Source organism: Lipophrys pholis (genome assembly GCF_963383615.2).
Source record: "Lipophrys pholis genome assembly, chromosome: 7".
NCBI classification, from domain to species: Eukaryota; Metazoa; Chordata; class Actinopteri; order Blenniiformes; family Blenniidae; genus Lipophrys; species Lipophrys pholis.
In genome coordinates this window covers 13453887-13511423 of record NC_137638.1, presented here as the reverse complement: position 1 = coordinate 13511423, position 57537 = coordinate 13453887, and the positions used below count along the sequence as shown (strand labels likewise).

The 57537-nt window shown below is 39.7% G+C and overlaps 3 protein-coding genes across 6 annotated transcripts; 1 reads left to right on the top strand and 2 right to left on the bottom strand.

Annotated features, from left to right (window-relative positions):
* Positions 1 to 1360: 1360 nt before the first annotated feature.
* On the bottom strand, positions 1361 to 6320 carry fbxo4 (F-box protein 4). Of its 2 annotated transcripts, none has more exons than XM_080467864.1 (7): positions 6058 to 6320; positions 4379 to 4650; positions 4082 to 4302; positions 3716 to 3791; positions 3276 to 3448; positions 2981 to 3198; positions 1361 to 2879 (listed from the first exon to the last, which is right to left on the bottom strand). In XM_080467864.1, the coding sequence occupies exons 1-7, from the start codon at positions 6211 to 6213 to the stop codon at positions 2787 to 2789; spliced, it is 1209 nt and encodes a 402-aa protein (XP_080323990.1). In that variant the 5' UTR covers positions 6214 to 6320; the 3' UTR covers positions 1361 to 2786. The 2 variants fall into 2 exon arrangements, with proteins under 2 accessions (XP_080323990.1, XP_080323991.1); XM_080467865.1 differs by having other exon boundaries at positions 2205 to 2879; positions 4379 to 4589; positions 6058 to 6101.
* Positions 6321 to 6368: 48 nt separating this feature from the next.
* On the bottom strand, positions 6369 to 10218 carry rimoc1 (rab7a interacting mon1-ccz1 complex subunit 1). 2 transcript variants are annotated; one of them, XM_080467791.1, is made up of 6 exons: positions 10084 to 10218; positions 9372 to 9481; positions 8055 to 8201; positions 7740 to 7871; positions 7507 to 7621; positions 6369 to 7418 (listed from the first exon to the last, which is right to left on the bottom strand). In XM_080467791.1, the coding sequence occupies exons 1-6, from the start codon at positions 10175 to 10177 to the stop codon at positions 7183 to 7185; spliced, it is 834 nt and encodes a 277-aa protein (XP_080323917.1). In that variant the 5' UTR covers positions 10178 to 10218; the 3' UTR covers positions 6369 to 7182. The 2 variants fall into 2 exon arrangements, with proteins under 2 accessions (XP_080323917.1, XP_080323918.1); XM_080467792.1 differs by having other exon boundaries at positions 6380 to 7299; positions 7515 to 7621; positions 10084 to 10214.
* Positions 10219 to 11317: 1099 nt separating this feature from the next.
* Positions 11318 to 56650, top strand: oxct1a (3-oxoacid CoA transferase 1a). Of its 2 annotated transcripts, none has more exons than XM_080467789.1 (17): positions 11318 to 11685; positions 12967 to 13075; positions 14119 to 14209; positions 18737 to 18872; positions 19008 to 19157; positions 19571 to 19677; positions 20338 to 20398; positions 33563 to 33670; positions 33990 to 34104; positions 34528 to 34622; positions 35286 to 35334; positions 36801 to 36873; positions 37745 to 37820; positions 46944 to 47033; positions 47889 to 47969; positions 54835 to 54936; positions 55034 to 56650. In XM_080467789.1, exons 1-17 carry the CDS (start codon positions 11566 to 11568, stop codon positions 55067 to 55069), a joined length of 1599 nt encoding a protein of 532 aa, XP_080323915.1. In that variant the 5' UTR covers positions 11318 to 11565; the 3' UTR covers positions 55070 to 56650. The 2 variants fall into 2 exon arrangements, with proteins under 2 accessions (XP_080323915.1, XP_080323916.1); XM_080467790.1 differs by lacking the exon at positions 11318 to 11685 and adding an exon at positions 11805 to 12046.
* The last annotated feature ends 887 nt before the right edge of the window (positions 56651 to 57537 follow it).

Below are 57537 nucleotides of genomic sequence, written 5' to 3'. Positions count from 1 at the left end.
AGGGTTTATACAGTCTGTTTCATCATATTAACATCTTGGGTTTTTTTTTCAGAGTGCATCTATTCGTTTTATGCTATTTGTTCTATTTCGTATTTAAGTTCGGAAGTTATTGATGCCTGATCGCCGGCTCCAGTAAGATTATTATTTTTAAAGTGATTTCATATTCATTTCTTCACCACAGAACAATACAGACTTGAAAAAAACCTGAGGAAAGTTAAAACAATAAGAACAAAGAATTAATATTATGTGGCTTTTTGTGCATCAAGTCAATCTTTGAAGTTGTTTCAGCTGCTTTTTTTCCCATAACAATTTTAAATGTATCCTAATAGTTGTTTTTCTACAACATACACTTCCACTATTTAGTATCAGAACGAGCTGAAATCTCATTTTTGACGTTTGACTCCACATTCTGACATATCTGACCTTCTTTTTGCTGTTATGTACACAGTATTTTCAAAACATTTGCCCCGGTGGTTCTATATATATCTTATTAGCTGCATGGTCAGCTTCAGCTAGTCTCAAAATGTTACAGGCCACATGTGTCTGTAAGCTGTCAGTAGATAGTTCCTCCTGCATGACAGAAAATCTCAGCAGGGCCCCTTTCTGGGACAATAAGCAGCTGGAGGTCTGGTATTCATTCACCCTTTGAAAAACACGACATGAGACCCTCCCCCACCAAGCCCCCCAACCACCATTACGAAGGGATGTGTGCTAATGGTTCACAGTCTGCAGTCTAAATAAACAAACCTTGAAAACCCAGACAAGTTCCAACAGTGAAATGCAACACACCCTGACTGCAAAGTGCAAACTCAAACTGGCTTCCACAATGCACTTTTCTTTGCTCAACTTGCATACCCACAGTGTTAGTTTATCAGCTCTGCTCATTCATATCTGTATACGTTCAGACCAGCCACAAAACTCCCACGTTCATGCATACAGGCAGCACCAGTCACCAGTGTTCTACCTCCATTGGCTACATTAGGATCACAGAGTAATGACAGAGGAGTACACACTCTTATTTCCTGCATACCTGCCCTGACAACAGGTTCTCATGGTTTATGTGGTTTTCCTGATTAATTGTTGGACAGCTTGTGTAAGCATGGTCTCTCTCTCTCTCTCTCTCTCTCTCTCTCTCTCTCTCTCTCTCTCTCTCTCTCTCTCTCTCTCACGCGCACACACAGGCTCACTATTCCATCATTTTGCTAAAAATAAATTCAAACAAAGAAAAAAAAAAAAAGAGCCTCTCCCTCTCCTCTCCACCAGTATTCAGCTCGGCTTAATGCATCCAAATTGCAGTAATCATCGTCTTATTCTAAACTGTACGTGTATGAAAATGACAGTTGCGACTTCAGAACATTTTGATGGTCCGGGTACATACACTTTTATCAATGATTTGTGGTTACCTAGGGGACAAGAACAAAAGAGCATCAGTGGAACACATTATCTTGTCATGTTGTACATGCTGCAAAAGTTATCCCATTGTTGGCGGTAGAGCATGTGCGTATTGCCAGCGAGGACGCTGAATATGAAACGTTTTCAGAGGACCCCGTACTGAAACACATAAAAGATTAAATGATTTAACTGCTGCAATTGCGCTGGAATTCTATTGCTGCAGTTTCAGGAGACAGACATGAGTGTTATTTAAAAAAAAAAATTGGGTTAAACTGATGACAAGTAAATCTGATTTAACTGATTTTGGGATATTGTGGATGAAATCTCTGTAGGATTAATCCGCATTAGGCCGCGTGACTGGGCTCTCACATATTGCAGGTGTGTTGATGAGGGCAAATTTAATAAACTGTGATTCTGTAAGCATGTTTATATTCAGCAAATTATGAAAAAACAAACACAATCGTTAAAATGCAAAGAAAAAGAGTTAGAAAAAGGCATCTTCTCGGTAGCCAAGCACCGATTGTTGGACAAATTATGAGTTGCGCTCCCTGATGGCTGAGACAATGTTCCTTCATGCTTGCTGACATATAGATGTCAATTTTTATGTCACACTGACGTTTACGTGCGTCTTGCTGCTGTGCATGTCTTCTTCACTGCGCCTCTGGGATACATAAAGTCTTTTACGAGTCTGACTCTGTTTCGACTTTACATTGTAGAGTTGATCTCAGAGGAAAAAAAACTAGACTGAACACACAAGAAATATCTCATATCTCTCACATTTTTTAAGTATATGTATCAAAGAGATCACAATTAAAAGTTCACCTGTTCATTTATTTCAATTTGCTCCAAATATACAGAAAACTTGCAATTCTGAAATCACGTATAAGTAATTGTAAATGTCAGGGAAGTGTTCAGCAAGCATGCATAGCCAGTATTATTCCATATATGAAATGAGAAATAAATTAAACAGCTTCTGATATGCAAATAAACTAATTTCATCAAAGCCCAAAATCTACAAAAAACATTCAACTGACTGAGAGAATATTACTGTTATGTACAATATGAAGCATTCATTTTGGCTTCTTGTTCATCAGTTTGCTTCATGAAGCAATCCACGTGTTTGTATAACTCTCTGAACTACGGTATGTCTTTCATTTGGCTATTTCTGTAAATAACTTCATTCTTGATCTTTCAGATGCATTGCTGTTATCAAGCGACCGCTTCTGCTCATCCAGGTCATTAAATCCAAAGTGCAGTGTTCCCATCCGGAGACCTTTGGTGCACGCCCGGTGTATGTTAACATGGGAAATACTGTAGTGCATATTGGTGTGAAGATGACATTACACCGAGGTCTGAGGTTTTAATTCATTCTGGCAGCAGAAGGAGTTAATGAACTAGCTCCCATAAAGTTTCACTCCGGAACATTTCAGCAACCAGGAAATACCGTCCAGGAGACCTGACAGGGACTCTGCCACCGTATCTTGCACCTAGAAGAGAAACCATATGTTGGAAACAAACAAAAACAAAAAAAACCACCAGATGCATTGGGTTTGACCTTTTTCCACATGAGCAAATATTAAGCGGTTACCATCCAGCGGTTAGTGATCTTAGGTAGGCCGAGTCTCTTTGCCATGTCTACACAGGGAGTTCGACACCGGGTCCCGCCTTGGTCTGCTCTGTTCAGCTGGCTGATTGCTTGCGGCTGTTCTCTGGACACGCAGGAGAGCACAAGCAGGGGTTTGGACGTGGCGCCACCAGCACAGTTCAGCACAGCGCGAATCTGGGCTTCCTCACACTCCCCGTCACCTGTTGAAGACATACAAGTGATGAGTGAAAAACCGTCCGAGGAGGGCCAGCAAAGAAAACACAACGTGTTACCACACCTTTACCGGACTCTGCATTGGCCACATAAATGAAACCGTCCACCACCTGGCACACTTGTTGGACCTGAGGAGCAGGGCTGTACACTGGGCAGCCTGATTCATCCGTTCTTTCAATAGTGAAAAGTTTGTTATTGGCGGTTACTTGCTGCTCTCTGGCTCTTTCTCTCTCGGCCCTGCACACAGACACACAGTTTGGATCAAATAATATGGAAAATCAGCAAAAACATCATCACGAGCAGGTTCAACATTATATCTTAGTGTTTTGCTCTCTCGCCTCACACAGATAACATTGATAATTTGAGTCTGCTCGTGAAAAACCTTTCCATGTTTTGCATGGTCTTCCTGTGCATGTGGGAGCATTTTATGGGTAGATAGTGGTACAGAAGATGGATGAACCATTTAAAGTCATTGAGTAAGTTCCTGTGCGATGTGCCCATTACCTGTTGGTTGAATAAAGAGTCAGGATGTTGAATTTGTGTTGGTTGTCGAACATGTAACTGATTCCTGAGCCAATACCTGCAACGAATACAAAAGGTGAGCAATGGACGAGCAACAGTTTCTAGGTGAAGGTAACACGTGAGCTACTGGGCTGATAGTGCCACCTAGTGGAAGACAAGTAACCCAACACAAATCTATTAAGTGTGCATATATGTAATATTTACATCAGTACGAGAAACAATTCTCATATAAAACAATCTAATTCAAGTTGTTGAATATCAAGACTTGAATCAGGGCTTTGTTACAATGTCATTAACCAAGAGATTTGTTTCCTGCTTCATGAATACTAAACACCGGTGTCACCTCACCATTTATTTGCCTGTGCGGAGTTCCCGACACAGGAAGCACATCTGGAGCGTGCATCAGCCTCGTGACAAAAGAGACATCGAGTTGCTCCATGCCAGGGCCAAACATGGCATATCGTGGTTCAGGCAAGGGCACCAGTGACTGAAGGAATGAGGTCACGGCTTCATACGCCGGCCGTGACGGAAGCCACTGTCGTCTGCAGGATGGGCAACCTTTCAGATATCTGTAGAGAAAGAAAAAAAAAAAGGGCTCAAAAATCAAGCTGACACTGCTGAAGAACAAGAGAAAAAGATACCCACTCTGACATGTAGTCAAACTTAAGGTCCATCCTTTTATCGTCTCCCTCCATATCATCAGGGCTCTCATCGTCACTGCTTAGTGGGGTGTCCAGCATCTCCAGACGAGGCATGGTCACATTATCAATGGAGGGCCAGTATGGCATGTCCCGCAACAGGAAGTACCTCCACAGTAGAGGATCCCTGACCATGGCCCTCCAGTAGTGGCTGGTAGCTCCGAGGCGGCAGATATCCGCAGGAGACAGAAAGGTCATGATAAGAAACTGCAGGTCCACCTTCAGGAAAGATGATATACTTTTTGAGAACAACTAAAATGAAGAAATTTGTTGGTCGACTCTTTTGTCTTTCTATGGAACCAGCATACTCGGGGCTCAGGTGGTCATCCAGCAAATGCATCTTCAATGTACCACAATTTAAACAGGAAAACAAATCCCCTTCTTACTCGATGAGATGTATCGCTGAGAAGCATTATTTCAATTTAAAAAAATAAAAATATCGACAAAACACAAATGTCCTTGCTGTCACTGCTTAGTTGATATATAATTTTAGATGAATATTTGTTCTCTTATCTTGCACTCCCAAAATTCTAGTTATGAGGTAATTCCAAGTAAGTACACTTCAACATTCGCGTATCGAGAAAAAAAAATCAGTATTAGTAAATAAGTTATTTTAAAGTCTGGGACAATCATGAATACATGTCCAGAGTGAAGAAACATGATGCAGAGGACCAGATAGTGGACAATACAGTGTTTTCCCACTGATCGATCAGGCATGTTATCACCAGGAATTAATTCATTAACTCATTACAAACACTAATATTAGTATAATTAAATATTTTGGCTACTTTATTAGGCATATTCTTAATTATGCAACGCTACTGCTACTTAAGTGCAATTCCCTTTAAGTAATCTATCTCACTATTTTAAAAGTCAAAGCGAGCGATGACTGTCAAAGCTTTAACATTTAATACTTTTGATCTGCATCTTTTAGGCAAATCATTTCCTTTAGAAACTACCTGCATTATACAGTAGCTGCAATTGTTTAAAGATAATTTACTTCATTTTGTCCAAGAAACATGGGTTGAACCAACATGTTTTCTGGCTATAAACGTGCTTAAAAAGTCAATCAAACCTCGAGTCATTATTGAGAGGAGTGCTTTGTAATAACATATGTTATACTTCATACATTATCACCCAAGAATGTAAAATATTGTAATATTTATTATTGGTACTCCTTTGCTACTGTCCAGTTCCACCTGCTGCAGCCATTCTAATTTCCTCATTGCGGGACAATAAAAGGATTATCTTGTACATTTACCCGAGTAATTTAACAACACTCCTCCTTACAACTTAGTACAATCCAAGCAATGTAACAGTAGTTTTACTTGAGTTCATATGTACATATCTATCTTACTTTGCTGAGTTTGTTTCTGTCACGTGGCTTGTCCATGTATTAAGCTGTATTTCTAAAGTAACTTTGCTCATGAACTCATTTCTACCTTTTGGTCTCTTGGCGTAGATGGGACTGAACTTAGGAATTTATTTATTTCACGTGCTCTCTTTAACGCACCTTGTGTTATTTAAGTGCACAACTTGACTTATTTTATTTAAAAAAATAAACAGTCCAGTATTTTTTTTTTTTTAAATCAATAGTCATGTTAAACGTCCTCATTGAGATCTCACCGGTAAAAAGTCCAAAAGTCCGATTAGTTGTTGTTGTTCTGGGTCTTCAGTGGGCATCCGGTCATCTGGAACAACTTTATCTGGAAAATATCGGTCTTTGAACCGCCTCAAACTTCGGATCACCACAGACTCAAGCTGCTGGATCTTTGCTGCCATTACTCCACTTAAATTTAAGTAACCGAACAAGGAGTGAAGTGTTGCTCACTGAAATCACAACAGACAACTCGACATGTCCGTGTTTCACTTCCTCATCGGTGGCGAACGCAAAGCATTGTGGGTTTTGTAGTTCTCGCAATCACGCCAACCCGCCGCTGCTTTTCTTAAAACAAAGCACGTGTTTATTGTCAACAAGGACATAAAAAAAAAAAAAGAGAAAATTATTTTTGTCCAAACAACACAGATTTTCATTTAATAGTTACACTATCAATGTTACCAAAGTGGCAGAAAGAAAAATGAACTTGCAATAGATGGAAATTAAAAGTGTTTCATTACATGTTTAAAACTGATCATGAATACATCATTGTCAAATAGGTCTTCACCGCCTTCCTTTGCCTTGTGCGTATATTTCATACACACAATCCGATAATGTATATGCTATTTTAATATATTAAAAGCATACCAAAATGGCAACAATAAATAAAATGTTACTGTGCAATGTCTTGTCTCCAGCTGGATTATCTTTAAACTTGTAACAATCTTAAAAACAAAACAAAAAAAAAGTCAATTTTCATTAATAACCTCTTTATAGTCATATTAATGTTATATTATAACACATTCTTAGAGCAAAACAAGTGCCCCTGTCAACACTCTGGATTGGAATCAAGATAACTGCTTTATCAGCAGGACGGGGCAAAACAATACTCAACCTTCTGTGCAGCCTCTTTTTCACACTAGTCCTATACTTTCTAACCTCTCATTCAATTGCTTTGGCCTGAGCCGTTTGGCATAGACATGGGTTGCCTGCAGACACGGATCCAAAGACTCATCTCTTCCCCGAATGCCTCCACTTTACCTTCCGCAACTTTACACCCAGTTTGGGTTTCATTTTTTATTTGGGATTGACACGTTTGAATACTGAACTTAGATCTGTGCCTGAGGGCAACTTCAACAAAAGAGCAGCTTGGTTTACTGTAAAATACTCAGGATTTCCTTGGCATTCTCTGTATTCCAGCCCTGGCCCTGCAGAGGTCCCTCGCAGGCAAGCACGTATTTATTAAGGATCTGTGTGCCAATGTCCCGAAACTGAAGGCGATCTTCTTTGCGGTCCATAGTGTCAGCACTGCAGTCTTCGTACTTGACCGCCCAGAAGCACATTTCCCCGATGTACATCATTGTCAGCAGGTGTGTGTCTGAGAAGATGCCTGGAACAAAAACATGGGTAGAATGTGAGTACGGCCAAATCAATGCAATATCATAGGTTTTATAAATTCCCAATGACTGCTTATTCACCTTCAGACAGGAAGTTGGCGGTAGCGCTGTCATGAAGCACGACCCCGTCGTTAAGCTTCACAGAATTTCTAACCTGCAGCATCCGCATCAGGTAGCGCACGCCCTCCTGAATACACTGGGTCAAAATGTGCATTAGGCCCGATATAAACATACGCCAACAAAAGATTATTGCAAAATAATCTTCTGTTTGCAGCAAATTCAGTTCAATGACTAAACTAAAAAGAGGATGGTACCTTGAGGAATGTGTCCTTGTTCTTCTTGATCCACTGTTTTCGCTGATGAAGGGTGTGGCAGTACATGTACAGCAGAGCTCCACGTCTCCAGTACAGGCATTCTAACAGCTCCAGCCCCAACACAGACTGCACCTGTCACAGATCATTAACTGTACTGTGATGCAATGATCATTTGAACCCATGGCATGGAGGTACACATGTACAAATGTGTGCTTTCAAACCACAAACTAGGGAGACATTCCCCCAAAAACCCCAACCCCGACTGAAAATCACACAGGAAAAAGAACGGAACAGTTTTTGGACACAGATGCGTACCTCTTGTGCTGGAGCTAGCCTCGCTGCCAAAACTTCTGGCTCGGTCAGGTCTTGGAGCAGCTGCTGGATTTTAAACGGGGAACAGTCTTCAGGGAATTCTTGATCCACCAGCTTATTCTCCTCATAAAAAGTGATGTCTAAAATCACCTGAAGGATAAGGAACAAATGTAGGTTAATGCTCAACACTATATTCTGCAGTATATTATAAATTTATAAACTAGATAAGTCATTAAACCAGGACGTGGTAACCACAGTTGGAGAGAGCTACACAGACAATTTTGCAAAAAAAAAAAACAACTGAGGTTAAATTGTCTTTCTGCCAAAACCTTTAGGAAATCAATCGCACTTAATACTTTGATTGCTGGCAATGTGATATAATTAATCCTGGTTTATCTTTAGATCAATGTCAAATCCGCTTCACATCATCTCACGTACTTTAGATTTGACTGAGGTTGTTTCCCTAACGCGCATTTTTGTTATGAATCTTTGCTCATCTGAGAGCAGATTTATAGTGGATACAAGAGGGAAATGTGTTGAAGAGACCTTATCGCTACATCTTTATATTTACCAACAGGAAACAGATGATCCTTCACACTATAGATTATCGTTTTATATGTGTCATATGTGACACAAAGGCCCAGCGTTGGTAGTGTGAGTCCTATTGTCATTACTATTTTGTGTAATCTAGGTAATTGCAAATATGCACCATTACACCATAGACAGTTGGCGCTTTAGCTCCACTTAGATTAGCAGACTAATCAACAAATAGTTTAGCAACTAATACGAGCGACCTGTTCTCTACGACAACCTAGACCACATTATCCTGAAGGTGTAAACACAAAATTAAAGTGAGTCATTAGAGGTTATATTTAACAGACTGTTAAGAACCCAAAATACTTTTTTTTAAAAATCCAAATCAATGTTCTAACTAATACGTGCTATGTACTGCTACTGTGGTGGGTGTGAGGGGCTCTCTATAGCTTGTAAAGCAATTTGAACCTCATTTTGAGTATAATAAATGCTTTGTAAACACAGATTGGTGATACTAACTGTACCGCATGTATGTAAATTGTATTATTGGTTTGAACTTTCGCTCCAAAATTGATTAAACAGATTAAATAGATGTTTTCTACAAGAGTTAAGGACAACAAAGAAACAGCTATTTTGTTATTAAGTTGTTTGCCATGTATCACGCAGCAAATTACGTTTACCAATCGGTGGTTTTACAAGCAAAATACGTAGAAAGGAAATCTTTATATCTACCTTTATCATATGCATATTGTGAACATTTAATACATTCTTTATGTGGTAAAGTACCTGTGTGTAATCCTGAAGGAGCTTGGAAAGGTTGCTACTCTCCCCTCCTTGTCTGTAAAAGCTTTTCAACTTGTCTAGTATGGAAGATGCATTCTGCAAATAGTCATCATCTATGGAAAAACGACATGTTAACAAATCACTGAGTACAACCAACAGCCAGCGACATATTATAAACCGCACACCAGCCAAAATGCTCTGCCTCGACTTTCTCTACAGTTTTTAAACCGAGAGCAAGCTGGAGATAAGTATCGACACGGAATTTGTCTTTTGATGTCACAACAAATTCAAGCGGCACAACTCAATTATACAGCGATGTAAATTCAGGATTTTCGTTCTACTCCGAGCTGACTGCACGAGGGCATCGTGTCTTAGCTCAACACTTGTCAACAATTCAGCTTTTTAGCTAGCGTTAGCAAAACTACCTTCACCGTCAACTCCGAAAAAAACTAAATACTGAATTAAGAACGGACCGTCACTCGGCGAGTCACCGGCATGTCCGACATCGCAACAGTAGGGATAAACTGCGAATCGTTTGGATAAGTGTAATTTGCTGATGTGCAGCGTTTCATCAGTCAGCAGCGATTGTTATGGTTTCAAGCTAACCGATAAGTTAGCCCGCGTGCTAATCGGCTAGTCAAAACCGATGAATCCTGCGCACGAGCTGCCACGAGCCACCTCGAGGCAAAAAACAACGAAGGCGTTTCATCGATACCTTGCTTCTCAGCTCTGAGACTTGAACACTTGATGTCTAACTCGAATATCCTTCTCTCCAACTCGAAACCTTGTCGCCTGTAGTCGTCGGCCATGACTAAACCAATACGTCACGTGAGCCGGGGATTACTCACGTGCCCATGGAGCGTCATCTCGTCTTTTCAGAGTGTCTGCGCGCGTGCGCTACTGACACCGAGTTTGAAATTAATGGTTAATATTCTTTATTATTAGTTTGTTCCAGCCATGTCAAAGTCATTGTATGCAAACACATACAAATAAACAATAGCCAACTAAAAGATATAACTCTTCTCGTGTTACATAATTTTAATTAAAAATCTGGTGGACTTTTACGTGTACCATAAATGTTGTTACACTTAAGGTTTCACTCTAAAATGTCATTGTCTATGCTGGAATTCTAATTTGTTTAATTACAAGTCCAACAAATTCACTTGTGAAATATGTGCTTTAATTAAATAGCTAATGCGTTTACCCACAATTATTTAAAATAAATGATTGCTTCTCAAAAAGGGGCTGTGCAGTGGCCTCACATGAGAAGGTCTGTACCAGCCTAGCCTTTCTGTGTGGAGTTTGTATGTTCTCTCTGTGTTGTGTGCATTTCCTCTGGGTACTCTGGTTTTCTCCCGGTCCAAAAACAGGAATATGAGGTTAATTGTTAATTGTTGGTGTGAGTGTGAGTGTGAGTATGAATGTCTGTGTGTTTTTCTCTCTCTCTGTGTTAGTCCTGTTAAAGGTGCACCTTGCCCTCGTCCGTATTTAGCGCCTGCACCCTGCGGTGCTGCACAGGAAATGGATCAACTTTATCTCCATTACACATTCATCAAATGTGCTTATGAAATGTGTGCTTTAATTGAATGCTTTCACCCACCACTTTTGTTTAGAATCAAATCAAATAAAAAATAAAATAAAATAAAATAAAATAAAATAAAATAAAATAAAATAAAATAAAATAAAATAAAATAAAATAAAATATTTATATTTGATTGATTGTAAATCATTCAAATCAAATCACTTTAAATCATGATTACTTCTCAAAAATGTATAGAAAAAAATGATGCTAGGACAGTGTAAAAGTCAAATAGAAATCTCCTCGTGCTAGTTTCAGATCCTTAGTTTGAATTTAATAGACGCTTGGTTTGGTGCGTAATTACAACTTGTGTCCTCTGGCGCCCTCTGGAGGAGGCGCGCGCCACACGTCGAGCACCGCTGTCACTGTCAGCGGAAAACGTGGCGGCGCGGTGGTGAGAGGGTTAAATTGAAGTAAGTGTGTCGAGCCTCTGCTTCCAGCAGGAGTCAGGACTGGTCCATCCCTCTGAGGCAGCAGCAGCCAATGTGAGGCAGGTTCGGAGCTGAGCCGTCACTCGCCACATTTCAGCCTGCGTCCTCTGACGTTAACCGGCGGCTCGAGCCTGCACCACCACCACCACTACCACTACCACCACCCGCTCAGACTCATCCGCCTCTGATGTGGCTCCAAAACATGGCGGCCCTCACAGCCCTGTGCAGAGTGGAGAGTGTGCTCTTCAAAAGCCTCCCCGGTCCCCGCACTGCCAAATTAAACTTCGCGGTCCAGCAATTGAGCAAGGTTTGTACTTCCCGGTGATGACGGTTGTAACGGGTTTGCTGCGAGACCGCCCGGAGGGGTATTAAGTATTATTATAAAGCCACCAGCTCCTGAAGGTTGCGCTCTCTCTCGCTCTCTTTGTTGCTTGTGTTGTGTTCAGGTTGGACTATATTCATTTACACGCTCGCTGCACAATCTGACGTCAGATCAACACATGTCGTGGCAAACTGTTGACAACTTTTAATTCATGCATAATGTGATTAACATCTTTGGAAGCGGATCAGTGGCTTTTCACACTCCAGATTTTATTTGTAAGACCCACATGTGGACGAGCAGGTGTAACGCCTCCATATGCGCTGTCGGTGAGCAGTCCCACGTTCTGGTATGACGCTTCCTACAACTCCGTGTTTCAACGACATCATGTATTATAATGATAACATCTATCATTTGTCATTTCTGAAGGAATATATAATAAGTTATTGAAAGTATGCTTTCAATATGCTTAGGTGAATTTATTAATTACTCTTAATACATCGAGCGGATGTGTTCTTACCTCTTTTTCAGACACGCAATCTGTATTTATTATATTGTTTCCACTAACATGTGTTTTGTTTCTTGAGTAATGTGAAATTATTTACCGATCTGGTCCATGTCTGAATTGAAAATAATAATCTAAACGCGTTGAGAAGGTTATCAATACAAGATGACAACAAAATGAAAAATAAAAAAGAGAAAACTCACAAATAAAGGCACTATAGCGATTGGATTTTATTGTAGACCCTCAAATTAAACAACAGAATATGATTTGTTAAGAGAGTAATGGGACAAAGACAATAAAATAGTTAAAACAAATAAAAATCTCTGTACCTTTCAGTAGCTATGAGTCAATGTGAAATCTGAGGTTTTAATACCTACCAGTGGTTTTCAGTCGCTCATAAGTCACAGTTTGCATGTGAAATGGATGGGAGCCCAACCGCATGTCTTGATGTCGAGTGTTACTGCGTGATTTAAAACTCCTTAGCGAACTGTTGTTTTGGGACTCTTGGCAGTGGATGCCCCCATTTCTCCGCTCCTTTTGTTGTGGGATTTGTTCCGCAGCGATGTTTGTCTTTTCCTTCTTCCGCAGAATAAACTGGATCAACCATTTAAACTCTACAAACACATTGGCTTCCCTCCCGGCACAGTTCCAGTCGCACCTCATCACATTTCAAGAATAAAGTCTCATTTATTGGAAGCACGCTTGCTTCATGTTTAAAGTTTAATCGGTGACATGTCGTCTTCTTTTTGTTTTTCACCTCACAGAGCTGCGGCTGTTATTTTTCCACCTCCAGCCAGAGAAGCTCACAGTTTTACTCGGATCCTTTAGAGGCAGTGAAGGATATCCCTAGTGGATCCACTCTCCTTGTAGGAGGTAATACACACAACTTTTGGCAATGCAATGTTTACACATGGGGTATTCTAATGATTTTCGGCTGCCTTGTTTTGTTTTGTTTCTTCGATGACATAAGCTGAGACGTCGGCACTGTGTGAGTCAGATTACTGACTGATTCATTCATTCAGCTCAGCTGAAGTTGCATCACTCAGTTTGGAGGAAGATGCTCTATAGTGTGGATGCTGGTGCTTCTTCACAGAAACAGATTTATGAGCTGATGACAACGACGGACAGGCTTTCGACAAAACTACAAACCCGCAAGGCAAAAGGCAAACGGGTTTAAAGGAGTTAAGCTTCACGCTCGGGTGTTACAAGAACTGGATACAAGTTAAAAGTTTAAAAGTTCACGTTACAGCGGGAGATCTCTCCTCTTGCTCTCAGGAGAACAGAGTTACGATAGGATTGATAAACTGGAGTTTATTCAAATAATAATGTCAGCAGTTTAATTTTTGCCTGGTGAGGAAGATAAAGAGCCTGCAGCTTGTGTACATGTAACCATTTTCCTACTTTAATAACAGTAATCAGTCATCAGTCAAGACCGTATGGTCAGTTTTTCCCAGCACGGGTCATGTGTGACAGTGGAGACGTCTGCTGTGACCACGAGTGACTTTCAAGTCTCTGCAGCATGCTGGTCGATTGCCACCCTCAACAATGAACGAGCACAAATTCCACCGCTCTTATTTATAGTCAAGTCCCGAGTGACATTGTGATTTTCCACAGACGCACAGACAATGGTCTCACTGACGGTCTTACTGGTTACTGGTGTTGACACTTCATACACACGGGGCAAGAGTTGCCCGGGGATTTTTTTTTTCCCAAGGTTAATGGACTTTGGGTTTTTCTGTGCGATTTGCAATAGTTGAAAAGATCATGTGATATTTTTTCTGTCTGCACAAATCAATGATGGGCCTGATTTACAGGTCGACGCTTTCCTCCCATGTTAACCCAATTCACTTTCCTCCCGCCGATTTCTTTAAGGTCGCAACACTTATTCTCTGTCCTTCTCTGTAATCCCACCACAGGTTTTGGATTGTGTGGAATACCAGAGAATCTTATCAATAGTTTACTGAAGACCGGCGTTAGCGGCATCACTGCAGTCAGTAACAATGCAGGGTAAGTGTGTACGGAGAACTGGGACATGACATGTGTCGTATTTACATTTGTTTTCTAGTGAAACAGAAAAGAATACAGATTTAAAACTCAGATATACGCCTATCTCTAGGGGAATAACATGCCATTCACTTCTACTGCACAATATATTTTATACTCAAACATAAAAGCTCTGTTTTATTGCCTCCATTTAGTCGGATTCAGTGAATGATTCTCTCCCTTGTTACTCTTTTAGTATTCAGCTGGCCCTTTTTTAAACTTGTTATGACATCTGTGGCGGCCTGAAGGTCAGGAAAGCAAGCTTGTCACGAGAAGTTCGCTGGCTTGAGTCAGGAAACCCACTTGTGCCAAATCAAACATGCCGAAATGCATTGTCTCTATTCTGCCTCTGTTCTTTCACTTGTCAGGTGGTTTGTTAGTTGTGTGTAGGTTCCACCTTTTGGCACACGACAATGAGGTGCTCATGGTAATGATTTGCAGATATTTGGGCGTAACGTGGAATGCTCATCAAATAAAGTTTAATCAAGTCAAACCTCAAAGGTAACATTTTCTTGACATTTCCTATATTTCGAATATTATTATAAATAGTGTAAGACTTTGAAATTGAAATGTCTAATACTTATTTGTCATGTTACATTTATTTTGTCCGTCATTTTAAACTCTTGTTGTTTCGGAGTGGAATTCAAATACGTTGTTGTTACACACGTACAAGTACAGTGGAACGACAAGTGGTTTGGCATCCAATCCATAGTACATGGTAATATTGATACTTGAGACGGTTACAGACGCCTGATCTTCACACCCGAAACAAAGAAACATGAGAGCCATGATTGGACGTCAGCTGCTGCAGGCATGATGAAACTAACGTATTCTCACAATTCAATTTTGACCCTTGGGATTCTGCACTCAAAATGTTTACTTGACTTAGCCCCCTCTCATCAGTGTCCCAACTTTAACATTGGCTTCATGTTGCTGAGGATTTGTTTAACCCTTTCATGTACTGCCGTGGCTTATCTTGTTTGTTTTTGTTTATTTTGTGTAGTTTTGTGTGTAATGTGCTATATAGATTCTCTGTATGTCCGGCCATAGTTCACAGAGATAAAGACAGCCACATATCTGGGTTGGATTTCAACAACAGGAGTAGAGGAAGAAACTACTGGAGTTCACATTGGCCAGAGGAGGGACATGTATAACCGATTAAACTAATTATTGTAGTGTCATATGGTGTATCCTACTAGTGAGCTGTCCAATTTATTTCATTTACATTCCCTGGTAGAGTGGAGAAAGGAGGAGGAGGGCTCAAAGGGGAGCAGAGTAGTTATGTAACTGTTAATTTTAGAGGGAAGATTCCTGAGGCTGGAAAACTCTCCCTCGTGCGCTGGGCTGTTTTTGAATAGCTAAATAAATCACTCACATCACTGTCCATTGATAGATACGAGATGGTACTAAAAGAAAAAGACACTATTTACACTACAATGGCTGCTTTGCAATGTGGAAAGTATTGTTTGGCTGTAAGGACTCAGTATTATAAACACAAATCACAGAATTTACTGCCATTCTCAAAAATGTATCCACTTATCAGTCTTTAATGCTGCTTAGTCCAACTCAAGACCGTCTCACACACTCCCATTCATACCTACGGGTAATTCAGAGAAGCTAGTTTATCTCAAATGCACATTTATGGACTGTGGGGGAAAAACCGGAGCACATGGAAAAAAAGAATCCATACTTGTGCTGGCAGAACACGCACACTCCGCACAGAAAGATCCCCAACTGAATTCCAGGTTTTCTTGCTTTTTTTTTGGACGTGAAAGAATTTGATGTGCTTTTACATACGAAACATGTCATGAGCTTGATGTTTTGACATGTTGGCAGGATTAAAAGTTGGTCTGAACAAACAAGACTGTTTCTACTTCCTAACCAAGATTGAACACGCGCGAGCGTGGCTGACCGATTGTTAACCAAAAAGTCAAGTGATGTGTTGTCTTGTCGCAAGGTCATTTACACAAGTGTTCTTCTGAAGGAATGAAAAAAAAAAAAGTTGACGTTATGTAGTTCACGTTGTGTTATTTGACTGTGACATTAACAACGTCTAAAAACACAGATTAATTTCTATATTTATGTACTGTAATACAAAAACATGAAACCGTTCTGAACTGAAAGTATACTCTGCGACTTCACCTCGCGGTGCAGCAACACAGTGGGCTCTTTATGCCCTGTAATACGAGATGAGACGCATTCAGCTGTACGGGAGCAGATTATTGGGCCAAGAGTGAACCGTCTCCCCTCCGAGCTCTGCACTACAAAACAACAGACTCGGGCGACATAATCAGCAGCCGCAAGATTATTGTACAAACGGTAAAAGGTGGTTAACACTCGTCTGACATCAAAGCTGCAATTTGCTCTTATTAAGGGAGCGTTGAGGATTTAGGCTTCAAAAGAAACACCCACACACTTTGATACATAGCGTTGCAAACGGTCGCACGAATGTGTCTTACTAAAACGGTAATACGGGAGAAACACTGAGTCGAAAAAGTGTTTGTGTGTGTCTTCCTTATCGTAGTCATCTGTTTTTGGTATTCTGAGAGCGATATGACCTACATATCTTGGCAGGTGACCTGAGATTAGAGCTGAGGACAAAGTAGTCGCCTGTGAGTCTTTGTGCCTCGGGACGGGAAAACAACAAGAACCCTGCAAAGCTCAGATTTCCTCTTGGCTTGGATTAGTTGGAGCAGCGTCAAAGACGGAGAGTATTTTGGGATGCACGCTGTCATATTAACCGACGGCGGACGAGTTTCATGTTTTGGAAGTGGGTGGAAGTAGGGCATTAATTAAAAATGTGCTCAATGGTATTACAACCCGAATCGCAGTATTTGGAATGAATGAGGATGACTGTAGTTGATGAGATTTTTATAGGAGCCCAGTAGTGTAGTGATTAACATTTCACATTTATTTATTTTTTAAACCCGTATAGGTTTTTCTTCTCCATGTGCTCAGTGACTCCATGTTGCCCACAGGTGTATGTGTGTGCCTGCATGAGTCTGTGCGTGTTTGATTTCTGTCCTCTCTTGCTGCCTTTTGCCTTTTTGTCAGCTCCCTCGTGACCTCGACCTTGCAGGGATATAAAACATCGATTTAGCCTTCATGTCGTATCAGAAGACTGTAATACAGTTTGAGTTTGAAACTGGTTCATAGGTTTAATAAAGTTTTGCCTCTCCTAAAAACGGTCTGACTTTGAATGACTATCTCTCAGAACGAGTCTTTTCATCTGCTTGCTGATTTCACATTCAGAGTCATAACCATAGTGACTCAGTAACTTTTTTTTTTTTTTCCATCTCTGAAGTTTATCTTGCTCAAAGGAATATGCATTTGGCTTTGAGGAGGTTGTGAAACAAATAAAGACTGTGCAGTAAATCACACCTTTGTTTGTCAAGCGTCCTCTGAAGATGGGTCTTTACTATTCCTATCTTATTGTGTTCCTCAGAGTGGATGTGTGTCTTTTGCCTTGGTTTTAAAATCATTAAAAGAGCCGCAGCAGGATCATTGGCTGAGCTGCACTAAGCACTAAATAACCTCTCTGGGGGATTATGGTAATGATAATGATGTTAACTAAGTTACCGATTGAAGGAAGTGAGGCCTTTTGCAGTCAAACAGTAACACTAAATGAGTCTTTATGAGCACTGAAAGGAGAAGGTCAGTCCATATGAAAATGATTCTTTGTAAAAAATACAAAACACATACATTCCTCTGAAAATAAGATGGAAATTTTGTAACTTCGAGTAATCATACGAAAGCCTAAGTAGTGGATTAAAAGTATTTACCAATTTGAACGTATAGATCCTACAGCATAACTCATCTCTGCACCAGAATTTTGTCACCTACACTGTCGGCACTGCTGAAGTAAAATAAGTGGAATATGCAAAAGTATAAACACTATTTTCTCAAGTAGGAGTACAGATGCTTTGGATGAGGACAAGTAAAAATACAGTTCTGAAATGTACTGAAGTAAGCAAATGGGAAGTAGAATTAATATTTTTTTCAACTTGGGTGGTATTGGAGTTCATACACGCTCGTTGTAACTTGTTTGTGTAATGCTATGTTATTATATATATGTCATTGTAGATCCAGAAGTTTAACCATTAGCATTGCCTCGGGGAACACTTGCATTGTTGAAACAGAAGCAGGACGTCTTGGCATTCAGTCTTGTTGATATTACGAAATAACCTTTTGATATCATCACCCTCTGCACCTTCGCTCTCATTACCTTTTATCATCATGCTCTGAACCTTATGCTGCATCGTTATCCAGGGAGATTAGCACAAGTAATGAGACAGTTTGGGGACTATGAGAAGTAGAAAGTACAAATATTTGTGTTGAAATGTGGGTAAACCTGTAACGCCTGTAAATCTACTGAAGTACAATACCTTAAGAACAAGTACTTACAGACCTCCATATTTCTGCTCTGAGTGTACTGCAGTACAATAATCATGTGTAAACATCCGTAATACTGTGTGTGTGTGTTTTCTTCAGGGTGGATAACTTTGGCCTGGGCCTCCTGCTGCAGACTAAGCAGATCAAGAGGATGATCTCCTCCTATGTTGGAGAGAATCAAGAGTTTGAACGGCAGTATCTGTCGGGGGAGTTGGAGGTGGAATTAACACCACAGGTTGGTTTAAAAAAAAAAAAACAACAAAAAAAAAACATACAAGTGTTCAAAGGTTTTCAAATCAATCAAAAAAAAAAAATCGATTTCACTTAATTCACAGTGAACATGAGTAGCAATCGTGTCTCCTGTCCACAGGGTACTCTTGCAGAGAGGATCAGGGCCGGGGGTGCTGGGATTCCAGCCTTCTTCACAGCCACCGGCTATGGCACTCTGATCCAGGAGGGAGGCTCGCCTATCAAGTACAACAAAGATGGCAGTATCGCCATTGCCAGTGAAACAAGAGAGGTGAAAGTGCCATTGTTGTTGCAACCATCAATGGCTTTGCTATTTTAATGCTACCTTGCTGCAGATCATGGCAGATATTTCTCCCCTGAGAACTTTTTACTACGTTTGATTGAGGGGCTTAAGTGTTTTGAAGTTTATGGTCGCTCCACCTCGGTTTGAATTCAGGGTGTGACGTTGCAGCCAACAGCATAACTGAAATCAATAGTTTTTCGTGTGAAGTCAGGTTGTTCTGTAAAAAAAGCGGCATTGTTTTTGATATTAAAATTACAACTTGACTTGTGTTTGAACTCAGTGTTGTATATGTACAATTCTCCAAGAGTTCACAAGCATGTGGTTTTGCTGCTTTAATCAATTCAATTTACAATAAAATCCCCAACTAAAGTCACCACTCAAGCTGCTGTCTTCATGCACAGGTACGAGAGTTCAATGGGAGGCACTACGTCATGGAAAAGGCCATCACTGGAGACTACGCGCTCATCAAGGCATGGAAAGCTGACAGGGCAGGAAACATTGTTTTCAGGTGAGAAACAACTTGTCATCATTGAAGCAAAGTAGTAGACTTGTAAATACTTCAGCTTCTTCTTGGTACACTTTATATTCAGTCAAGGTAAGGTTAGACTTTTAGAAGGAGCATTTGTGGCACCAAAGTTGCTTTATAGGTTCACAGATGGCATCAGATATAAAGAGGGTATTCACACAAAAACTTAAAAACAGTGTTAAACACTTATGAATGACTTGTCGTGTTGCTGCAGTTTCTGAAAAACAATAGTCGTGGTTTTATTCTGACTCTGGCGGGACTCAAATGTTCCTCCATTCTAATGTGATCGTGAATAAAAGTGACATGCTGAAAATTTAAAACAGGTTTAAAACATGTAAATTCAGATTTTCTATTTACTTGTTATTCTTATCAGTTATAATCTAGTCATGGGAAGATTATTGCAGATTCTGGGACTTGATGTTGGTGTTGGGACTATACCTAAATCAAATTAAAGTCCAATTCAAAAGATGTTGTGAATTCTTCTTCCACACGAGGGCAGTGTCATCCACTAAAATTTTAAACTTGAGCTGATCCAGGCCATTATGAAGACAGCGGCAGTCTTATTTTGTGCAGTGTGTTCTTAAGGATTTTCAAAACTCTCGTTTTTGTTCCAGTATCATAATATACTCCTATGTTTGTCAGGAAAACAGCCAGAAACTTCAACCAGCCCATGTGCAAAGCAGCCAGAACTACCATCGTTGAGGTACGTCTTCTCATCAACACAGTTACACGATTTAATGGAAAACTCTCCACAGATTCTTGTCATTTCAGTGCCTATCTTAAAGATGTGTACTTCAAATTTATATTAATAGGTAATATGACAAAAAAAACAAACATGTAGGCTATCTTTCTTCCACAAAAGCTACAGTCGCCAGTATTATAGAAACAAAGAAAACTCTATGTTGAGTTTGCATATCACATATGTCAGTCTGTCATTTTTTAAAAGCTTCTTCTCTCCTGGAAGACATCCCTAGTAAATTAGTCAAATAGAAGTTGGATGGATGGATAAAAATCATCTGTAAAAGAATCTTTGTAGAAAAAAGTGTTGATACTAAGTTAGTGACCATGATGCAAATACGATGGTAAAGTGGGTCAGGATTCAAAGTTTCACATAATAGCAATACACAATGTTACATACTGAAGCCAGCAAAGCAACAACACATCTAAAAACTCTCCACAAACATGGTAATGCTGCTCCTTTTTCTTTTTTTTAACTCAAGGTCAAGAGTAAACATGTGCAGCAGGTGTAAGGTCAAAGGTCTTACAGTTGTCTTCTGTTTATATTCAGTTCATATTTTCCTGATTGCACCTGTAGAGCCTATATATCATGCATGGTTTAGAAGTTTTAAGATCCATATGTCATGATTTCCAACTGTCTCTCAGCTGTCTAGCATCGATTCGTGTCATGCGTCTGGTTTCCGACCATGAAAATGGTTTTCCTTTGTGTGTATGAGTGTTTTTGTCTCGGTGTCCTTCACTGGCCCTCCAACACACAAACGGCTTCACACCTCCCGTATAGACACCGTTTGATTCAGGAGGCAGCAGGGAGAAAAACTGTGTGTGAAAAGCATAAAACACGGAAAATGTGTTTAGTGAAACCCAGTTGGATATATAGGACCCATTTTCAATTATTTCCTGGGAGCCGAACTCAGTATGTAGTCTACTGGTGAATAAAACTGCAGAACCAAAAGGGGGAATTTAATCTGGCCACCGTGTAGCGCTTAATTTATGTTCCCGTGATCACAGAAATGTGTCTAGATGTACAGCAGTTACATATATGATTCTTATATTTAAAGTACTTGGCAGCAGGCCTAATACAGAGGGAGGTGTGACGATAGAAGCCATGCCAGTGTTGGCTATCAGTGAATTATGGAGAATCAATGCCATGGTATATTAGTCATTTTCCAGTTTCCTTCCACGGAGATAATGAGACTAGTTGCCCTCTCAGCAGAGCTGCCGCTGAGAAGTGTGTCTGTGTGACATCTGCTGGAATTGCGCTATACACTGCAGTGACATGACTGATAATGATAATGGTGATAGCGACACACGAAATGCAGATATAATTGGCTGGGATTTTGTGTCTACCGTCGACTGCAATCTTCATGCACCCAGAAACATGTGCTGAAGGCGTTTTGGGGAGTTCAAAGGATGTAAAAGTAAAAAAGCTCACAGAGCCAACCTTCACTTTGACTGACAAACGGAAGTTTGTTCAATTTGCAATAGCCAGGTGAATTTCTAAGATAGTTTTTTTGTGGCATTTCTGCCTCCATACAGCGGCGAGTGGCGGCAATGATAGGAGGAGAAAGTGGTTAACAAGAGCTGAAGGTGAGATTTACATCACCCAATCAAAACTCTCCATGATGTGCCAGGCACACTTCGAACAAGGCCTGAGAAACCTTATAAACACGACTGAACAGGAGCTCAACTTTTTGTTGTTTGATATTTCCAACAAGTAAATAGTCGGCATGAATGTTATGCAAGTGGCCTGGAGAAATGAGGCCTATTTACAAAAAGAATTAACGTCACATATCAATCAATTAACCTCCTCCAAAACACAACCTGATAAAATTCTTCTTACTTTAGAGAACGGGGGCTCCGTCTCTGCCTATGGGCCTAATGAGTCTGTTTAAATGTAGTTTGACAGTTACAACCAGCTGTAAAATACATCATATAATGTCGTATAACTGGCAGATTCAGCCTCGTCCCTGTGATTCGAATGACAAAACACGTCAATTAAATTGTCCAATGTGACGTCGCAGTGATTTTGATTCGTGTAGCAGTCTGATTGCAAAACGTCCAAATGTTTAATTTGTATGTGGCTCATTTTAAAACACAAATCATGATTTTGATATACTTACGTTTAAAAGACTGAGGTTTTTGTTTTTTGTTTTTTTGTGATAACATTTTTATTTTGTTTTATGAACAAAATGTGAACATTGCAAACATTACAAAAACAGAGAATTAAAGAAGAAAAAAACCTAAATAATAAAAATCAATAAATTAAAACAAAAAATACAAATTGATTGATTTTGATTTACTCACTTTTAAAAGACTGATGTTTTTTAAAATCTAAACCTGAAACGGTGTCCTAATTCTGCGGACGATCATTTTCAAATTTGAGTAGGAAATATTCTATAAAATAGGTAACCAGTCTCAGGAAAACATTTCTTTTGTTGGGAACGAAGATTAAGTCTCCATTAGATGTACTTTTTCTGAAAGTTCTTGAAATCTCCATATATACTGTGTGTGCATCACATTTTATGGTACTTTTTTATTATGGTTATGTGAACATTATCTATGACATAAGCTATTGGTGACAATAACATGATAGACAAAGGTTGTAATACCCATTATGAAGCCTTTATCTGTGATAATGAAGCAGTCATTGTGGCCATAAAAATGTATTTATCTTGAAGATCTATCTTGTTAGTGTGTGCGCAGTCATAAATCTGCCTGTTTCTCATCAGTAAGGATCACTCTGGTTGCTACAATGCAGGTTCATGACATTTTTATATTTTTACTTTTGTTTTTTGTTTTTTTAGTCTTTCAGCTCCGTATGTAACAAACCTTTAGAACAGTGTCACACAATTTCCAATACTAAATAATTAGTTTCATGTTTGAACGGATGATATTCTTTGTAACCACATTTGCACCAGATATCAGTGGTACCATACTTACTTTGTAACTGCTTTCATATGAAATGTTTTTAGGGTAAAAATATCAAATACCACGCACACAGCTTTAAGAGACCAGACTTAAGCAGTATTAGACTATTAGTCGTTGTTTTATGAAATGAATAGTTATTTGTACGATTGGTTTAAGTGCTTTGTTGCAATGTCGTTACATTGTCGTGGCTCTAACAATTATAATACTTCTCCAGCGCCGACACACTGCGCAATTTTAGTTGTCTTTTTATTACCTGCAACGCTGTAACTCGGACAGGTTTTTATTGCGTTTCTACTTGTTTGATCCTTAGTTTGACTCTCCATTGAATTGGGTTGAAACAACTGCGCGACGTACTTCGATTGGCAAGAATGGCAACATTAGCCTTTCCATCATCTACAAACATCGCTGGTGTCGTCACAAAAACAGTTAAGCAAACCAAGAATCTAGCTGTTGTTGCACAAGCAAAATGCTTCACATGGAAGTCGGACAATATTTTAGTTGGCCTGCCTTATACGCCTTTGAGAATTGTATTTCTGCGGTTGTTACGTCATTCTCTGATCTATTCCCGTTGATTGTTTGCAGCTTTAGCAGCAGTCACTCTGTTCCTTCTCAATGAACGACATACAACGGCACATTTGAACCCACGACCAAAGATATCGCTTCAGTTTCCCGTCTTTCATCAGGGACTGCGAAAATGCACTTAATTGAAACGGTTCACCCGCGGAGCAATTAACGGTTACCAAGAGCAGGAAATGCCAGGGCCTTGTGGTCATGGCAAGTCAAATTCGGGAGCTTCGGTAAAATAAATTCTTATAAAAATATCAGCCACTTTAATCGTTTCAGTCAAAGGGCAGCGGCTTACACAGCAGCCGCAGGCACCCACAACATTATTAGATCAGTCTACATTACATTAACAATTGTTTTGAGAACCCCTTATCAACTGTGAAATTGGTCCTATAGTTAGGGAGATGAGGATCACACACACACACACACACACACACACACACACACACACACACACACACACACACACACACACACACACACACACACACACAATGTTCTTATCACTACGATTCTCATTATTGCTTTCAACAACCAATTGAACGCTAACACGTTCAAGTGTATCGTGATAAGTTGTGTCGAGTTTCCCCTTCACACATGGAAAAACTGTCTAGTTAAAAAAGAAAACCTCCTGCCTAATAGATATTTCAATTGTTGGTGCTTAAACTTTGCATGATGTGATGAATCAGTCTGCAGCTTTTTTGGGGGGTGAATTTTAAGGATCTACGCCAAGACTTACTGCAGCAGTGTGTTTTGGCTGCATCAAATCCTGTGATCTGCCTATTTGTTTTGACAGCAGCTTCATGCTGATTGCCCTGAGCAGTTGGGTTTAATTGCTTTGCTCAGGGACCTACAGTTGGGCAACACATCAGCCAGAGGTTGCTTCCATAACCTCTGAATTATTTAATTTTTTTTAAAGGCATATATTATATCCTCACCCGTCCGTCATGTCTGAATGGCTCAATGAATGTACATATGTGTTTAATATGTTAAATCTCAGTGGATCTGACAGATATGTAGATATGTAATTACACCTTTAAAAGTCTGTAATAGAAATTGTTGGAAGCAAATTCAAATGATTATATATTATGCATCAGAAACCCTACAATTATGACCATCCAGCTCCACATTCATGATGTTCAAGTTTTTTCATATTCTATTAAAGGTAACCTCATGGGAGGTGCTTCCTATCCATACATGAATTCACCTTTGATGGCATGTCATCACCTCTTTCAGAGTTTGTGCATTGGTACAGCTTGTGTCCATATTCCACGCATATATTTTCTTTAAAAACCAAATTAAACTCTTACAGTTTGGAGGGGTGTCAGAAAACGAGATAACACAAAGGCAAATTTACACAAAAGAAAATTACCAGATCATCGCCAGCTCCCGCCAGGGTTGCTAAGCAACCAAGCAGTGCTATTCAATTGTTCAACGTTGCACAGTATCCGACTGGTCCGGTTATTCCCTTATCGCAGGTACAGTGAAAGGCCCTGGTGCATTGTGGGATACAATGCACCAGAGACCGAATCAAAGCAACTATCAGTCACAGTAAATGACTCAACTGCGTTTTGGTTGCAGTGAAATGCAGCCGTGTGGGTGTAAGTGTGCACGCACAGCCCACCAGCCAGCCAGCCAGCCATGTGAGAATTACATGAATGTATTTTTAAGCATGCTTTGCTCTTTTAACCGGCAAAGAGGTCTAATTGGATATAAATGACCTTCATCCTGAGGGGTTTCAGCATCCGCCTCCCACCGTAAATATGTGTTGAAACAAAAACACCAATAGATACTCAGGGCTCAAACAGAATATGATTTTGTCCTTTCGGCTTTTCATTATTGTTACACCAAAAACAGTTTACACATTTTGTAAAGGACAATATCAGTTTCAGTATCGACTGAGGAACTTATAGAACTTATTATAAAAAAAAATGATAATCAAAAAATGGCATCTCAAATGTGGGTCCTTGCAATGACACATCTCACCTTACACCACTGCTGTAATCCTTTGCGTGGTGGAGATAGAATGTCTTGTATCTTCTATTGCTCTCAGCTGGAATTTCAATCAGTTTTCCCAGCCAAGAGTTTTCATGCTATTTTGCATCACTTGGTATGCCTTGTTGGTTTTACTTGTACCCCTCACTAACTCCATTACTCAAGCTATTGATGACAATTAAGTAGAAAATCGTTTATTTACCTCATCATTTCCTGCATAAAAAGGCTTGTGAATTCACTTTTGTGTGCTTAAGATATGCAGTGCATGTTTTTCATGTTTGTCTTTTCAAGTTGTAGCAAAGAATGTAGCGGGAGGATTAGGGGAGTCCCTTTCAAGCCCTTTTTAGATAAACACAACAGTGTTACAAGCAAGTTCTGTCTGTTCTAGTAAATAAAACATACAGTACCAGTAAAAAAGTGTGGATACACTTTGTGGTTTCATGACTCAAGTCTTCATGTGAGAGTATCATCCTAGAGTCTGACATGTCACAAAAAGCAAAATATAAAAAGATTAGTTTTACACAAAATGTGTGTGTTCTTTGATAGTGTCATTTTGAGTTGTACTGTATATTTTACACACCCTAAAATGTGTTATTTGAATTAAAAAAGATGTTTTACACCATAGAGTCCTCATTATAACAAACGGTAGTGTCGAAAGAGATTTCATCCCCCCCATTCAAAAACAGTGACAACAATTCTTTTTTGAATGTGGGGTGAGATCTGCAGGGGTCTCCAACCTCGGTCCTGAGCCCCTGTCCTGCATGTTTTCGTTCTCTCCCTGCTTCAGCATACCTGAATCTAATGATGATGTCATCACCAAGTTTGTGAAAAAGCCCAATAGTGAGCCCCTCATTGCAGTCAGGTGTGTTGCTACTGGGAGAGAGCTAAAACATGCAGGACAGGGGCTCTGGAGGACCGAGGTTGGAGACCTCTGGTTTAGAGAGATTGTTAAATTGCTGTAATGTGGACAGATGAGGGGGAAAAAGACTTAAAGTGTTTTCGCCTAAATGTTACTATCCTCAGTAAAGTAAATGTCACACTGATGGGATTAACGTTTGATTTAAATGGCAGTTGAGAAGAAGGTGTCTTCAGAAGCCATATATTGAAGCTTTGTAAGAAGCATAAACGGCTTTGACAGTGATTGGCTTGGAGAGACGAAGGGTTATGACTGGACCAAAAGCAGCTGATCTTTTGAGAGAATTGATTCGCCTTGTTAAAGGAAAGAGAAATACAAGGTGTTGTTGGCGAAATAAGTGTTATCTATTTAGGTGGATTGTTCAAGAAATGAAAGAGAGACCCGAAAGAAAATCTAAACAACAATAAGTAAGTTTAATATTAAAAGCCTCCAGAAATCACAGTTATTTCCTAATTAAACTAAGGAAGTGCTCTATATGCAATGGTTTATACATATGTGGAGTAAAAACATGCACCTTCCCATGAGTGACGAGCTGAGGCAAAGGACACTGGTCTGTAAAACTTGACATAAGAACATATAAAGGTAAGATCAGGAAACAAGACCCAACACGTTGCCCTAAACCTAACAAAGTATTTGTAACTAAGTGGTTCTTTTATTAACTATGTTCCCTAATATGTCGGTTCTCAAATCCTTCAGTTTTGATATTCTTAGTGAGCGAGTAGTTATTGTGTATGTATATTTTTACATTACATCACATTACATCACATTACTGTGCAAGAAAACATGAAGGAGCGATGTGATTGGAAAATTATGCTTCATCCGAGATTTTCTTTTTAAAGGCAGTCTCTGTAAAGATTGACAGAGGTTCACTGATCTGCAAAAATACTTTTATAGGTTCTGTAGTGGTTTAGAAAAAAATATATTATTCAACAGGACATTACAAAGGTTTGGAACATCCCACCATCCACACTCCATATGTTAATAAAAGGATTAAGAGAATATTAGAGAAATTGTGGTTCGCAGGGGACAAGGCTTCAGGTTAATATTAGAAACGGTTGATCTTCAGGACCTTGGGCAGGATTGCAATATTTTGAAGCGTCTCAGGATTTGCTTGTTTTTTTATAATTAAAAAGAGATTCTATTGATTCTTTTCAGTAAAGCAAAGCATTGAACACTTCCAGAAAACTTTATCTGTGAGAACGATTAAAAAGAAAAGAAAAAAAACTGCAAATTAATGCTTGAAGGCCATGTGTGAACACAGTTTTAAAACCTCTGCTTTCTCTACTGGGGTATGAAGCTCATTTAAAAAGAGCTGAGGCAAAATGGAAAGCTGTTGTGATGTCCAAATTAACATATGGAATTTAAAGATGTCAGAAGGCTTTAGAGCAGTATCTCCTCCCGTCCAGATAACTCCTTTCATATCGCAGTTTGACGGTACTAAACCGCATACTGTATTTTTCAAAACAGCATGGTTTCACAGTAGAAGCCTGCCTGGAATTCAGACCTTTCACCAACCGAAAGCATTCAAGACATCATCAAAAAAATGAGCTTGAATAGGACTAAAAACTGTTTAGCAGCAAGAGTCGCTCATCAGATAAAAGTGGGAAAACATTATTCTTCCCAGACGCGAGCACACAGACTTCACTATATTTCAACATCATTGTAACACTTAAAAAAATTAAAATTTGCATTAGTTTTCTGTTTTACGGATATTTTTACTTTGCTGTGGTTTTAGACCTGTCCGAGACTCCTGTACAGTGCAGTTGTGTGGATATGATTCTGACAGAAAGCATTCCTCACTTGAGTTGCAATTAAGGATGGAGATTACTTGGAGGTGAAAGTTGCCTGGCAATATCTTTTGTCAACACAGGATTTATACATTCTGCATGCTTGTAGCTATACAGGTGCTTTATTACATTATCATTAAATTGTCCTTCATTTATACCAACTGCAGCTGCTCAACCTGTGAAAATACTAATTGCATTTAGCTTAGGAAAGGCTCTTAAGTTGTGAACATGAGAGCTCAAACTGCACGATGTGGCGAAGCTTCATCTGAGATGCAACAATCAGACCACACAGGCTCGTATTGGCTCGTATATGTCTGTAGATAGGTCAGGGTGACACACACCTCGATTCCAGTGTCACACTGACATTTACGAGTGAGTGAAACCAAAGCTGGCAACAGAGGGCTCGGGGTTTAAACACCACTACGTAGGTCATTACAGTGTTGGTTAATAAGTGATGATGGCAGGTGGTAGAAGTGGAGGACAGATTTCCTGAGCATATGCACAATTTCTCAATTCAAGTTCAAAGTTTCTGTCCAGCTGCCAATCTTATAAATACGAAGCACATTGTGTGCAGAGTTAGGTGTTGTATGAAGTGCAATCACTGCGATTTGAGGTGTGAGGAGAGAGCTCTATGTCGAACGCTTTAGTGTACACTATGTCAGCTGAAGTATTTGCGTCTTTGTAATGCTGTCAGGGTTTGCATTGGTCGTGTGTCCCATATTCCCTGTCTCTCTGCAGGCTTCTATAGGCAAGGCATTCATCCACTGAGAGGAAACAGATCGCTCGTGATGTCAGTATTCTGGGTTAGAGGATGCAGCCTGAGCTGAGCCCTGAAAGTGGCAACTGGTCCTGGCTTAATGCCCGCATACACACACACACACACACACACACACACACACACACACACACACACACACACACACACACACACACACACACACACACACACACACACACACACACACACACACACACACACACACACACACACACACACACACACACACACACACAATGGGAGGAAGATGGAGAGGCTATAAATATACACAGTAATGAGAGTGTGGTGTTGCTGTCATCCGCATGCCCTGTTGCCCATAGCCACCTCATCTTTCTCTCCTGACCTCTTGACTGTTGCGTTGCAGAAGCTCCAAACCCCAAACAAAATACAAACACGGAGAACACAACAAGCGGGTTGGCTTCACGAGCTAAAGCTTTCACAAACCCCAATTGTTTAGTTTGCAGAGATGTTATATTTGTGATTAAAAAATGAATTTGAACATAAGGGTCATCAAATGAGATCTAAGCATTCAAAACCAGGGAATCTCACTCTCATGGCACTGGGCAGGTGACTTCTTGGCTTTCTTTTTTCTTTTTTTTTGCAGCTTTTTGCTGCACCAGTAGACTGAATTTACACTTCCAAAAAACATTTGACCAAAAAAAGCAGGATCTGTTTGGAGTTCATCGTTTACACCCCCCGTCTGGATTCTGTTATATTTTGTGAACAAGATGCTCAGTACCAGTGAAGTGATTTAATTAAAGTTGTTATGGGATATTTATGATGACTAAATAAAGTAGTTAAATGTTGTTAAGTAAGAATTATTACCCTCATGTGGTCTTGGCATACTAACAGTTCATGGATCAAAAACAGTGTCTGCATTATGAGGCTTTTACATGTGATACAAGCTGGTGTCTGAGATCCGAGTAGATTTAAATGTCTTTGTTGTCATTGTATGTGAACAGACAAAGAAACTGAAGTGAGCCTCTGGTTGGTGCACAGTAAAAGAGACTCACATACACATTAAAGATTAATACATCTATTTAAAAAACAAAGTTACAATTGTAGTGTAGCAGCATAAGATATAGTGTAAAAGAAAAAGTGTGAGTATTATAATGTGACCTGATCTTAAAGTTGTCAGTAAAAGAGTAATTATCTGTTTAAAATGTGATATATTGATATAATAAATATCACTGTACAGTTTGCATGTGCTATTCAAAGTTTTAGACAGCTGAAGTTAATTGTTTTATGCAGAGGGCTTTTGAGTCGGTTTAGTGTGATGTAACTTATTTTGTGCATCGCATGTAATGGCAAGCGTCCACTTTTACAATAACTGTGAGGATAAGCTCAGTTACATCATTTTCACATTTGATTGGATTGGTGTTCTCCGTGAGAATGTGGTTCAAATGTAAACGTGGCTGTGTTATTTTGGTCAGGTAAATATTGATTAAGCCTTTCCCGCGCTGTTTATCAATCATAGAGGACTGCGTGTGCATCACTGCTGCTGGTTTATTCGAGGAATTGGGTTTGCATTGTGTCCCAATCAGTTTGAGATTAACAAGATTTGACAAAGCTCACAGCCTAAAAAAGCACAAACTCTCGAAAATGCGCTCGCTGCATCCCCAGAGGGTACTTTGATTCCCTCTATCCTCCTGCCAGCTCACTTCATGCCTCACTCTGCTCTCATTGATGTGAAAATCGTTCCACAGATACTGGAATATCAATGTCTATGTGTGTGTGGCTGTTTGCCCGCTCCACACACCTGCTCATTTGCGTGCGTGTGTCTGCGTTATTCTCATGTGTGTGTATTCTGAGTGTGAGTGATTGTTTTTGTGTTTATTTTTTTTCCATTTAAAATGCTTTATCTTTCCCCCGTCCTCCTGTCTGAACTACATCTGAGGGCTCGTGCAGCCGGGATCCATCACCTAGATGAAAGGAATGAAGGCTTTTTTATGTACACGGCACATTTAAATTGTATGAGCTTGTTATTGTGCTGTGACTTAGCTTTGGAAGGCTAATTGAAAAAAAGAGCGAAAAGCACGTTTGTCTGCACGTGCGTGTGATAGATCTACAAACTGAAGTATAGGTGTTTTTTTTTTGTTTTTTTTCCTATTTGTCAGGATGCTTACTATCCAAATTATTTTTGATCGAAGGTAAAAATATAAGACATTCATACTGTTAATTAGGTCCATTCATGTTAAGTCTTGAAACTTACAGTATGCCACTGAACATTTGTTGTGATTTCCCTGCCTGCAGCCTCTTCTGTTTTGATGCTGTTTCATGATGTGATGAGTGTAGTCTTCCTTGATGAAGACGTCTAAGGGAATCATCATTCTCACAAAAGACAGATCAAGCCCCCAGAGAAAAAATGTGGGTGAATGTGTGGGGCGGCTGTATCAGCGCTCTGACGCTACCAATCTCTCCTCGCATTGGCCTCGTTTTTTTCACCGCCAAGCATCTGAGATTCACCATAAACTGTTCAAGAGGACAAGAAAAGGAGTCTGAAATCACTTTATGGACCATAGTGGCCCGAGCTCACGAGAGACCAAAGCCTGTGTATCCATGACAACGCTAAGATGGGATCCACTCTTAGCCATTGACTCTTCTCAGTCAGTTCTGAGTGCTGAGGGAGGAAGTGGAGATAAGAAGAGATTCAATTCAATTTGCCGTGAACGGCTGCTTGCCCCTCATGTAAATGGAATAAGTAGGTTACTATCTGAGGTACACAGGAGTGATGCACACAACAGTAGAGGGGAAGGCGAAAATTGTTTTTTCATGGTTAAGTCCCCCTTTTGGTCCCAGGAGATGTGGCAATAAATCTCATCCTCTGTCCTTTTTTGAATTTTTATCAATAGCCACCTTGAAAACCCCTCAGAAAGAGAGTCTGTACCTCATGTGTTTGATAAGAAAAGCCGGATCTTTAAAGGATTGTCGTGCATCCCTTCTCAGCTTGGTTTGACTCTTTTTATTGCTCTATCTTTCAGTGTAAATGTGAAATTGACATAAAACACTTAAATCCTGGATCAAGCTAAAAAAAAAAGACTTCGAGGTTTCATGAAGCCTACTCAGGCTGTACAACTTCCCCTAAACCCCCTGTACAAGTGGAGGCTAAGTTTGTAACAGTTCCTAATGTTACCTAAGGAGATGGGAGCAGGTGTGTTCCCTGTGGGATTTCTATCCGTGTCATGTTGACCTAACGCTGCCTGAATCAATAGTCATTTCCATCCTTGTCTCTGTGAGTCAGATAGAAATAATCCCTTATGTACACTCCTCTTCGCCGAGTCTACACTTTCCACACAAAGGCGGTGCACTTCCATCTTAGACACAGGAATACTGTTTGGCAGGCAGCGAAGACCTGTGTCCTCTTTATGCAGCCATATAAAGTACAAAAGCAATTTCAAGTGATAGCAGGATATACTTGGATAAAACAGTGGACTTTATTGAAATTGCCGGAGTAAACACAACCTTCATGCCAACCCCGGTAGACAATCTTGATGTGAGTATTTTGGAAAGTTGCTGGATATAGAAATATTTAGCAAGTATTTTCCCTGTAGAAGTAAGAAGTCTTTTCTGACCCTTGTGTTACATCTAGCCCGGCTGTCCTTAACACCAATACAATCTCCTTTTTGCACCTTTACCATCAACTGCCTTTGATCTCAGGATCAACCGACATCCTGTGGGCACGGTAATGTTAAATGATGTTATCGTGTTTTCAGAAGGCCGGGCTGGTTTTAGGTAAACAGATGGCTCCCACTGGACTCAGAGGAGTTGCTAAAAGAAAAAATGTAACACCGTCTTCCACAAATAGTTTTTTCTCTATTCCATGTGAAGGCCAGCACGGTAGCCGTATTCAGAGAGAAACCTGTGAGGTGATATTTAAAGAGCAGAGATCTAATTCACTAACTCCTGGTAACATACTCCACTGTTTGTATGTTGTTTAAAGATTACCTTCTGACATTAAAAAAAAACAACCCCCAAGGTCAAATCTTGAGATTATCTCACCGTGTGGTAACTGATTTTCATCGGTTCACCTCTTTCATGCCATGTCTGAAATGGCAGAGGGTATTTTCTGGTAGCATGGCTCCGCCATCTAACCCTTCAGTCGCAACAACTGCAGGACATTTGACAGGTGACGGCAGAGATCACCACTCTGTTTCTGTGCAGGTGGAGGAGGTGGTGGATGTTGGGACGTTTGCTGCAGAGGACATCCACATACCAAGCATCTACGTCCACAGGGTTGTCCAGGGCTCTGGCTTTGAGAAAAGGATTGAGGTACAAGCGAGAGCTATCACAAGTGTAGGAATTGTACAGTTAAGCCACACAATAGCACGATGAATCCGTTATTTATCGACTCTATGCAATATCTCAAGTTCCAGTATAGAATTACACATGAATGCTTCTTAATAAATGATCAGAATTGATAAATAATGTATTCTGTAACAATAGAAGTGGATGGATTACCTCCATTTTTTTTTTTAAGTCTTTTAACATAATCCTCAAAATCTCAAACATTGTCTCTAATCTTCATATCAGAATTGACCTCTTGAGCTGCTTTTTAAAATTTTACTTCGATTATTCCGCATTCTTTCAGAAACGCACGGTGAGGAAAAGCCAGGAAGAGAAGCCCAAACCAAAGAAGGATTCCGACATTGTCCGTGAGAGGATCATTCGAAGAGCTGCTCTGGAGTTTGAAGACGGGATGTATGGTATCCTTTGGGCAAAGTCACGAAGCAAAGAAACCTGGACTTTGGCTTCTCCTACAACTCGCATATTTAATTTAAGTAGCTTTTGTGGCAGTTGATTGCAGAGTGGAACATACTTTCACCCTTCACATTTACATGTTTATATATTGGTTATTAAAGAAGCTGTTGCTTCAAAGGAGTTTATGTATGTTTAACTTGTGACCCTAATCACAACTCGCGGCATGTCTGAGGCATCATAAATGTCATGTTTATAAATATATTTATAACCCAAGCCTTTTCCTCGCAGCAACTCGGCTTTTAAGTTTGCTCGCACAAAAATAATGTGCTGACTTATAGGGTTTTAAAAGACACCACATGATACGTGGGAGACTCTGAAGTGTTGTATACAGTTATTTTTTGCCCATTCTTTAACACAATGTCAATCAGCTAACCTTGGTATTGGTATTCCCATGCTGGCCAGCAATTTCATAAAGCCAGACATCACCGTTCACCTCCAGAGTGAAAATGGGATTTTGGGACTGGTAGGACCCCCACTCACTTTCTTTCGGCTCAGGTTTGAGCGCTCTTGACTTGCAAAATGAGCTGACAAGCAGTCATTTGTCCTTTGTTTGTATGGTCAACTGAAAGTTTCAGTATTGGGAAATGTTTTCGCACCAAATCTTGTGCACTGAGCACGTGATTGATGAAAAGCTTGGTCTCATTCATAGTTGCAACCTTCATTTGAAATGTGCTGGTTTGTTATGTACCAGATTGTTGGCAGTTTGACACATTCTCTCCCATTATTATTTCTCACGATCATTATTTGCTGGCTGAGCCGTTTATCGGATGGAGCTGCTGCTGCTGCTTCTGCTTCTACCGTAGGGGGAATTTCCTATCAGTTGATAAGTAGGATGCAGGCGCTTATGCTAAGACCTTATTTGTAAAAGTTTCTGCTAATTATGAGGGCCAGTTTTAGAAAGGCACTGATCTCTCTTTCTTCCTTCACTCCCCCTTCATGCAAGGACTTGCTCCCTTTGTTGAACACAGAGAAAGTCAATGCTTCATCCAATCAGAGAAGTGTGATTGTGTGTGTTCTCACCCCCGAACGATCCTTGGTGGTTAGACTGAGTGACATGTTTGAGTGCATGTGTGGCTGAATGACTGCTTCTGTGCACATTCCTATGTGTTGCTCTTCTTTTATATAGGGTCCGTACCCTACCGAGGACGCAGTGGACGCAGACTTGATTAATGCAGGTGAGGGTTCAATATAATCAATAACTGTTGGTGATAAATTCACAGGTCAGAAAATAAAATTGATATTGTCATTGGTCTAACTGAGTTACCTGAGGGGAGCTTTTCCACGTCCATTGCTTTGTTTCAGGAGCGTGGTCTAGCTTACAAGCAGATGCAGATTACAAAACTCGAACAGGGGATAAACTGAGCTCAGATTCGTAGGACTTGTATTTTAACTGATCTTAAATGGGGGAAACAATGACCTGTCTGATTTCTTTCAAAACATGTCAAATGTTGTGGCAGTTCACTATTACTCTCTCAGATTTATATTGCATCAATGTTTGGACCTGTATTCATTATGCACATTTATAATTGACCAATATATCATTGGGAAAACACTGTAAACTGCAGAACCCATGACTCAGGGGATCTGATTGTCACGTGCACTTTCTGCTACTTCAAAATTCACCTCATGTGTCATAAGGCCACAACCCTTGTGTGTGTTCAGGTGAATGCCAAGTACATTTTCTCTTTGAATAAAATTGAAGCCAAAAGGGGGGAAAAAATTTATCTATGTCAGTGAGAAACTATCCATAGCAATTTCTTGGTTTTTGAGTCACTTTGTTTCTGCGGTAAGCTCAACCAATTGTGGCTCCTCTACATTTTGTTTTAAGACTTTTTTTTTTTCCCCATTGTGATGTACATGCAAGATTATTAAATTCAAGACCAATGCTTTCAAATGTTTAGGAAAGATTGACCGAATGCTGCACAGAAGGAATGCTCTAAAAGTGAACAGTGTTATTACTCAATTTATATTACTGGATATAATGTAGAGTTATTTAACATAAGAGAAATCAGTAGTCACTATGGCACCCTTTGCTCCCAAAGCAGCATCAGTACTTCTATGGCGAATTGCAGGCACTTTTCTGAAGGACGTTTGTGTAAAACACTATTCAGAACAGGGCGTAGTGGATGTAGGCTGTCTAAGATTCTTCTGCCTCTGCATGTAATCTCAGACAGACTCCATGAAGATGATATCAGGGCTCTGTATGGGCCATACCATAACGTCCAGGACTCATAATTCATCTAAATCCCCTTCGTAATGACATTGGCTGTGTGATTAAGATTATCGTACTCCGCTGCAGAGTAATTCCAGAGCCAGTCATATGGCTTCTTGATGTTCTTGCTTGATGGAATAGCGCTCTTTCTTTCAAACATGTCTTAAACCTTTACTCATTAGTGCCTAATACTGTGAACAAGACATTCTTTGTAAAAATCAATCATATATTTGCATCCAGGTATGTTTTAAGGCTGTATAAATCATTTTACAGAATTTTTCTAATTCTTTTGTAAACTGATTGTTATTCTTTATTTTGCCCTCTCTCCATTCTTTATAAGGAAAAAAAGAAAAATAACAACGTAAATGATTTTGTGTGGTTAAATTTATTGCTCGGATAAATCAGTCTAAATGTTTTGTCTCCTTTCAGGAAAAGAGACGGTCACTGTGCTCCCAGGGGCTGCCTATTTCTCCAGCGATGAGTCATTTGCCATGATCCGGGGGTAAGGCTGTGAGACAGGCTTTAAAAAACGTATTTGCTGGCTGATAGCTTGATAGCTATGTCTGACATTTGTAGACTTGCATGTAAGTCCTTTCAGAATAACTTTCTCAATGCTGTGGACTGCATGAATTGTAACAGCAGACATACATTAGGAAGTGTTCTCATTACACACCTCACAGTTCTGCCGGGGGGTTTTTTGTGTTTGTTTTATATATATATATATATATATATATATATATATTTTATTTTTTTTTTTCTGCCCTTAAAAGCAAAATTTGACCACAGTACATAACCTGAAATTGTACCACTGGGTAATAACAAATAGCACCTGTCACCCATACAACTTGACTGCTGCATTGTCAATAATCCCAAGGTCTTTGGTTCTTATTGATTTCCCGCAGACTAAGATTGCCCACCCGTACTCCCCTGCAGCATCATTTCTGTTTGTCCACCCAGTAGAAATTCAATAGTGCTCATAAATAGCGCTGTCCTGTCACCCTGGCAGGGACCAAATGGAGGCTGCGCGCGTGCATGAGCGAGTGCATCGAGAGATGCTGAGGAAGAATGACTCAACATATGACAGCATGTGTACCATGTTATTTAAAAATACACACTAGATACCTTTCATATGGGCCTTATAACTTCTTAGTCTTTGCATGTGTTTCTATGTGGCCTCACACCATGTCATCTATCATACTTTTTAGGGACAATATCTGATAATGATGCTTTCTATTTAAGATCTTAGATAGTGAGCTTTTTATTTTGTCACAGAAAGTGTGGCCACTGTACGATATTTATTTTTTAGACAAGTGGACTTGTTAGTTGATTCTGTAGTTGACAGCTGTCGTCCTCTGTTGTGTCATCCTCTTCAGGGGTCACGTCAACTTGACAATGCTGGGCGCCATGCAGGTGTCAAAACATGGAGATTTAGCCAACTGGATGATCCCAGTAAGTTTGGATTTCATTTGGTGCACCTGTTTGTTTTTTCTAAACCCATTATTTCTCCCCCATGTGTTGGGGGTGAGCACATCACTACAATATGCATGATAAAAAGCTGCATTAAGTGGATAATAGAATTTTTTTCTTTTCTTCTTTTCTGTTGTTGTTCTTCTTGTCGTGCTTAATTTCATTTCTGTTGTGAAGCGACATCTTCAAACTGTCGAGCTATTAGCCTAAAGGCCAAACGTATCCACTGAAGTGTTTTATAGGTCAAACTGACGGTCATGTCATCCTCTTGAAGATTACTTTTCCATTGATCAACTCATCAGTTAATGTGACCGTGTGTTATTAGGAAAACCAATATAGGCTTAGTCTTCACAGCATGTGGTACAGCATGCCAGTCACCGATATCGCTTCTATTCCGATCTGCTGTGTTTGTGCTGTCGATACAACAATATGATGTAAACAATCCAAATATGATTTATCCATGATATTTGTAGATTTGTCAGTTGCTCTAATAGATTTGTCTCCATGAAAACATTGGAGGGAGCTACAGAGTTTTTTTTTCAGGGGAAGGCAAAACAGAGGGACCAAGAGTTTGACTTGAGTTGGCACTTAGGTTGATGTCCCTCGTCAATACTTTAATTACTTAGTGTAAATAGACTTTTTGATTGTTTAGTTAGTGTATTCATTTCTTCCTCAAACTTTTGTTGCATGACTTGAACTGTCATTAGGCTGGTTGTGTGCTCCTGGTTACATTGTTGTCTTTAACACACGCTTCTTCACTGCTGTTGTGCAACAACAAACCCTAACAACAGTATTTTAACACCGTCAGTTATCACACAGTGTGACATTTGTTTCAGTTTAACAAAGCGAATAACAAATAAAATATCCCCAAACTGAAGCTGATTAACTTGCTGTTCAAATTACTTTCAGGTTTTGTTTAAGTTCTTTTTTTTAATCCAAACAATGATTGATGGCTCCTTTTTTCAAAGCTTGACGTCAAATTAAACTATTAGTAATTTCAGGGGAGGGCACATAGGTTTGTATAGCATATGCCAACAACTCATTACACACATACGTTTGCATCCATAATAGCATATACTACTGCCTATGAATATTTTCATGTTAAGAAAAACTGTGTACTTGCAATTGTATAAAGATCACAAGACATAATACTGAAGTATTTTCAGTATATTTTCTTACGCCCCTGTTCAATGGTTGCATGTGTTCTCCTGATTCCTGTTTATTCTGTGTAAGATGAGATGATTTCACATTTATTCAGCTTTACTCTTGAATTTTCCTTTAAGTTTGATGCGAACTTAAAGGTCAGTGGTCAATTTGTAATTGTATTTATTTTTTTTTCCCATTTCAATGTTGTATTTTGAGAACATGCCCTTTTGAATATCCCCAAAGACAGGATTGCTGAATAAATTCATAAAGGTGCAGCCTTGGTTGTTAACCGAGAGCTCGGGGACACACTTGAAACTGACGGGAGGGGTGTGTTTGTGAGTGCTACAGTGTAATGGGTGGCCGACATCATTGCTGGGTGTTACATCAGGTCAATTGGTCCGAAGACCATAGTGGCCCCGGTCCTCCTCAGCGATAGGTCGAGGACCCATTTAACGCCTGTACTGACTGTGGAAGCGCTCAAGCAGAATGCCCGCTGGCAGACGACTGCTTTCTGCTTGACTGAAGTGTGTATGCAAATTTCCCTGAGCCAGTGCATCATTTTACTGAAGCAACCCAGTGAACACAGCTACAGTAAAGATCATTAAGATGAAATATTATGAATAAAACATGCTTTCTAATATAACTCACCCTGGGTAGTACAGATAATGTTGTTGACGGTGGTTTTTGAAATGTTTTACCCTACACCTCTTGACTGGTGCTCGTTTGTCCGTGGTAATAGCTAATTAAAAGGCGCTTGATTAAGCATGTTATGCAGACATTGAATTCCACAGAGCAGCAGACTCTTAATCTTCTTCGGTCATTCAACTGTTGGGCAGTTTGTACAGCAAAATAACACAGCATAACAGCCGCAAATACCTCTGTACTCTCTTTTGCCTCAATCTTCATTATCCCCTCTTTTGAAAGGGTGGATGAAGGGAATTATGGTTCCCACATTTCTGATAATGAAAATGATTCACTATCGAAAGATTGCTGCGTAGCATGAAATTGGAAATGTTTTACGTAGGAGTTGGGGATGCAATAATCTCAGCGTGATTATGTTGATTTTCAATGCTTTTAATATGCAAAATGCAGATGAACGTTTTCCAGTTGAGGGCTTTGAAACCCGTTTTTCATCTCCACTCATGCTGAAGCATCTGTAAAAACAATAGGTTCAGAGAGAAAGGTAGTGGAACAAAGGAGAGCGTTTCACATTTGGTATCTCATTTTATCATTTCAGTGGTGGAGCTTGATCAATACATCCTAAAGAAGAAACGGTCACAGCCGCTCAATATAAACACTCCTCACTTGGTGTTTGGTTCGGGATCATAAGAGTTACATATGGAGCTTATGGTTCCACCATTTGATATTTTGTAAGATTTCAGGAGAAACTAAGTGGGAAGGTAAGTTTAATATGGATTATACTAAGAAAGCCAAATAAATGTTTATGAGGTTTTCAGTAAAACTGTCTGATTGGTATAATAGGTGTTGTAAATATGGGTTGACAGAATTATTTATACTAGAGAAAACAATGTCTAGTTTCTGTCTTTGAAGGAGAACGGTTTCCATTTTCAAGTTACCGTGGGGAAAGTTCTGTTTATATCGTGCTATGTAATTTGAATGATCAAATAAGGATACACGTACAGATCACCCGCTACAGATAATGTGAAGAACAAACCCAAGTTGCAAGCTGAATGCAGAGCTGCTGTGGAACTGTACCGACAGCCGCTTAAATGCAGCACGTTCAGAAGGCACTCACAGCAACAGGCAATAAAAAAGGAGAAATGTGTGCGTGAACAAGCTGTAATAACAATGTGCTTAATACGGTTGAATAATTAAACCTTCAATCCGGATTAAAATATTAAATTATTGATACACTGTTTTTACTGATTTCAAGGTCCAGTCTGTTGATCAAAACGTTCCAAATCAATTCAGTAAATATGCCTCAAGTTTCCATGGTACAAGACAAAATTTGTCCATTGAGCAATGGAGGTGTGAAAATTATTTAGTTTCTTTTCTTGTGGAAATTGTCATCTTTTGTTTGTCACGGTGACTCAAATGGCTGTTTGTGAAAAAGACATGTTAATCAGCATTTTTATGTGGGTATTGCATGAGAGCGTAGGATGACAAACTGGTTTCAGTAATGAGTGGATGATGACAATGATTATAATTATGATAATTTATTCATGTTTTTCTTGTCCACTTCTCTCTTTTCATTTTCAAAAAGCTCATTTCCAAGTTGGAGTGAACAGCTGACAGGTCGTGGTTTTCCTGGTTTCCCTGGTTCAGATAGTTGTCGCCCTTGTGGATGAAGGAAAATAATCAAGGCATCGGATGTAAATTCCACATCACCCAGAGGCTTGGTTTAACTGCAGTTTAAAGAGCAGCAGTAATTCGAGCTACTTGGTATTAAAATGCAGTTACCAGCTTAAGTGATCATAACCAGGCCTGATGGCAACATTAATGAAGGTGGAGCTTAATAGCACTGTATTATTTCTTCACTTGGTTTTCTGCTGTATCATAAAATGAGACATGGTCCATCTGACCATACGGCACAGTTTTATTTTAGTTCCCAGTCAAGCTTGTGCACACATTAAACATCTAGTTTTTGTGGGATGTTTTCCAGACCTCTGAATTTCATATTCATATTTAAATGTCACGACTAAGAACAAACAGCACTGTATTTACAAAATTACACACTGTAAGCATTTATTTTTCACAGTCACTCTTGAGTGTGTTGCACGTTGTCTCCCTGTCACTTCTTCCTCTCGTATTCGTGTCATTAGTTGTCTGGGTAATGAAGGCTTGTGGCAGTCTGTCGCCATGTTATTAGATAGAGAGCCTTTTGTATTAGACAGTGGAGGTTGTCAGGGACGGGGGGTTGGATGCCAGTTGGTAAGTGGGAACTCTTGGATTGTGAAGGGGGTCATTTTCTGTGGTGTTTCTGCCGCTGACTGGAACGCGAACACTTGCATTGCAAATGAGAACATTGTGTTGGGTTGTCATGGCAACACAAAAAAGCAAGCAAACCCCAATCTTTGTCAGAGATACAGTACTCATCATTTTAGGGGTGTTTCTTATGCTTTCTGTCCATTATTCTCCAATATGCACCAAGCAGTCATTAGATTATGACCACTGAGAGGTGATGTGAATAATACTGATTATCTTTTCATCATGACACCTGTTATTGCATTTTGTCCTTGAAGTTGCTGTGGTGGGAGCAGGGAAAATGGGCAAGTGAAAGGGTTTGAGCAAGTTTAACTTGTACCAAACTGTGATGGCTAGACGACTGGGTCGGAGCCTTTCCCGAACTGTAGCTCACATTTGGGGTGTTCTTGCAGTGGTAAGTCTCGATCTCAAAATGGTCAAAGGAAACAATGAAGAGAGGAGAAGTTGGCCAGCTTTGTAAGTTGTTTTCTTTTGCATTACACACAGGCTGAGCGCATGTACATTGCTTACTTTGTGGAACATATGGCACCTTCGGGGTGAAACAGTTCACCCAACTTATAGCTCGAGTCAAAACATCCTGAAGAGACTAGGGGAGAGTTCAAAATACAGTTCTAGAGAAATACAGAAGGCCATGCGTTAACCAGAGACAGGGTTGGACAGAAACTGAGAATGATTTTCCAAACTTTTATATAAAAGAGACCAAGTGAATCTTTTGGCGTAGTTCTCTGGAAATCCTTAGGGGTTGCACTGTTCCATACCCTCAACGTAAAACGCCTTACTTGTATACCAATTGGTGAATTTCTTTAGCGCTGACCTGGTCAAAGTCTTTCCTGTCGCATGTTAAAGGTCCGATATTATACAGTTTTCGAACAATTTCACATGGGTGTCAGAGGTCCAACAACATTGTATTGAAAGGGTATTGCCCCACATCCAGCCTTGGTCCCAAAATTTGTCTGAGCTGTGAAATAATTATTAAGGGCGAGATTGATAAGGATGTAAAAATGCAAAACGTACCGTATATTAAAGGAAAAATAACTTCCCCATTCTAGAGTTGTGATAACAAGAACAATACAATAAAAACACATTTTGCACCAATAACTAATTTAATCTTAAATAATGTGCATGAATGTGGTCGTGGATTGCATTTGAGGAGTTGAATAACGGTCGTAGAGTTTAAAAAGATGGGTTCTCACTGTGTATTCAAATTTTGTGTTTCTGCTAATGAAATGCGTCCAGATAGACAGTTTCAAGTACCCAAGTGTCCCTGTGGTGGTACGATTACAGCAGGCAATGGACACAATCGCAGAGTCAACGAAATTAAAAACCGGTGGGGACTCAGTTAGACCGGCAAGGTTAATATCATCAAAGCTTTGTTAATTGGCTGACTAAATTACCCTGCCCTTGTTAGCGTCCGAGGCAGAGGATATTTCTTTCCATGGATATTGTTCTGAAAATAAATTAGTTCCAGTTCAGTGACTTGTTGCAGGTTCTGCAGGTCAGAAGTCAATTGCCATGGCAACCTTCCATTTCTTCATGCTACTGTGTATTTTGCATATGCCCATTGCTTTATGTGCCACAGTCATACATGAAGAGGTTTGCCAAAGCATAGCAACTTAAAACAATGGAGGCCAACGCAGATATTGGGGCCATCTCATACATAGAAAGGAGCCTTTTAGGTCACTAAATAATAACAAAAGGGGTTTAAATTTTGCCATCATTTTAAATAAAGCATTTGGGTAAGACTGCGGTCACATTTAATTCATACAAGCCAATTTATTTCCACCATGAACTAACAGCAACAGTGGTGACTAATATACACATTTATATCTATACTGTATTTGGTTTGGTGCATGTTTTTTTCATTTCGTTTTTTTTTTTAACAAGGAGAATTTTTTATTAAGCTGTTTTTTGGGTGACTGCATCAGTCAAAGCGACAAGAAGAATAGATGAATAAATAAATGAATGAATGAGAAATAGTACAAAAATCCATCCAACCATCTTCTATACCGCTATATCTATTTATTAACAGTTGTATGGTGGAGTCAAATCTAGCTCACTATAAGTGAGGGCAGGGTTAACCTCCAACACATGTTTTAGGACTGGGAGGATACTGCAGTACCCAGAGAAAACTCAATCACTCAGTTAGTACCGGAAAACTATACAAACCTCTACGTACCCTCAACCCAGACTTCAACTGGGGAAACTCATTGTGAGTTGAGTGTTAATCACTACACCACAATACAGCGGTTGTATTAGAGTTTGCAGACTGAGCACAGGCACAAAAAACACGCCGCAAACAACCCATCATTATTTTTCTTTGATCAAAAGACCGTAGCAGAATAGATGTTCTCAGAATTGTATTGCTTGATGTTGGAACAATCACGATCAACGCTGTTGCAAATAACAATTTCCAAAGCTGTGAGTCTGAAGCCATGTAAATGCCAATCTTCTAAGCATAATGGGTCACATCCAGTGCTCGGTGAGTTACCGATCTGCAACCTGCCTGAGTTGCCGCAACAACACTCTTTCATTAGACTATTTAACATCTATCAAGGTCATGAGCATTAGTGACACATTTGACCACAATCAGATGTCGCGTGCATGTAATCAAGGGCCGGCACAGGCTGAGCTGCCAGCTCTCTGTGCTTTTCTGCTGCCCCAAATCGTCACAGCCACACCGAAGGCGTCATATTATTGAGTAGATAGCTTTCCTTTTAAAAAATCGAAGGCTCGTTCTAATATTTATTTTCAGTTGCTTTAGAAATACAGCAGACCTTTTGTTGTGGTGTGCTTCCACTTAGCGTTTCATCGCCCTCCATGGCAGAATATAAATAAAGAAATTATTTTTGTCGTGTCAATAAATCATGGACTCTTTCATCGATCTTAACCCGACCAACATTTAAAAACGGGTGTGGTTATGATCTCAACCCCGACTTTGATTAACGTCCCTGTTGTTAGGTGAAGTGTGTCAGCAGGTGTCCGGATCGGACAGTTGCCATAAATCCTGGCTGCCTACTGTTAGATCAAACAGTGTTATCTCCTATCGTCCATGCTCACTCTACCGAGGCCGTTGACTGCCGTAAAGTGCATTAACATCGACCATATGAAAGAGAACACACTTTCCTTTAGGAGTGTCATCTGAAGAGCCTTTCTGATTTAAATTAAAAGCGTTGAATGAAAAGAACGGTGGTGAGACTGTTCTAAGATGAAACGTCTGAATGGATAGTATTTTAATAACAGATATCAGTGGTTTTATTCAAGGATGTTGATAAACTTACTTTCTGTTGGGATTCCACAAGATTAAATTAGGTGGCGCTACTTTCATATTCTTAGCCTATGTTAATTCCACAGTTCCTCTAACCCACCTCCCCTCTCCTAAACTTCCTTCTGCTCTCAGCTGATATCTTCTTTTCCCAGCTGGCCTCCCCAGAGGCAGACAGTATTCTTATGATGCACCACACTTGGCATATATATCCTCTGGTTATTGAGCAGAGAGCAAAACAGGCTCTACACATGATTGATGAGGAAATGGGATTCTAATTCGGTTACTCAGCCTTCCCCCTGTGGCTATATATGTGTGTTCACCGTCCTTATTTGGAAACCTTCATTACGGGGAACAATGTGTGACTTGAAGACAATTTGTAGTGTCTTTTTAAGCTCTTACCATGGTATAAAATCTTGTTTTTATATTGACTTATATTGAATAACACATTTATTTGTTTTATTTATAAATTGAAGTCTGATTTTTTATTTTTTTTAAAGGAATATTCCCACTTGACTTCTTCATAAAACCATTGGGAACATTTCAAAGCCCCTAGTTCAACCATCTTACTCCTGATTTTCAAAACAAGACAGCAGCCAGAGCAGGATTCAAGCTGGTAAAGTCTGTTCTCTGTCGCCACCAGTCCTGTTCAGCGCGCTTCCTATAGCTTTAGTTTAAATTGCTCAGGCTTTGACAGATCTGGTCTTGATATTTTTACCACATGATTTTATTTTTTATCTTATTTTATTTGTGGTGCCAACAGCATAGCTATCTTGTATTTTGAGAAATACTTGCCTTGCTTCTCTTTATAATCCACATACCACAGGGCCAGGGACTTTTATTAAAGTGGCCATCTACAGAAGAAACATTCCTAATTCAAACTTGTCCTGTGTTGTGGACTGAAATGGACTTCTTTTGTTGGTTACAGAATAAATCCACCTTCTTTCTCACCTCTAAATGTGTTGATTACATTTGATGTGGGAAAATGGTTTGATATCTGCAAGCTCAATTTAAATTTTTGGCTTCTTAAGCTGTTACTGGGAGTGTCACTGGCACCTAATATCTCTGTCGATGCTTAGAAAATAGTCAAGTTTAAGCGCGTTTTGTTCAGACTTAACTTACAATTAATGGAGCCAATGTTTCGTTGTTTCACAATTTCATTATGCACATCCCTTGCTGTGACAAGCTGATGCCTCCTCTAATCAATTAGCCGTTGATGGAAAATGTTTTAGTGACCACTGGGAATAATCAGTCGATTTCATGCATACATGAATTTCTCAGGTTGAACCTTTTAATCCTCATTAATTCTCAAGCCTTTGTGTGATGCTGTTACTGTAACCTCACTGTATTTTTCTAATGCCACCGATCACGATAATCTCTTCCTCATGTTCCTGGGCTCGAGACCAACACATATTCTCAGAGTTGCTCCAGTAAAGACGTACAATAAGGCTTTACTGAGCACAAAACATGGTAATATATTCCCTCACCAAAGGCATGAAATGGCTTTGGAACTTTTTAGGCTTTTTCTTTTCTTTTACTGGTGAAGCAGATTTACTTGAATAAGTGTGGTATTTCTTCCTCTTTCTCCGAGGCCTAATATTTTTAAGATATTTTCTAAGATTTTATATTGCTTATTTTGCATTCAACTTTACATTCAATTTTGAACAATGCTCTGGTTTGGACTATGGGGCCGTTGTCTTTATAATACTGTCCAGCCTTTAATAACCAAATCCTGTCTTTTTGGTCCACAGGGTAAAATGGTGAAGGGAATGGGAGGAGCCATGGATTTAGTGGCTAGTGCTGGAACCAAGGTGGTGGTGACCATGGAGCACTCGGCTAAGGTGTGTGCACAGTTTTGTGAGCTAATGCTTTGAGCTCGCTTTATTCCCTCTAAAATAGAAACATCATCAAGAGTCCAGATCAGATACTGTCTTCTGTTCCTTTTTTTTTTTTTTTTTTTAAGTACATCTGTACCCTCAAGAGTTTTCTGTGTATCTGCATTCTACAGAAATGAATGTGACTGTTACGGCTGATTAGGGATCATTTTGTTAATGGAAAGCTTATTGCCTCTTTACCAGACCCAGAGAGCACCACCTCCGGCTTGTTCATCCTCAACTAATTTAAATACAAGACTAGAATTGGACTTGATGGCTCAGGAAGCGCTGGTTAGTTCGCTCGCTTCTGCAGCGGGAAATTAATAAACCCACATGTTCCGTGCCTTCTGACAATAGCGGTAGATACTGCAACTGAATACGTTTACATTTACAAAATCCTGACTGATACAATGCAATGGCAGCTTAACGTTCAGCATTCACAAAGCATGCTGCGTTTTGCCAATGGGACTCTCTCTGGCGCCCAGTTATAGTCCAGATGGTGCAGCAGGTGAGCATAAATTTACTGCCCTGAAGCCTGTTTTCATTCATGATGGGGATGAGGCAGCGAGTGTTTGATGTGGGTTTCTCAGACAACGTAGGAAGGTCATTTGACTGTGTGTTTTTCTTAAAGATGTCCATCAGGTAAACTGAAACAGACTCGCCTGGAATACATGCCGCATGTACTGTGCGCCGACTGTACTTAACCTGATGAATTTTCTTCATCAAAATAGGAAAGAGAAAATTAGGCCACTATCTGGGCCACTGCCATTTTTCAGTGTCTCAGAATTGTTTTCCTTTCGTCTCTCTGCCCTTTTCTTTTAGGGAGGAAAACACAAGATATTGGACAAATGCATCCTGCCTTTGACAGGGAAGCAGTGTGTGGATCGGATCATCACAGAAAAGGTGCGCTTTCATGATTCTTGCTTGTATTTGTCAAATTTGTATTCAATCCAAATTTGAAGAGAAGTGGATACATGCATGAATGGATGGATGAGCCATTAGTCATAAACTTGCTTGGCTCACTCATGTTTGCTGGACGGTGCCAGTGAGTAAGCTATGATTGAGCATGTCTCCTGTGGACTGTGGGAGCAAACAAGAGTACCATAAATGAGAAGCACTCATACCCTAAAGCTCTAGCGCCCATTTTACTAATGTCTTCTGTGCATATCTTCTTAAATTCATAAGTGCAAAAATATAACAGGTTTGCAGCAGTCACATGGTAAGGTTGAGTACTCACTGAATATGTGTCAGAGGACCTGCCTCTTGCATTCAGTATAGGGTGACGTATAGATTTCTAATGCGTCCTGACTCTAATTATTTGATTAATTATGCAAGTTAACCAGTTCACTTATGTCACCACACATAAAGTGTGAAGCCAGACCACCAGCCACACATCTCTGCTTTGTATCTTTATTTCCAAATCACATTACATTACACACACACACACACACACACACACACACACACACACACACACACACACACACACACACACACACACACACACACACACACACACACACACACACACACACAGTGATAAATTAGCAGGATACAACAGAATGGCATCAGTGGATAGAAATTGCATTTATTCATTTAACACTAATTTAATTGTTAGTTGATCTCTGAGAGGAGGCTAGTTAGTCATTCTGTTATGGTGTTTTTACTATTTTAATGGCCTGGGTTGGGTTTCCTATTATTATGTGCTTTGTTGATTCCATTCTACTTGGTTCTTTTTAAAGCATTACTGATGTTTGCGCCAGGATTACAACTGTGCATTGTTGTATGTTGTGTGTTTTGTGAAATCATGTTGTACACTACCAACAAACATGTCCTATGTGCCCAGAGGGGGTCAGGGGTCATGTACACCTGTTGACGTGTTAACCAATTAGACAACTAAATATATGTATGTTGATGACATATAGTGAGACGTTATGGTGACTACAGCTCAGTTAATGGTTGGAGTAGTAACTAAAGGTTGAAGTAGAGGAGGTATTTGTGTTTCAGTGGGCTTTTTAAAATATGCAGAGATACTGAACCCAGAGAACCCTTTCCTTATTTACTTCTGCAATTTGAATTCAATCACCACAAACGTTTAAGTTTAGTTTAGTTTCCAGCCCTTCTCACACTCCCCCTCCTGCTTGATCTCCTGATACCAAGTCTGTTGTGCTTGGAATAAATTTAAAAATATTTTTGTGCTATTTGCCTTCTCATCCATCATCTGCACCCACTTTGTCCAGGCTAAGACTGCGGGGGCTATAACCTTTCCCAGCTGACATTGGATGAAGGGCAGGGTACAGCCTAGACAAGTTGGCAGTCTATGACAGGGCCAACACTTAAAAACAGACAATCACATACCCACTCTTACACCTACGGCTATATTAAAGTCTAATTAGCCTCACAAACATGTTTTTATTGCATGCAAAACACTGTGCCATTGATGTCCATCCTTCTTTTGTATTTTGGATCTGGGAAAAAAAGAACTTTTCAAAACAGTTGGCATGTGAATGACAATTCTTCTTTGTCTCGGATTTCAGACCTCAGAAAAAAGCTTATTCTTGACATCGATGTTAAGAAAGCCAACTTTTTGTCCCCTCTTGTCATCATTGTGAGTTGGTTGTTTTGAAAATCTGACTTCTGTACTGCACAGTAAGAACTATAATTGACATGAACTTCTGTTTCTGCTGTCCAATACAGAGATAAAATACAGATTTAAATTGGAGTGTCATCAGCAAAGTGTTTTTTTCCTTTTAATTGTGAAGGGATGCAATCCAACAGTTAATAAATGTTAAACTAGGTAATTTACAACATGCTCATTTCTTATGCAGCTTCACTGAAAGACAAAATAAGCTTCTAAGAGAAGGGAGAGTTGGAGTATTAGCTACTTAATTTTGTAATTTTAAATTGGTGGGAAAAAAAAAAAAGATGTCAGTCTGCAGTAGATATAGTCTCAGAGCCTGCTTTATATGTCCTCATGCCTTCTTTCTTGACACTGACAGTTCGTCCATTTAGTATTGTGTCTGCACCGAGTCAAGTCATGCTTTAACCGGGTCACCTACTGTAAAAGAAAGACAGCTCAATATTTTTGCTTTTTACTCAATATTAATTTAGGGGCTTACTACAGACTGAGAAACCGAATTTGGTCAGTGAAGGAAAATTTGGGGCAATGTAAGAACCTCATATACTTCAGAGAACAATCAGTGGGTTCATGTTCTATTTTAATGACTCCTCGGACCTGGTGTCCACATATGTGGACATGATTTTGATTTGTCTAGATCTGGGTTCGGGTCTTAAGAGGTTAAGTTTTATTCAATTAACAAATAGTAACTTTAATCATAGAGAACTCGCTAGTAGACACATTTGTTGACGGTAGTCATATGTCAGAGACCTTTGTATCACCTAAACAAAATTTACATTTCACGTAATTATGTCAAAAATGGTGCAAGTTATTTGAAAGCGACTATCACGTTTTGGTACATGAACTATTGAAGTGCATCTGTTCAGTGATGATGAGCTTGGATTGCCCAATGCTTTGGAGGCCTTAAAATGTACAGCCCTGTATGCCAAAACAGGATGCACAGATTTACAACTCTCATATAAGCCATATTTTAGCCACAATGGAACATACACAAGATCCCATCTTTCTTTAATACCTCTTTATCCAATTCAGGATCGCTGGACATGGAAGCTGATTCAGGGCGAAGGCAGAGTGCACACTGGTCATGTTGCCAGTCCATCACGGGGGAAACACACTGGGACAGACAATCACACACACTCGCGTTCACAGCAGTGGAAAGTTCAGAGCCACCAATTAACCTCAAGCACACATTTTTTGGACTCTGAAGAAGCTGAACTACTGAAAGAAAAACCCAGGGCACGCAAGGAGAAAATGAAAACTCCACCCACAAAAGAAATTCTTGCTGTGAGGAGCGAGAGCCATTCACTAGCCCACTGTGAAGCCACACACACACACACACACATATTTTTTAAATTCCACACAGTGACATGTACATATGGTGACACTATGCAATGTATTCTCACAACTGCAACATGCTCCTTGACTCACGGTGGCCGGGGGGGGGGGGGGGGGGGGTTGTAAGTGTTGTCCTCAGTAGTGTTATGATTTGAGACTGAAACCTGTTGCCTCAGGCTGCCTCTCTGCTCGGCTCCTCTATATGGTAAAATCATGTTATACTGCTTGCTGCCAGTACTTTTAACTGTATTTGTGCCATTTACAGGTTGGCTCACTTGTAGCATTTTCTACTTGATGATTGACTGAATGTGTGTTTGTCTATGTGTGTGCATTTATATGACATTTTCAGTGAGAAAATCGCATCTCCTCTCTGGCTCCTGATGCTTTAGTGGCTGAAAATATTTCAAGAATTATTCCCTCTGGTAAAAAAAAAAAAGATATTCACCCATTTATTCACACATAAAGCCAAATGAGTCTTGAATTATTCAATTTTCATAAAGAGTCCAGAAAAGCAACGGCTTTGGCATTTTCCATAATGACAGCGATATCTTTGATAGCAATTATTACTCCAGCCACAAAATTAAATTTTATGGACTTTGTATGAGCTTTTGTGTTCACTCATCTTCAAATCCAGCCTTTGTTTGCCAGAATGCACTGACAAGAATCTGGTTCTGCTTTTGTTTTGTGCGTCGGAAGGTCAAATGCTAATTTGTTCGCTTATCACTTTCTCGCGTTCGCTTTTGTCTCGAACATCCAGTTGGCTGTGAGATGGTCGCCCCTTGTTGTTTCATGACGTCTCGCCAGACAGGCACATGAGGCAGACTACCAGCTTCACACTGACTAACTTTCATCAATCTGGTTAATGGTGGTGGCGGCTTTGAGAACTGTGAAGAAAGGTGACTCAACGCTCGCTCAACAAAAGGCTGCTTTGGAAATGGAGGCGCAGTTTGTTTTTCTGTCATTATTGAAGTGTGGATGGTAGAAATGAGGTCAGCGAATGGTTAATGGTCTGGGTGAGTGCTTTCTTTTTTTTTTTTTGTTTTTCTTTTTTTAACCGTTAGTATCAAGATGCTGTGAACCGTGAAGCAGAGTCACACAGACTTTTTTTTTTTTCCCCCCTCATGTCGACATACCCTTACGCTCACCGTGTTTGTGCACTGTGGTCGCATCTAAATCCGACACCTCTGGCACATTTTGACAAATTCCTAATTTCCCTTAATCACTCATGACACGTGTCACAATTAGAGATGCATGTCAGAGTTGGTGCTATCCACACACCCTTGTTCCTTGTGACATTCCATCTGTCTTGCTCTATTGGAGTGAGATATCTGCCTCCTGCCCTGTCGCTGCCTCTGTGGTTCTAATGAGCTGTGAGTCCTGACAGGCTTTGGCTGGATGTGACTGTGGCGGAGCCTCTCAGGCCCTGCTGAGAGGAGCAAACAGGGCTGTCGTTATGAAATAGTTCTGCATTGTCTGCATAATTAGGGAATAATGGCATGCTCTGGTGGCTTTGAAAGCTGTGCAAACCTGCATCAAGAAGGAAATGCCTCAACTTGTATGTGAATTCAAGAAAATGAATTTTCTGTAAATTGTTGAATGAATAATGGAGATGCATAAGAGCAGTGGTTTCTTGGTAGTGAAAAGGTGAGCATTTCAACAAAAGAAATCAGAATTCATTAAAGTTGAATAATTATGAATGAAAGTGTTTAGGTTTGTTGCATTGCCAAACACGAGCAGTCATTTCAGTTTGACGCCATCAAGCTTCTTTTTTTCCTTTTTTTGACATAAAAACTTCACTAAATGATACCAAAGATGGTCGAAACGCTCAACATACTATTTGGCCTTCATTCAAAAATGGCTTGATTTACCAATATTTCTAACAAAGACTTTGTCTGTTTTTTACACTCAATTAAGTTCTTATTGCAGCTGCACAACATTAGGCGGACTTGTAATATGCGATAATGTTCTTAAGTTTTGCAAGAGCAATTTGATTTGCGACAGAATCTGCACCCATGAAGTTTAAGTGGAAATGAATGTGGAATATATCTTGAAAAAAAATGAATCCAGTGAAAGATCTTTTTTCTATTGAGAACTCGTGTTTCATACAAAAAAGTAAACGATAAACAACCGTTTCAAACTAAAATATCAGCTGAGAAGTGCAAGAAGCTTATCGATGGCGACAAGAAACATTTGGAGGCTTTCATCGCTGCCAAAAGCTGTCAAACCAAACATTAAAGAAGGGTGGCGTTATTGCTGCACGTGGTGTTTTACTCTGTTTCTTCTTTGAAATTACAATTTGTAAGTTGGAAAAACTGTTCTCTTTGTTTAATTACTCCAGCCCTCCAATGAAAAGATCCTGATGATATGAGTTTGGTACAAATCCTTTTATTTCTGAAGATATAGAGCAGATTATGCAACAAACAAAAACCAAAAAATTAACAAAATGAAGCAGTGCCAATAATGGTGAGATCTGAAAATACATGCTTGAATTAATTAAAAAAGAAAATGCGCAGATGAGGTGTTAAAGTTTTCTTTTTGCTCCCCTCGGCCCAAGTTGTGTTGTAGAGAGATGGACTTCAGACACATTGATGCTAAAAACTCACCTTAACTGAGCCAGAGCAAAGAAAAAAAAAGAGGAGCATTGCATGACTAATTGTAATTATTCATGAAATGTACAGGAATCCAAGCAAGAGGAGGATTTGAGCTAAAACAAGAGCGTTACATAAATTGTTCATGTAATAAAAAAAAATTGAATTGGCTCATAATAAAAGCTTCCAAGGGTGATAGCAGTGCTGTTGCCTGATGGTACTCCAGAAGGATGGTTTGTCTGATTGATGTTTCGTTTGCGAGAACAGCATTAAAGATCTTTGAAGATTTTTGTCCAGCTTTTGTGATTGTTTTTTTTGTTTGTTTTTGTTTCCATTGATGCAGATGCCTTTAAACAAACACGACCCAGTATTTCTACTATGGAAACCTCCACTGGCCTCATTTCTAAGCATTCTTGTGCCGAAACCTGAGCGTGCTCGAAATATTGAAGCATAAGCTCCTCTGTGAGCTCGAAGACGGATTTATCAATTTCGCTTGCGCACGTGTGTGTATTCGCAACCGCCCCCTGCAGTGCCCATGCAGGCTGTAGAGAAGTGTGATCGCATGTATAGAGAGTGCCAGAGTAACTCCAGAAAGTCACGGGGCTATTTAAAATATGAGTGATAGCTGGCTGATTGATTGTCCATGAGAGATGCATTTAAAAAATCTGACTATGCTCGAAGTCCCAGCAGCACAACGTTGAAGGTGAATCTGCCTCATGCTACGTTTGTGTGAAGTCAACAGACTGACAGTGAATCATTCTCCATTAATGTTGAACTTTCACATTGCTGGTTCATTATTCTAAATAGTATGGTTCTAGTTATGTTTGAACCGTTCAAAGCAAGGCTACAGTATAAAATAGAGCTGCTCAGTCTTTCGTAATGGTGCAGCCTCTGAGATTGGAGGACTACTCTCGTAGGACCTTCCTGACTGTGTCGCTCACAACTGTGGCTATTTTGTCATCTGCTATATAGACACTTGAGTGGTACTCTGGCACTCTTCTTGGCACAGCTAGCTTTTTGGGGGCGGGGGGGGCACTCACATTCTTGTCTGCGACCCAGTGACCACACACACCGCGGGGCTCAAATGCATCTATCGCAGAAATGTTGGCTCTCGTCATTTTAGTGTTTTGGTCCGTCACTCACACTTTTAACGTACTGTCGTTTTTCCCTCCCACCCTCCGTCTCGTCCCTCTTTCCCGTCCACCAGGCTGTGTTTGATGTGGATAAGACAAAAGGCCTGACTCTGATAGAAGTATGGGAGGGGCTCACTCCTGAGGATATCAAGGCATGCACGGGCACAGAGTTTGCGGTGAGTAATGGAACGGTTTCTCAACTCGGCACTGCATTGCATATTTAAAATTTTTACTTCCAAGAATGACCTCCCTTTCCTTTCTCCCGCGTTGTAGGTGTCTCCTAACCTGAGATCCATGCAACAGATTTAAAAGAGCTTCCACTGACACTGAGATGCGTTTGTTGGTGTTTGATGCTTCAGTTCTTTTTCTCAAGAAAAAAAGCCTCAGATTGGACGAAATGCATATAAAAGGCAAGCACTTGGTTGACTTCCCTGCCAGCTTGAAGATAAGGGAAAAGTTGTTTTCAGTGACTTTTAATGTGTTTTTTTGAAGCCATTGTACATGGTTCATCTTATTTTGTGATCTTGACATTAGTTGTCACACCATTAAGTTAATTTCTACATCATTTGTGCAGCTTTCACCAAATAATAAGTTACATTTCATCTTGAACTATTTATAATTTTCTTTTCTAAATCCCTAAGGTAAAGCTTAACTTTTTTTAATTTTTATGTCACACTCGACATAGAATCTCTCTTTAATCTGTACTGTACTGTAGGATTAATAAGCTATTGTACGATGCAGCTGAACAAATGTAAAACAAATCTCTTGAATCATTTTTCCTGTTAGTTGAATGAGTTACTATAAATTATAGCTGAAATGTGTTAAATCAGAAAACATGAACGTCCAATAGACATGCACCCTGAGCAAAACCCCTGACCCCCACCCGCTTCGCCGAGCTCCGTACTGTGGCTGCCCGCCAATGGATCGATTCAGCAAAGAAATTTCCCATAGTGGAATTAATAAAATATGATTAAAATGTATACTGTAATTCAAATGATTCCCCATTCATTATAATATAAAATGTGCGTAAACATCAACAAAAGGGTTGTTTTCTTTGGTTTGTTTTTTTTGCATTACACATCTGATGCAATACATCATTGTGTTTTTTTTGCATATGGAAAATGAAGGAGATGTTGACTTGTCTTTCTGGCTCAGACTGTTTGCAATAATCACCTCAGCCATGACAACCTGGCTCTTTATCTGTCAGCCTCCTATATTTCACAGTTGATTGGCAGGCTGTGTATTCCGATCACGAAAAATATGAAGCCTTACTCTTTTTTTTTTTTTTACTGACATTTGCTGTTCCCCGAGTTTGTATGTAAATAAAATACAACCTGGCCTGCATCGGGAAAATGTGTTGAATTTCATTGTTCCCTCTGATTAATTGGTGTGATTCTGCATGAGAGCACTTTTAAAATCAGGAGTCCACCTGTGTGTTGAAATTATTAATCAAATCGCATCTTGATCGACCTGAAGGACTGCTGTGAGGTTAATAGTTTCCGACACATTAACAGGTTACAGCTTTTTGTATATGCGTCCTGGATGTACATTGACATTCTTGATGTGATTTGTCCACTTGAGTAGAGAGGCACTGCCATTACCTGAGGGCTCTTACATAACTGCAGAATGTGGCTGCTGGGCCTTTAGGTCCAAGAAGATCAACCGTGTTGGATCATCAAGCAGAAAAATGAAAGAAAGTGACAGAGGGCTTTTGCCACCGGCTGTTGTCTGGTACATCGCTTCGTGACTCAATCCAGAGTGCCACCCTATAAGCCTACATTTTGTAACCTAGTTCTCATACTTGTACTCGAATGCAGCAATAAAGTAATTTAAGAAAGAGGACGCTTTTTTTCTGGAAATAATCAGTCAAAATAAAACAAGCCTGAAAGTAATTTGAGTCTGAAATGAAGGTCTTCATTTCACTTTTATTATATTTCTGTGTTTCTTTAGTTTTTTTAGCTGAAACGACTGAAATAAGTGTTACATGTTTATTGGGAATTGTTTTGAAGCAGCAGATGTTGAAAAGAACAATTTAGCTGAGGGAAACGTGCCCAACCCTACTTTAATGCTCACGATGGAAAAACAAGCCAAATGCCTCCTGTTTTTTGAAAGAAAGCCTTGACCAAAGCAAGATTAAGGAAGACAAACACTTGAATTAAAAATCAAAAAGTCCAAATGGAGCATGAGTAAAAGAGCACCATGTGACCCCTCTAAAAATTCTCCAGATCTGCCAATGAAAAGCCATGAACTCGGTGTACACTGTGGCTTAACAAGCTTTAAAAAAACTCACCAATAACTCTTTACCTTTTTGCCAAAAGCTCATGAAATGTAGCACGAAGGTGTTTGAAAGTTGTTAAAAATGAACAATTTAATTGAACATCTGTATTTTAAGAGGAGTGATGGATATTGCATCTCAGGGCAGACAGTCTTGTTTACATATTTAATGCCACAACCCTTAATTTTATTTCTGATTGTGAATCATGGTTTCACTCCAATTTGAATGTCTAATAATAGCCTCCCAACCTTTCCTCCTGTGACACATAGCCTCATTATGGAAGAACTAGAAGCGAAAATGTCAAAAATCATATCTTGACACAGCAATAACCACCATGTTCAGCAAAGCACTTTGGTCCATACCATGAAAAACCTCCACTGTGCTGGATTATTCCGTATCTTTATTCCAATGTGGCCTTTTTGTCAAAATGATTCACGTTTTAGGTGGCCTGCCCGCTGATTATCAACACACTGAATATGCCAGTGATTCTTTCTCAGTGTCG

What these genes read in the sequence shown, in the direction of transcription:
- fbxo4 (XM_080467864.1), bottom strand. Translation starts at nt 6,213, where the DNA reads ATGGCAGCAAAGATCCAGCAGCTTGAGTCTGTGGTGATCCGAAGTTTG. An exon ending in TCCGCACAGGCAAATAAATG is followed by an intron (nt 3,792 to 4,081) that starts GTGAGGTGACAC and finishes TATTCGTTGCAG; the next exon opens with GTATTGGCTCAGGAATCAGT. An exon ending in AGATCACTAACCGCTGGATG is followed by an intron (nt 2,880 to 2,980) that starts GTAACCGCTTAA and finishes TTTCTCTTCTAG; the next exon opens with GTGCAAGATACGGTGGCAGA.
- rimoc1 (XM_080467791.1), bottom strand. Translation starts at nt 10,177, where the DNA reads ATGGCCGACGACTACAGGCGACAAGGTTTCGAGTTGGAGAGAAGGATA. An exon ending in TCCTTCAGGATTACACACAG is followed by an intron (nt 8,202 to 9,371) that starts GTACTTTACCAC and finishes CTTATCCTTCAG; the next exon opens with GTGATTTTAGACATCACTTT. An exon ending in CGCCAACTTCCTGTCTGAAG is followed by an intron (nt 7,419 to 7,506) that starts GTGAATAAGCAG and finishes TTTTTGTTCCAG; the next exon opens with GCATCTTCTCAGACACACAC.
- oxct1a (XM_080467790.1), top strand. Translation starts at nt 11,912, where the DNA reads ATGCATAATGTGATTAACATCTTTGGAAGCGGATCAGTGGCTTTTCAC. An exon ending in ATCCACTCTCCTTGTAGGAG is followed by an intron (nt 13,076 to 14,118) that starts GTAATACACACA and finishes ATCCCACCACAG; the next exon opens with GTTTTGGATTGTGTGGAATA. An exon ending in GCAGTCAGTAACAATGCAGG is followed by an intron (nt 14,210 to 18,736) that starts GTAAGTGTGTAC and finishes TGTTTTCTTCAG; the next exon opens with GGTGGATAACTTTGGCCTGG.